Here is a 72,089-nt window from a genome sequence, read left to right on the forward strand (position 1 = left end):
CATTCCTTTCCCAGGGTATTAATATTAACATTCCTTGCTAGGAAAATAATTTAGCGCTTTCTTCCCTACTTGCACGTCCATTTATAGGCTCTCTCAAGAAGAAAATATGGCTCTTTTGCCCAACCCCGCAGGTAGTCAGACTGTATTGTTGTCTTCCCTTGTTCCCTAAAATCGCTGTTATTCTGTTCTTTTTCAAGGTGCGTTGATTTCATATTGTTCAAAAACACATGTTTTACAATCAATTTGTATAGTTAACACAATTATCACAGTGGTCCTGAGGTGACGTATATCCTCAGCTTACGAAGATAACAGGATTAAGAGATTAAAGACAGGCATAAGAAATTATAAAAGTGGTACTTGAGAACCGATAAATGGCCATGAAATCTTCACAATTTACGTTCCTCTGCCACGGCTCCAGCTGGTCCCTCCGTTCAGGGTCCCTGACTTCCCGCCACAACTTTTAAAGCACAGAAGCATTAAAAGTGGATGGTACCTCGGTCTGAGTGCACTTTCACAAAGAAACTAAGCATTAGCCTAGGAAATAAGGGACTCATTCTAAAAGGGTAGCAACTGAAGAAGGCTGCGCCCACGCACACGTTGCTAATGTGGATGACGTGAAGTCAAAAGCTTCCGTTTACCCCTTTTAATGAAAGCACTGGAATAAGCTATTGGAAAGCAGGGCTTTGAGCTGCCAAATGAACTGTCATAGAATTTCACCTACTTTAATACTGGTATTAATCGATAACCAAAACTCAAAATTGGGGCTGGGCATGGTGGCTCATGCCTGTCATCCCAGCACTTCAGGAAGCCGAGGTGAGACGATCACTTGCGGCTGGGCTTCCAAAGTGCTGAGATTACACACCACGCCCAGCTTGTGAATTTATTTCCATGAAAAGCAAAGTCTAGACCAGAATGGAATCATCTTTGTGAAATTTGCTTTAATTTGGATTCAATTTTTGGCGACTCGAGTAAATGTAAGGCTTAGGTCTGCTGTCCATCAGGTCTACTGGAAAACCCTCCTGCCCCCCACGCGCCACCTCCCATCCTCTTCCGGTTGATGGGCTCCCACGTCACCGCAGTCCCCACTTTGACTCAAGTCTACTGCATTGTGTGAGTAGCTTTCTGAAGGTCATCGTGGCTGCTCTTTCTCTTTTGGTCGACTGGCATTGCCTATACTTTCTGACTGCTCTTCATGAAAGGTATTAGGCTGCATTTCAGTTAGTGCACCAGTGGAGAGAGAGCTGTCAGAATGTCAGAATGTAATTTCCTTGCTAGCAGTTTACCGCCTCTACTGCAAACAGAACGAGCCACTCGAATAGAATGGCAAGCATTTTTTCTTCCCCAAGCAAATCTCTGCTCGTGTGAACACTTAGGCAATTAGTGCACTTGTCACGGTGCCGTTAAAGTGTGGGTGTGTAAGAGCTGCATTTTCCAATGATGCCAGACTTGAGGAGAAAGAGTGTGCATGACACAATTGAATGAAAATGTCATCACACCAAGTATATCCTGTAGGGAGCTAACAGTGCAGGTCTCTATAGAAGGGATGATAAATATGAGCTCAGGCCTGGCTCAGTGGCTGACACCTGTAATCCCAGCACTTTGGAGGGCAGAGGCAGGCAGAACTACCTAAGGTCGGGAGTTCAAGACCAGCCTGGCCAATATGGTGAATCCCTGTCTCTACTAAAAATACAAAAATTAGCTGGGTATGGTGGCACATGCCTGTAATTCCAGCTACTCAGGAGGCTGAGGCAGGAGAATCGCCTGAACCTGGGAGGCAGAGGTTGTAGTGAGCTGAGATAGTGCTTCTGCCCTCCAGCCTGGGTTACAGAGTAAGACTCTGTCTAAAAACAAAAAGCAAAAAAGGTAACTATGAGCTCAGATTCCTAAATTCCAAGCATTATCCGATTATCTCAAGGGATAAAATAAAATTCTCAAAATGTCTAATGACTATCGCTTTGCTTGGGTTTTTTTGTGTGTGTGTTTTGTTTTCGAGACAGTCTCACTCTGTCACCCAGGCTGGAGTGCAGTGGTGCGATCTCGGCTCGCTGCAGCCTCTGCCTCCCAGATTCAAGCAATTCTCCTGCCGCAGCCTTCCCAGTAGCTGGGACGACAGACACGCGCCACCACACCCGGTTAATTTTTGTTTTGTTTTTTTTTTTCTGAGTAGAGACAGGTTTTCACCATGTTGGCCAGGATGGTCTTGATCTCCTGACCTCGTGATCCACCCGCCTCAGCCTCCCAAAATGTTGGGATTACAGGCGGGAGCCACAGCGCCCAGCCACTTTGCTTCGTTTTAATGTTCATGAGCACTACCGAAGTTTCAGGGTAAGGGGAGAATATGGAGAGAGGAACCAAGGGCTGGCCCCGGAGGCTGTGTGGGCCCCTCCCGCCTGTCAGCCTCGGAAGCACAGTTCCACGTCTTTGTCAAGTTCGAAATGTTAGCCCACCTGCAAAGGAGGATTACAAACACATTTTTAAATGATACTCTTGTTTTATGGTTGGTGTTCTTAAAATTTTATTTTAAATGAGTATTTTCTCTTTTGAAATAAGAGAAATGAAAGTATACTTTTTAAAATTATACGTATTTAAGGTATATGCGATGTTTATTTACATATACACACAAACACATAGATGTTTACTTCAGTCAAGCAAATTAGCATGTCTACCATTTCACAAAGTCACCCTCTTCGGTGCGTGTGGTCAAAGTACCTAAAATCGACTCTCTTACGAAATTTCCAGCATACATGATGATTTGGATGTGTGTCCCCACCAAACCTCACATTAAATTGTACGCTTAATTGTTGGAGACAGGTCCTGGCAGGTCATTGGATCATGGGGGTGGAGTTCTCATGACTGCTTTAGCACCATCCGCCCCCCCACCCCACCCCCGGGTACTGTACAGTGAGTTCTCTCAAGAACTGGTTGTTTAAATGTGTGTAGCACTTCCCCCACCCCCCGTCTTTACTCCTCTTGCTCCAGCCATGTGAGAAGCCTGCTCCCCCTTCACCTTCTGCCATGACTGGAAGCTTCCTGAGGCCTCCCTAGAAGCAGAAGCTGCCACGCTTCCTGTACAGCCGCAGAACCATAAGCCTGTTACACATCTTTTCTTCATCAGTCACCCAGTCTGAGATTTCTTTAGAGCAATGCAACAACTGACTGATACACCTGACAATATTATTCACTGTAGCCTTCATTCTTTACATCTCCAGGCTTAGTCATCCTACATAGTGGACACTTTCTACACTTCAACATTTCCTCATTTCCCACCACCACCCCCACCCCAGTACCCCACCACCCCACCCAGTGCTCCCTGGTAGCCACGGTTCTGCTCTTTGCTTCTGTGTATTTGAGTTGTTGTTTGTTTGTTTAAATTTCACATAGAAGAGGGATGATGCAGTATCTTTGTTTCTGTGTCTGGCTTATTTTGCTTATTTTGCATGATGTCCTCAGGTTCATTATAAATTGTATTATAAATCACAGAATCTCCTTTTATAGGGCTGAGAAAGTATTCCAGTGTGTACACATACCTCAGTTTCTTTTCCATCCATCCGTCAATGGCCCCACGCGTTGTTTACCTATCTTGGCTCTTACGAATCATGCTGTGATAAACAGGGCTTCGGATATTTTTACGAGGTGGTGATGTCATTTTGCGAAGAGGGATTGCTGGGTCATATGGTAGTGCTATTGTAATTTCTTTAGGAGCCTCCATACTGTTTTCCTTGATGGCTGCACCAATCTGCAGTCCCCCCAACAGGGTGCTGGGGTTCCCTTTTCTACACACCCTCACCGACATGTGTTTCCATGTCTTTTTAATCATAGCCATTCTAACAAGGGCTCGTTGTAGTTGTAATTTGCATTTCCTTCATGATCAGTGGTGTTGAGTACCTTTTCCTACACCGCTCGCTGCTTTTATTTCTTCTTTGGAGAAATGTCTATTTAGGTTCTTTGCCTTTTTTTTTTTTTTTTTTTTTTTGAGATGGAGTCTCACTGTTGTCTGCAATGGCTGGAGTACAATGGTATGATCTTGGCTCACTGCAACCTCTGCCTCCCGGGTTCCAGCAATTCTCCCGCCTCAGCCTCCCGAGTAGCTGACTGAGATTACAGGCACCCACCACCTCACCCGGCTAATTTTTGTATTTTTAGTACACACATCCTTTCACCATTTTGGCCAGGCTGGGCTCGAACTCCTGACCTCAGGTGATCCACCCCTACCCCCTCGGCCTCCCAAAGTGCTGGGATTACAGGCGTGAGCCACCATGCCCGGCCCTTTGCCTTTTTACATTGGGTTAGTTGGTATTTTGCTATTGAATTGTACAAGTTCCTTACATTTTTCAGATAATAACCCCTTATCCAATATGTGGTTTGCAAATATTTTCTCCCAATCTGTTGGCTGGGTTTTCATTTTGTTGGTTATTTTCTTTGCTGTGCAGAAGCTTTTCGGTTTGATGTAGCCCTACTTATTTCAATATTTTCTCTTTTATTGCCTGTGCTTTTGGTGAGATATCCAAAAAATCCTTGCCAAGTTCAATCTCAAGAAGCTTTCTAGTTATGTTTTCTTCTAGGAGTTTTATGATTTCAAGTCTTACATTTAGGTCCTGAATCCACTTTGAGTTGATTTTGTACATGGTGTAAGATAAAGGTGCATTTTCATTCTTTTGCATGTGGATATCCAGTTTTGCCCACACCATTTATTGGAGAGACTGTCTTTTTTCCATTGTGTCTTCTTGATTGCTTAAGTATACTTTAACATAGATACTTTAAATTAGTATGGACAAAAGAAAATGTTGTTCATAAGTCTTATTAAAAACAAATTCTTTTAATTAAATAAACGGAATGATCAAGATGCAGAAACTTCTCCAACTAAAAGCTCTTATTGGATAGAAATGGTTTTTAATAATAATTTCTTTAAAATGCTAAGTTTTAACTTCTAGTGGAGAATTTCACAAAATTTAAAAATACACAGACGTCCTTGAAAACTGAGATCATACCATGTGCTTGGAGCTGTTACTGCTCACACCGAATGCAGGGCGAGCTCCGTGCTTTTTATTAAAATACCAGCGAACTCTGCTGAGTCCGGGCACAGGCTCTGTTCAGTAAGCTTTAGCTGCCATTCATCCTTGGGGCTCCGGTGGCTGAGCCCACGCTCTTTGCCAAGTGCCTCTGCTGCCCCTGGTGGGGTTTGTGTTTCACCACTGAGCTGGACTGTGACCACACCTATGTCCGAGTAGCTGCACAGTCTCTGGGTTTGATTTATTTAATGGATCAAAGTTCAGTCCATTCTCTCTGTTGGTCAGAGTGCTGCATTTTAAAACCATGTACCCTCAGGGTGCACTTTCAAACTCCCAGGCCTTTGGGCACCAGTGGCAGGCAGGGGACGGCTGGCTTCAGAGCACACACCTAAGTTCAAATTAGAACTCTGCAGTCATTTTTTTTTTTTTTTTTTTTCAGAGACAGAGTCTCACTCTGTCTTCAGGCTGGAGTGCAGTGGTGTGATCTTGGCTCAGTGCAAGCTCCACCTCCCAGGTTCAATCGATTCTCCTGCCTCGGCCTCCTGAGTAGCTGGGACTACAAGCGTGTGCCACCACGCCCAGCTAATTTTTTTTTTTTTTTAGTAGAGACAGGGTTTCACCATGTTGGTCAGGTTGGTCTCGATCATCTTGACCTCATGATCCACCCGCCCCGGCCTCCCAAAGTGCTGGGATTACAGGCATAAGCCACCGTGCCAGGGCTGCAGTGGTTTCTTAGCTGGAGGATGTTGAACCAACTGCTTACCTTCAGCTTAACTTGGTTTCTGCAGCTGAAAGGAATGTGACTGATACCTCGCAGGATTTTGTGAGGAATCAGTACTAACAATCTCATTGAGAGCTGTTCTCTCTCTCTCTGTTTTTGTTTTTTGAGACAGTCTCACTCTGTTGCCCAGGCTGAAGTGCAATGGTGGGATCTTGGCTCACTGCAACCTCCACCTCCTGGGTTCAGGCAATTCTCCTGCCTCAGCCTCCCAAGTAACTGGCATTACAGGCTCCCACCACCACACTCGGCAAATTTTTTGTATTTCTTTCTTTTTTTTTTTTTTTTTTGAGATGGAGTCTCGCTCTGTCGCCCAGGCTGGGGTGCAGTGGCCAGATCTCAGCTCACTGCAAGCTCCGCCTCCTGGGTTTACGCCATTCTCCTGCCTCAGCCTCCCGAGTCTTTTTTGCTTGTTTGTTTTTGTTTTTAAGAGAGATAGGGTCTTACTCTGTCGAGCAGGCTGGACAGCAGTGGTGCGATCACGGCTCACTGCAGCCTCAAACTCCAGGCCTCAAGCAATCCTCTCGCCTCAGCCTCCTGAAGAATAGCCGGGACTCCAGGCATGTACCACCATGCCCAGCTAATTTTTAAAGTTTTTTTGGTAGAGACAGCAGTCACGCTCTGTTTTTGAGGCTGGTCTCAGACTCCTGCCCTGAAGGGATCCTCCCACCTATGCTTTCCACAGTGAGTATACTTTGGGAACACAGGTGTGAGCCGCTGTGCCTGGCAGTAAGAGAAGTGTTCTTACTGAATGCTCATTACATACTAAGCTTTCTACAATTACTAACTGAATCCTTCCAGCAACCCTCCTCAATATCCCCATCTCCCAGGTCAGGAAAGCGAGGCACAGAGAGGATAAGACTTTTTTGAAGGTCACACCGGAGGTCAGTGTTGACACTGAAACTCAGAGCCCTGGCTCTGGCCTCAAACTTGTCCCCTCAGACTTCCTCCCTGGACAGTCCCTTGTGGAGTGAGCCAAAGGGCACAAAGGCAGAGCCCCTCACACCAGGGCTTTTGGCACAAAGAAAATGTGCAATACATGTTTAATTGTTTTGTTACTGTTTCCCCCTAACCACATCCCCATCTTCAAATATGCATTTTAATAGTTAAATATTATTAAAATGTGTCCTAAGAATATTTAGTTTTGTAAATGCCCTTTGAGAACATGTCACACGTCCGCATTTTCTAAATGGCTGGTTTAGGTCATTTGAGGAATCATTCGCTAGTCCAGAGGAGTCCTGGCGTCGAATCCTTGTTATTCCCATCCATTCAGTGCATCCAACACCGGAGACTAGACAGGGTGTGGGTGCGATGAAGGCTGAGGGTGCTGTTCACAAATGACTGTTGGCAAATGACTCTTGCTGTTCATTTATTCATACTCTTTCTGAGTATGTACTGTGAAGCATTCTGTTTGACATTAGTGAAGGAGGAACCAGGTCATCCTGGCTCTTCCACCTCCCAGGTACAAGCAGTTCTCTCCCTCAGCCTCCCATGTAGCTGGGATTATAGGCGTCCACCACCACGCCCAGCTAATTTTTTTTTGTTTGTTTGTATTTTTAGTAGACATGTGGTTTCACCATCTTGGCCAAGCTGGCCTTGAACTCCTGACCTCGTGATCCAACTGCCTCAGCCTCCCAAAGTGCTGGGATTATAGGCGTGAGCCACGGCACCCCACCTGTCCCTGCTCTTTATGAAGACTAAGAGAAAGATGTACAGGGTCAAACTCACCACTTCCTAGGGTAACAGAGAAAAGGAGGCTGGGACATGACCAACTCCATTTTGCTCCCCACCCGCCCTGCCCTGCAGTGATACCATTAGGCTAACTGCTTTTGCTGATCCCTGCACATAGGCCAAGCTCACTATGGGAGAAACTGAGTGTACAGTTTAACTTTAAGGCAAGGATGAGAGCAGTCCCTTCCCCTAATCTACCCCCGCAGAGATAAGGAGGGCCACACACAAGTAGCAACATTATGTTAAGGATTTACAGGTGCACTGTGGCCTGACCAGGAACAAAGAGGCTTCCCAACCCCCTCGGACCCTTGCTAGTGCCCAGATGTCTGTGGTCATCGGTCACCTTTTGGCCTCAACTCCCTCCCTCTTCTCCCTTGCCCTAACATGAAAGGAGCCTGAAAATTCGCATTGCCCCCAAATGGTTCTTTAGGACACTAATGTCTTCTCGGTTTGCTGGCTCTTCCAAATAAAGCTGCCTTCTGTGCTCCAGTACCTTGCCTTCCAACTTATTGGCTGTCATGCAGACAGCAGTGCCAGCCTGGACTCGACTCCACTAGCCCATGCCCTCTCATTTTCTCACCACCTTCATTTCACAAAATAAAAATCTCTCTCCCTGCCAGGCACGGTGGCTCACGCCTGCAATCCCAGCACTTTGGGAGGCCGAGGTGGGCAGATCACAAGGTGAGGAGATTGAGGCCTTCCTGACTGACATGGTGAAACTCCGTCTCTACTAAAAATACAAACAATTCACTGGGTGTGGTGGTGCGGGCCTGTAGTCCAGTTACTTGGGAAGCTGAGGCAGGAGAATCCCTTGAACCCAGGAGGTGGAGGTTGCAGTGAGCCGAGATCGTGCCACTGTTTTCCAGCCTGGGTGACAAAGCAAGACTCCGTCTCGAAACAAAAAACAAAACAAAATCACACTCTCCTCTTTATCTTGGCTCAAAGCACGGGTGCCGCTGAGGCTGATGCTTCCTCCCTCTGCGTCTCGTCTCATCCATTCATTCTTCCATTCACCCAGTTCAGTGTATTCGGTGGGTTGCATTGATAAGGTATTAGTTTAGTTTGTGCCATTTGTGATGCCCTGTGCACATAAAAGTGAACAAAACTTGCTTAGTAGCAGTCATGGCCTTTAACTGAGAAAGGACTGTTTGCTGTGGTCAAGGAGTTATGCACTGTGAAGCAATAGGTTCAATAAAAACTGAACTGTGGTGTTGACGGCTTTTTTTCTCCCAAGTCCTAAAAAGCCCTCACATATGTAAGTGCTGAAAGAACAGTTCCACGTTTGGAGTAGCAGAGAGTACATCAAAACCAGAAAGTGTTCCTAATCACTTACGGATTTCCTATCTGTTGACTTGAAATGAAAGCAGTGTGCTGCTCACTCAGCCCTGCATTGCTGCAGAACCTCCGGCGGGACAGTAATTGGGGGCAACAGGAATATTTGTAAGTAATTTGCAGTTCCAGAGTGAAGCACAGACACAACGTCCGTTCTCGTGGATTGCTGATGCTCTCCTGCCTTCACAGAAAGGAACTATGAACATAGAGAGAAAACACTCCTCCTTCAGTCAACACGTGTAACAGAGGCGAGGTTGATGGGCTTGGAATGTGACTGTGTCGTCCGAGGGGCGGACGGGGAAGTGATTTCCGTGGGAACCCGCCGGGAGCGCTGAGCTGGCGTTTGTAGCTCGTGCTGAATTTGCATGTGGCGAGCTCCGGATAATGAGTCCCCTTCCCCAGCACAGACATCCACATCGCGTTCAGCTGCGTCTCCGTGTGGGAAAACGCCTCATCCGCACACCCACACTTCCGGGGCCACTAACGTGCGGATTCACTGAGATTTCCCAGGAGCGCCCAGGACATACTTGATGTGAAATCGCTCCGGGAAGGCAGCGTGGGGCCCCAATACAGGCTGTGGGCCGACGCCCCTCACTAGGGGTTGAAGATGAGGCCTCCGGGGTTGAACTCGTGGCTCACAGTCAAAGTTACCCTGAAGAGGACGCAGCTGCTCTAACCTTTGACAAGTCTGCTGCTTTGGCGCGGGGAAATCCCGATGGCTCTGGGCTGTGGGACTTTGGCTTGTGTGCTGTGTGCACGGTACTCTGTCATTTGAGTACAATGAGCAACCTCACACTTGATTGTGGCACCTTCTCCCTGGATTACATTAAAAAAAGGGTCTTGATGTATTTAACTCTTGTGTTCAGTCATGTCTTTGAGGAGCAGCAAATCCATTTGTAAAGAAATTAATGAGCCCATTTTCCACCTCTACTTGAAAAACAGATCCCTGTCTACTGGTGACAGTGACAGATGAGCTCCCTCTCCTGCTGGGACCAGCTTATTCCTTTCCCTGCACTTAAAAACAATTCTTTTTTGTAAAGGTGGGGTCTTGCTGTGTTGCCCAGAGTGGTCTCAAACACAGGCTCAAGCAATCCTCCCACCTCAGCCTCCTGAGTAGCTACGAGGACCGCCACACCCAGCTAATTTTTAAATTTTTGTAGAGACAAGGGCCTTGCGACGTTGCTCAGGGTGGTCTCAAACTCCTAGGCTCAAGTGATCCTCCTACCTTGGCCTCCCAAAGTATTGGGTTTACAAGCATGAGCCATCGTGCCCAACCTCATTGCACTTTCGATGATGGCATCCTTCTCTGTTTGAAATAGCACCCACATCCTTTTTCTGCCTGTCCAAAACTTTATATATTCTTACAATTTAGGAAAAACTTTCCTCAATTTTTTTTCAGTTTTATGTACCTTTCCACTTCATCTTTGCTATCAGAAATATGATTATAATACATACTTTGAAACTTGATCATAAGTTCACTGACATTCTTTTCTATGTGCTCAAATTGCCTCCCCCAAATCACCAAAAGGCATGAACAGACCCTGCGGTGCCTTCAACTGCCGCTATTCTTGAGCAGTGAGCAGGTGAGACTGAATCAGAAGAGCAGTCCTAGGACTTTCTCACCAAACCAGCCCTTACTTGCCAATTCCTATTCCAGGCGGTCTGTTTTTACACAAGAATTATAGGCACATGTATTTCCTAACCACCATCATAATGCACATAGTAGGCACGGTACCGAGCTGCTTTGGGCATGTATTTTTATGTATGTCAATGGGAAAACTTGAATTATTTCTAAGTCATTTTTTTCTGCAGGCAGTGTTTTACGTGGGTTAGTAAGAAGTGAAACCTTATGAATAACATTAACTATTATTAAAAGATTATTTATTTTATGGTATATGTAGGTCTTGAAATTAGGGTATATGTATATTTAGTGAAAATGCATGTACTTTAAAATCGAAATTCTCGTGTTGTTTTATGTCTTCCAGAGGACCGAATGTAGTGTTCTCTTTATAGCAGGCAAGGAAATAAGATCCATATTAGCTCGCTTTATAATGGAACACAAAAAATTCTTTGGGCCGGGCGCAGTGGCTCATGCCTGTAATCCCAGCACTTTGGGAGGCCAAGGCAGGTGGATCACCTGAGGTCAGGGAGTTCGAGACTAGCCTGGCCAACATGGTGCAACCCCGTCTCTACTAAAAATACAAAAATTTGCCATGCGTGGTGGCACATGCCTGTAATTCCAGTTACTCGGGAGGCTGAGGCACGAGAATTGCTTGAACCTGGGAGGCGGAGGTTGCGGTGAGCTGAGATCGCGCCATTGCACTTCAACCTGGGCGACAGAGCAAGACTGTCTCAAAAAAGTACAAAAAACAACAAAAAAATTCTTTGAGTGAAAAATGTATGTTCTCCTTCCTGCTATTGATGGAGAAATAAACATGCGGAAAGTGTCTCGAGACTTGAGAGTGACAAACACGTTAAAAATCCATTTGCCTGTCAAATAGTATCTTTTTCTGATAAATTAGAAGTTTCCAAATATGATGAAAGACATAATTTCATGAATATTATGTTATTTTATAGCCACCAGACAATAATGGATTCATTTTTTCTCTCATTTTATTCAACCAGTACTTGTTGGCCAGGCATGGTGGCTCACGCCTGTGATTCCAGCACTTTGGGAGGCCAAGGCAGGAAGACTGCTAGAGCCCAGCAGTTTGAAATCAGCCTGGGCAACACTGGGAGACCCATCGCCACATAAAATTTAAAAATTAGGCCTGCTGGTGTTCGCCTGTGGTCCCAGTGACTCAAGAGGCTGAGGTGGGAGGATCTCTCGAGCCCAAGAGGTTGAAGCTGCAGTGAGCCATGATTGCACCACTGCCCTCAAGCCTGGGCAACGGAGTGAGTCCCTGACTCAAAAAACACAAAACAACAAACCAAATAATGGCTGGTGTAGGCTGGGTGTCAGCTACTGTGTTGAGTACAGGGGATAAAACCGTTTACAAGCCCCAACCCCTGCCTAACTGCTGCAGGATTCCAACAAGAAAACAGAGGTATTGCATGGCAGGTGGTGAGTGCTAGGATAAAGGGCATATAGAGAACTTCAGGGGCACAAAGGAGGAAAACGTAACCAAGACTTGGACGATGATGTCACAGATCAGTTACCCCAGGGGGGTAACTGGGGATGCAAAGGGTGTTTCTGGCGGAAGGAACACATATGGGGAAGCTGAGAGGAAGGAGGGAATGTGAGGTTTGAGGAATTGGAGAATGTTCACAGGGTTGGAGGGTAGAGCAGGTTCCCTGGGGGAGGGAGAGGATGGGCAGGAGGGATGAGGCTGGAAAGGCTGGGTTATGGAAGGCCTTGGAAAACTCGTGGAATTCGGTTAGAATCCCACCCAGGAGTGATGGGCATGCATGGATGGATTTTTTGCATGCACGTGGCTATGCATTTATCTACTTATTTTTATACAAGGGAATATTGTAGTTAGATTTATAATTTTAGAAAAGATTCTTGGCTTTTGAATGTATTGAAGGGGAGGAAGATGGGAGCCAGAGGGATTGAATAGGAGGCTGTGATACTAATTTCTGTAAAACATAGTGGTGGCCCCAACTTGGTGAGGAGCCCTAGGGATGGAGATGAAGCAGTGGATTTGAAGCTATTTAAGAGCTAGAATAGACAGATTTGGTCTATTTGGTACAAGAGGCAGAGAAGACTGCAAGACCTAACTTTCACGCTAAGCATGCCTCTGCAAACACACACACGCACAGACACACGCACATTCACTGAAGGAGCTCCTTGTGGAACTTAGAAACTGTTGCCCACACATCCACTCGCATCCCTTCCTATCTTCCCAAGGGATCATTCGTGGTGTGATACCAAGGAATTTACTAAAGGCAATTTTTTATCTTCCAAATAAATGCAGAAACTAATTAACATTCTACAGGTTAAATGATAGATCCTTGCTTAGAGTTAAAAAGAAAAAGTGGTTGTAGACCTGAATCACATAAAGCTTGCGTTTTAGCAACTGCTGCTTAGTGTGATGCTCTAATTGCAGAGCGAGGGTAGGAAGAATGCTGTATCATTGCATAGTGAAATTTCCAACCCAAATCCTAAACAGGAAAGTCAGTATTTTAGAGGAATGCCAGTAGGCTAATTTAGCTGCTTCGTATATTTTTGAAATAAATGTTATTGTGTATAAGGTATACAGCATGAGGTGATGAGACTCATACACACAGTAAAATGGTTACTACAGGGAAGCAAATTAACAGATCCATTATCTCCCACTGGTGCCCACTTTTTGTGCATGGCAAGAGCAGCTAGAATCATTTGGCAGAAATCCTGCATATGACTCAGCATTGTTAGCTGTAGTCTCCTGTTGTACATTAGACCTCTAGGCTTGATCATCCTATATACCTGCTACTTTTCCGTCCATCCTACAAATCTGATTCTTTGACCTACATCTCCCATTTCCTCCTCCTACCCTGCCCCCAACAACCACTGTTTTATTCCCTATCTCTTGTATATTTGACTTTTTTTTTAAGATTCCATATATGAGATCATATGCTATTTTCCTATCTGTGTTTGGCTTATTCACTTAGCACGAATCCTCCAGGTTCATCCACATTGTGGCAAATGGCAGGATCTCCTCCTTCTTTAAAGCTGAATAGCAGTCATTCCTCTGTCTACATCTATGTCACAGTTTCTTCACCCATTTGTCTGTTGGTGACACTTACTTTGCTTCCCCAAGAGGGAACTCTTGGCTGCTGTGAATAATACAGTGATAAACACGGGTGTGCAGATATCTTTAGGAGCTGGTGATTTTATTTCCTTTGGGTACAGACTCAGAAGATGCATTGTTGAGTCATGGAGTAGTTCTGTGTTTGATTTCTTTAGAAACCGCCGTATTGTTTTCCCTAATGGTTGGACTAATCTATATTCCCACCAGTGGTGTACAAGGGTTTTCTTTTCTCCACACTCTCAGCGATACTTGCTAACTCTCATCTTTTTGATGACAGCCATCCTAATGGGTGTGAGGTAGCATAGAGAATTTAATAGCTTAATATATTATTAATTGTACACCTTGGGACACACCCTCTAAATGAACATCAGGGATGTACTAATAAAATTAGGAGATTATGGCCGGGCACGGTGGCTTACACCTGTAATCCCAGCACTTTGGGAGGCTGAGGTGGGCAGATCGCTTGAGCCCAGGAGTTTGAGCCTAGCTTGGGCAAGATGGCAAAGCCCTATCTCTGCAAAAAATACACAAATTAGCTGGGGATGATGATGCATACGTGTGCCCTCAGGTACTTGCGAGGCTGAGGCAGGAGGATCACTTGAGCCCAGGAGGTTGAGGCTACAGTGAGCTGTGATTGCACAACTACACTTCAGCCTGAGTGACAGAGAAAGACCCTGTCTCAAAAAAAAAAAAAAAAAAAAAGAAAGAAAGAAAGAAAGAAAGAAAGAAAATTAAATTAAATTAAATTTTAAAAAGTAGGCCGGGCACAGTGGCATACACCTGTAATCCCAGCACTTTGGAAGGCAGAGGCAGGCAGATCGCCTGAGGTCAGGAGTTTAAGACCAGCCTGGCCAACATGGTGAAACACCATCTCTACTAAAAATATGAAAATTAGCTGGCTGTGGTGGTGGGAGCCTGTCATTCCAGGTACTCAGGAGGCTGAGGCAGGAGAGTCCTTGAATCCAGGAGGCAGAGGTTGCAGTGAGCTGAGATCACGCCATTGCACTCTAGCTTGGTCAACAAGAGTGAAACCCTGTCTCAAAAACAAAAAAAACTAAAAAATAGAGGAAGACTGATGCAGCTACATTTATGTCTGGCATGATAGACTAAAAGACAAAAAGTCTTATTACAAATAAAGAGGGATGCTACAAAATGATATGTTTAAAATCACTGGAAGACATACTAATTCTAAATTTATTTTTACTCCATAACATTGTCTTATGTAAAATAAACACCAAAAGAATTACAAGAAAATTAACAATCTACATTCAAAATTGACATTTTAACTCACATTATTTTGAACATATCAAATTAATTTATGTGTTACGCAATTTCAACCAAAATGCCAAATGGGTTTTTATGAAACTTGACAGGCTGAATTTAAAAGAAGTTATTTGGAAATGCAAAGAACCAAGCATAACAGGTATTACAAATCTGGCCAAGGGGATAGGAAACCTGGGCTGAAGCATAAACAGTGTTGTTCCAGGTTAGCCAACCACTACCAACTCCCTGGGAAGCAGAACATTTTGGTGAAATAATTAACTCATGCTCTTACAGATACCTTAAAGTGATAAAAGGATCTCTAATTAATTACAGATAGTAATGTGCTTCCTATATCACTTTCTTTGGGGATGTTAAATGTGATCTCTTGTCTTACAATTTTGACTGCAAACTTAAAACCAAGAAAATCCAACAGACTCTCCATTATTTTTACCTCCTAAAGCAAATTTTAAAGGCCACTTCTGTATGACATCTTAACACTTGTTCTGCCAGCATCAGCCCCTCAGCCACACTGTGGGCACAAACATGGACAGGGACGGAGGAGGGGGGAGAGAGAGAGAGAGAGAGAGAGAGAGAGAGAGAGAGAGAGAGAGAGCGAGCATCCTACACAATTGGACATGTAGCATTTTCATTATTATTCCATGATTACTATCATTATCATTTCAATAACAAAATACTGTCAAAATATTTTCTAATTTCTGTTGCGTGTATTCTCTGACACAGTGATTATTTAGAAGTGTGTTGTTTAATTTCCAAATGGTTTGGATTTTTCCAGTTATCACATATTTATTATTTCTAATTTAATTCCACTGTAGTCAGAGACTATATTCTCTATTATGATTTCTTTCTTTTCTTTTTTTGTTTTTTTTTCTTCAGAGAGTCTTGCTCTGTCACCCAGGCTGGAGTGCAGTGCTGCAATCCTAGCTCATGCAGTCTCAACCTCCTGGGCTCAAGCAATCCTCCCTCAGCCTCCTGAGTACCTGGGACTACAGGTGCATAACACTCTGCCTGGCTAATTTAAACATTTTTTTGAAGAGACAGGGATGGGTCTCCCTATGTCGCCCAGGCTAATCTTGACCTCCTGGGCTCAAGTAATCTCCCCACTTTGGCCTCTCAAGGTGTTGGAATTACAGATATGATCCACCATGTCTAGCCTGATTTCCATTAAAAATTTTTTTATTTTTATTTTTTGTAGAGACACACTATGTCATGTTGTCCAGGCTGCTTTTAAACTCCTGGCCTCAAGCGATCCTCTAACACTGGCCTCCCAAAGTGCTGGGCTTTCAGGCGTGAACCAATATATCTGACCCATTTAAAAATTTTTATTGAGGCATTTTTTTTATAACCCGCCACATGTTTCTTCCTGGTAAGTATTCCATGTACAATTGAAAAGTCACGCTTGTTGATAGCATTGCTCAGATCTTCTATGTCTACTGACTTTTTGTCTAGTTTTCTATCATTGCTAGGGCAGGGATGTTATAATTTCCATCTATGATTGTGAAATCGTCTATTTCTACCTTATATTCTGGCCATCTTTCCTTCATGTATTTGAAAGTTTTGTTATTGAGTACATACGCTTTTTAAAATTATTGCTCTTTCCTGTTCAATTGACTGACCCTTTCATCATTATGATGTGTCTCTCTTTATCTCTGGTAATCCATTTTGATTTCAAATCTATTTTACATCAAGATCCATCTGAAATCTGATACTGATATAGCCGCTCTGGCCTTTTTGTGCGGTTTGCTTTATGTAATCTTTCATATGGTTGGAATTTGTGTCCCCGCCCAAATTTCATGTTGAATTGTAATCCCCAGCGTTGGAGGTGGATCTTGGAGGGAGGTGATTGGATCATGGAGGTGGATTTCCCCCTTTCATTCTGTTATTGTGATAGAGTTGTCACGAAAGCTGGATGTTTCTAAGTGTGTAGCACCTCCCTCCTCGTTCTCTTCCTCTTGCTCCGGCCATTTAAGATATTCCTGCTTTGTTTCACCTTCCACCATGATTGTAAGTCTCCCAAGACTTCCCCAGAAGTTGAGCAGAAGCAGCCATGCTTCCTGTACGGCCTGTGAAACCATGAGCCAATTCAGCCTCTTTTGTTTATAAATTACTCAGTCTCGGGTATTTCATCCACCATGGGATGACACAACAAGAAGGCTTTCACAAGGTGCAGCTCCTTAACCTTGGATTGGCCAGCCTCCAGAACTGTAAGAAATCACATTCCTTTCCTTTGTAAATTACCCAGTCTGTGGTCTTCTGTTATAGCACACAATGTGGAGTAAGACCAATGGCAAAAGGGACTTTCAGATATAATTAAGGCTATGGACCTTCAGATAGAAAAATTAGCCTGGGTTATCTAGTTGGGCCCAATCTAAATACACATGCCCTTAAAACAGAGAACTTTCTCCAGCTAACAGCAGGGGAGATCAAGCAGAAGATAAAGTTAGAGAAATGTGAACTGTGAGTGGGACTCTGCCCACCATTGTTGGCTTTGAAGATAAGAGAAGGGACCATGAGTCAAGGAATGCAGCCAACCTCTAGAAGCTGAGAATGACCTCAACCTTACAATCATATGAAACTGGATTCTGCCAGCAACTTGAATGAGCTCAGAAGTGGATTTACCCTTAGAACCTCCAGAAAGAAACAGCTGTACTTATTTGTGGTTTTATCCTCATAAAATCCTAAGCAGAGGGCTCAGCTGAGCCACTTTGTATCTGGACTTCTGGTCTATTTAACTATGACATAATACATGGATGTTGTTTTATGTCTCCAAATTAATTTAATTAAGGTAATTTGATATGACAGTAATAGAAAATTAGCACAGTTTCTGAGGAGAAATCAGTCGTTAGTTGGATTAATTGCTAACCAGTACGTAATATGTAACTTGACTTTCATTGCTTTTTATCTTTGGCTTTTAGCAGTTTGACTACTCTGTGCCTTAGCATGTTTGATTCTGTTTATTCTGCTTAGTGTTCATTTTGCATGTGCAAATTTATGTCTTTCCTAAAATTCAGGAAAATTTCAGTCATGATGTCTTCTAATATTTTTTCTGCACCATTTTATTTCTACAGCTAGTATTCTAATTAATATAATCTGTAAGAATTGTAAGCTTTGTTCATTTTAAAATGTATCTTCGTGTTTCTCATGTTGGACGATTTCTGTTGGTTTATCTTTAAGCATACTTACTCTGTCATGTCCATTTGGCTAGTAAGTCCATTGAGTAAAGAACTAATTTCAGAAATTGTTTTTCAGTTCTAGAATTTCCCCTTTGTTCTTTTGACTGTTTTATTTCTTTCATGAGAGTTCCCATTTCTCTGCTGAGATTGTTAGTTACAATATTTGGTTCATTTAGGGACTGGATTTGATTGATCTTATTGTATCTTGAAGAATGTGTTTAGATAGATGATAGATAGATAGATAGATAGATAGATAGATAGATAGATAGACAGACAGACAAGGTTTTCATATGTTAAATAATTTTGAACTGTACCATGGACACACGAATGTTACACTGTGTGTATTCTAGATGCCGCTATTTTTCTCTGTTGAGTATTCTTTTCTTTGTCTCAGTGGGCAGTGCTCTTGGCTAGGCTGGAACTGGAACTCTTCTCTTGTGTGGCAGCTCCCGCCTCAGTTCAGGCCTGTTGCTCCGGTTGCTTCCTCCAGTCTATTCCTCGCCTGCTGGGTTCAGGGATGCTGCAGCCAGAGTCTGGGCATTCCCTCTCTGGGTCTTTGTTTTCTGGGATTTCCCAACATTGTCAGCGCTCACGGTTTCCCAGCCTCACCTTTCTCATTCCCCAGGGAAGAAAGACCACGCATGTTGTCGTGTGCACCCCACCCTTTTGGGGGCGAGTTAGTCATCTATGCCTTTGTATTTCGTCTATTGATTTCACAAATTTGTGTATCAAAACCCCAAGTACAGGAGTTTTACCTGTGACAGACAATGCAGGGAGAAATAACTACGTGTCCTGACATATGTGGATGCTGTTCAATTGTTTTCTATTAGTCAAACGACCAGCACCATGTATGCAGTTTGAAGATCTTCATATCTGGTGCATGGGAAGGCTTTATCTCCACGTGTTTCAAACACACTCGGTGCTACCAATGTTTAATGTTTTCTAAAGTGATCGCCGGAATGGAAGCTTTCTTTTATTTTTATTTTTTTATTTTTTGCTAAAAGAGATTACACATAAATTTTTAGTTTTTGTCTAATTATGACCTTTAAATATATTTCTATTTTTTTCCTTATGTATTTGAAAAAGCTCTTTACATAATTGTCTTAGTCTGTTTTCCATTGCTATTAAAGAATACTGCAATACCTGGGATTGGATAATTTTTTTTTTTTTTCTGAGGCAGAGTCTCTCTCTGTTGCCCAGGCTGGAGTGGTAATTTTTTAACAACCCACTCTCACTGTAACGAATCCAGGCCCAGGAGAGCAAGAACTGACTCATGCCTGCAGAATTAACCCAGCCAGTCGGAGTGCTATAACCCTCTTGACCTGATTGCCTCTCGAAGGCCCCGCCTTCCCCTGGGCACCAAATTTTCCACACATAAATTCTGGCGACATACTGAAACCGTAACAATAATGAAGACCATTAATGCTTTGTCTCTTAGATATGTCACAAATCATTTCCACAATTTATCTAGCTTTCACTTGTGTTGGTATTTTTTGAATATAGGACTTTAACTTTTCTGTAGTCAAATCTATCACGACCGAGAAACACTATCACTTAGTAATGAGGCTCCTTGCTTGGCAGTCAGAGAGACCAGAGTTCAAATTCTGTCTCCGCTTATTACTGGCTGCGTGACTTTGGTGCATTGTTTAACCTCTCAGCACTAGAGGTTTCTCGTCCATAAAATGGTTGCAACAGTGTCAAACCTTGTGGAACTGTTAACACATTGTGCAAACAATGGTTGTAAGACACCGATGCCAGAGATGGGAAGTGACATGTGCTGTCAATGGCAGCTGCTACCTGTTCGTTCTACGCTGAGGATCAGTTCCAGCCTATCTTTTTTTCCATGCTTACAGAGTGCTTCTCCACCTCAAAATATTTACCTAAATTTTCTTTAAATGCATTTTTGTTTTCGTGGTCCATCCCAGCCCTCCTGATTTGAACTGTTAACTTTATAAAATCTTTATTTTATATACTTTTTCAAATTGTTTATGAATTCAACACTGTTTTAGTTTCTTTTGAAACAGAGTCTCATTCTTTTTGACCAGGCTGGAGTGCAGTGGCATGATCTCAGCTCACTGCAACCTCTGTCTCCCGGGTTCAAGCGATTCTCCTGCCTGGGGCTCCCGAGTAGCTGGGATTACAGGCACCCACCACAACACTTGGCTAATTTTTGTATTTTTAGCAGAGACGAGGTTTCACCATGTTGGCCAGGCTGACCTCAGGTGATCCACCTGCCTCAGCCTCCCAAAGTGCTGGGGTTACAGGTGTGAGCCACCGCGCCTGGCCTTTTTTTTTTTTTTGACAGGATTTTGCTCTGTCACTAGACTGGAGTGCACTGGTTCACTCATAGCTCACCAAACCTCAAACTTCTGAGTTGAAGAGATGCTCCTATTTTGGCTTCCCACAGTGTTAGGATTACAGGCGTGAGCAGCCGTGCCTGGCATACTTATTGTAGTTTTTTTTTTTTTTTTTTTTTTGGAGACAAAGTCTTGCTCTGTCAGCCAGGCTGGAGTGCAGTGGCATGATCTTGGCTCACTGCAATCTCCGCCTCCTAGGCTCAAGCAATTCTCCTGCCTCAGCCTCCTGAGTAGCTGGGATTATAGGCATGTGCCACCACGCCTGGCTAATTTTTGTATTTTTAGTAGAGACGGGGTTTCACCATGTTGGCCAGGCTGGTCTTGAACTCCTGACCTCAGGTAATCTGCCCGCCTCGGCCTCCCAAAGTGCTGGTATTACAGGTGTGCGCCACCGTGCCTGGCACTTATTGCAATTTTTAATGAACATTTTGATCTTAGTTGGTCACACTTCTTTCCTATTCATCTTATTCAAATCCTTTTCCTACACTTGGTTTTTACTCTTTCAAAAGAACTTCCGGTTATTTGATATTTTTCTTGGGCTGGCATAAAGTACATGAGGAAAATAAAAATTTCAAGCTTTGAATCTAGGAACACTGTAAGTCTCTCCGTTTATTTAAATTTCCTTTCATGGTTTTCATAAAGCTTTTTCCTCACTGCACACAACTGGTTAGGTCATTTCCTAGCACTTTTACATTGCTGTCATGTATCCGATCCATCTCAGTGTGCTTTCTTTCTCATTTTTACTGGTACTTACAAAAGTACATACATTTTTATCATCTGCAAATATCGATTTTACATTTTCTTTGAAAATGTCATTTCATTATCGGAAACGTCTAGCACCATCTTAAACGGTGCAATACACAACGGAAGAGAGTCCTTGGCTTTTTAAATTTTACTAATTATGAGGCTAACCGGTGAGATAGTATTTTATTCCCATTTTGCAGAAGAAGATAAGGGAAGTGGGGCCCACAGCTGGGGAACTCGCCCCAATCCCACTTCGCATTTGAGCCCAGGCAGCCCGGCCCTGCTGGGTGTACAGTCCCATCGCCGCGAAGAAACACATGAATGAACAGCCTCGCTGGGCGCCCACGAGGAGAGAGAGGCCTGGGACACAGCTCCCAGGGCGCGGCGGCTGGGCCCGGCTTCCCGCACCGGGGCGCTGTCGGCCCGTGGTGCGGGGTTCGAGCCGCGGGCGGGGAGTCCAAGCGGGCTCGCGACGGACACCAGGTGTCACCTGGCCGTGGCGTCCGGGGGCGCGGCGTGGAGGAGCGCGCGGGATGGGCGTGGGCGCGGGGAGCGCCGGGCGGAGCCTTAAAAGTGGCCGGGCGGGGGGACCAGCGGGCGATGGCTCCGCGGCGGGGACGCGCCCAGGGGACCATGCCGGGCAACCGGGCAGCGCGCCTGCCCAACGCCTCGCAGGGCCCGGGCCCGGCGGAGACGGCGCGCGGCCGCAGGCCCTCGGTGGCTGGGCGTCCGCGCTGGCCTGGCGGTGCTCATCTTCACCATCGTGGTGGGGCAACCTGCTGGTCATCCTGTCGGTGTATCGGAACAAGAAGCTCCGGAACGCAGGTAGGGCCGCGCCGCCTCCCGGGGCCAGCGCTCGGGGCGCAGCGCCTCTGCGCCGGCCCCGCAAGCACCGCGTTCTTTCCTGGGCACTGCGGACGCGGAGTTACCTTCTTCTTAGAGAGACTCCTCCTCCAGCCTGCCCATTGAAAGTGCCTTTTTCTAAGACACGGAGCCGCAGCCCCTAAGAGATGGGATACCCCGCCAGAGTCGCGTTCTCTTCCTGTGGGGACACTCCCGTCTGGTTGTCCCGTCTGAGTTTGACTAGATTGAGAGACATCAAGTCCAGGTTGCAGAAAGCTCCTCCAACAGCCTCTGCAACGCAGTGATCAACTGCTTGGTCTTACATGTGACTTAGTTTTCCCAACATTGTTAAAATATGGAAACACAGAAGCTGGCAAAACGCTGGAGCAGCCGCCGTGGTTTTGTTGTTCAGAGTAGTCTGCAGTTACGAGCCTACAGTGGAAAAAAAGGCCCCTAAACATGCTGTGTCCGGCAGGCCGCGGCTCCTCAAAGTAAACAAGTTGACACTTTAAAAACGGAAGTTGTTGTATTAGAGGAGGCAGGTAGCCAGGCGTGAGCAGAAAGAGTACCCTTACATATAATATGCAACTGCAGATAATTTTGTGCTTCAGTTAAATTTGCTTTTTCCTCCAGCAATGCATTGAACTGGTTTGTTCTGCGGGGAACCTGTGGACAGTTTGTTCTTAGGATACTGGATGTTCCGACTTCTAAGTGATGATTAGATGCTTGGTTCTCTGAAGAAACTAGTTTTTTATTTGGAGGCACTTTTGGGAGAAGGTGTGGGGAAGGAAACATGCACTTCAATGTCTGCCAAGATCAATATTTTTGTTTTAACCAGGTAGTTAAGAAAAGCTCTAATTTTGTTTAGCTCCTTTTGGGGAGACTCACCCCTGCCTCTCCCCACCCCCTGTAATGCTTTTGCAGTCCGTAATTTGAGAATTAGTTAGGTACCTAGTAACATGAATTGAGTTTGAGTTAGTAAATTGAATAAGCTCACTTTGTAGGTGAGATATAAACTGGAGGAAGTCTGCCTTCCAGAAGAGGCTCATTCCTTCCTACCCACAAAAACGGCTTTCCCTGGACCAAACAGGTTGGGAGCACTGGGTTAACTCATCCCAGGGCATCCTTGTGGTGTGTGGTGCCATTCTTAACTCACCTGACAGAGGAGAAACTGGGGCTGCAGGCTGTTCACAGGGACTGTAAGAGTGAGCAGGGCTGAATTCCCAGAGCTGGCCTCCAGAGCTCGCCCTGCTGCCAACAGCTGCAGCACTTGGGAAGTCTGAATCCTGCAGAACCTTTCATTTAAAAAGTGTTCACCACCCGGCGTGGTGGCTCGTGCCTGTAATCCCAGCACTTTGGGAGGCCAAGGTGGGTGGGTTGCCTGAGGTCAGGAGTTCGAGACCAGCTGGCCAATATGGTGAAACCCTGTCTCTACTAAAAATACAAAAAAATTAGCTGGGTGGTGGCACACGGCTGTAATCCCAACTACATGGGAGGCTGAGGCAGGAGACTCGCTTGAACCTGGGACGTGGAAGTTGCAGTGAGCAGAGATCGTGCCACTGCACTCCAGCCTGGGCAACAAGAGTGAAACTCCATCTCAAAAAAATAAAATAAAAAGTAAAAAGTGTTCTCGCCTGAACAATTTTACTTCTTGTGTTTTCTGAAGAAGAACTTAAGAAAAGCGCTCCTTACACACACTTTGTATTTTATTTGCTAAGACATGCTCTTAAGAGGGCAATCCATAAAATACTACATTCCTGTAGCTTTAAGGGGAGACCTTTAGTGAGCTTTAATCCACCCAACTTTAGAAGTTTCATGTTTTTATAATAGGGATTTTTTGTTTATATGTGCAGTTCAAGCCATTTGAGAATTTCTGGAATGGATGGTGATTTGAAACGGTGATAAGGATAGCTGATTCAGATGTAAGTTTTGGTATGCTTATTAGAAGTTTTGATGATTTTCAGACCTCCCATTTCAGCTAAATGAATTTTGTTGGCTTTAAGGATGAAATAATGGGAAGAAGAGAATGGAAGAAATGAGAAGGCGAAAGCATCTAGGCTTTGAACCATCACTTTCCTTTGGAAAGCTGGTATAATTGCAGTGATTTCTGCCACCTTCCTCCCATCAAGGGACTGTGTTGACATTTGATTTCCCAGGGAATAAATTGAAAATGGCTAACAACCTGCATGGCAGGGACACCGGACAGCCACAGCCGAAGTAAGCTGCAACCACTGGCATCTGTGGTGCCAACGGAATATTCGCTCTACTCTTGTCCACAATTTGACGATAGAAGTGATACTGCCATATCATATCTTCTGAGTAAATTTGATAGCACAATGGACGATTCCTGCAATGGAACGCTAGAATTAGATCTTTGCTGTGCATCTTCTGATTTCAGAAATCAGCAAAACTAAATACCAAACTTCATTTTCCACATTTGTCGAATTGCTGATAATACCTAACCTTTTAGCCTCATAAGAGTGTTGCAATGACTGTAGTGAAATGGCACATATGAGAATACTTTGAAAAGGATAAAACAAGTAATACTGTGTTGGCTTGTTTGTTTTCTGGGTACTCCTAACAAAGGTGTGCTCTGTTTGTTGGAAATCATTGCGCCATAGACCTATGATTCATGCACTTTTCTGTATGTACATTATACTTAAATAAAATTTATTTTACAAAGTATCAGGCAACAGTACAATACTATCTTGCCTATTCAAAATTCAATTATCTGGCAATCTAACTGAGGTAGAATACAGCCAATAAATGGAAATTAGCAAAAATGACAGGCTCTCACCTACAGCGGATTTGTTCCGACTTAGAGTGCCACAAAACTGTGATGCTGGTGTCTAGTTCCCTGTAGATTATGAGCAGGAAATTAGGAGGAAGATTGACACATTTAAAGAAATAGCACATTATAGCAAGCAGCTTGGGTTGAAATAGACTCATTAAAAGTAGGTCTGAGAAACAGAACAAGCACAACCTTTTGTGCTTACATTGTGAAGATGCAAATAACCCTGCTCACCATTAACTGCTCCTGAAAGCAGCACAGTGCAGGAACATATTTATTATCATCACCTGATTCATCAACGAGAGGTGTCATCATGAGTGGTATGTTCTACTTAAGAAGACAGGGATATAATATATTTTAGAAAGACACCTGTCAAAAGCAGTTTATTATTATTATTTAATCTGTGTGCACAGTAGGGTAAACTTGTCAGTATATGTTAAAAAAAAAAGTAGTTTCCCAGGATGGCTGGATGGTTGGATGGCTGACACTGTGCTAAGCCTCTCTTGCACTTGTTTCTTTTAGGTCTCTATAGAATGTTATAATTATCCATTCTGCATTACCACTCAGAGAGAATGCATAGAGTATGGAACGAATGTGGACTTTGGGCCTCAGAGATCTGGTTCAAATCTTGGATGTACCATGGCGGTTTTAAGATGCCGCTTATCTTACAGGGATACTAGAAGGATAAACTTAGATTCCGCCCATCAGTCCACCTACTTACCCATCCACCCACCTATACATCCACCCACCCATTCATCCATCCACCCACCCATCGTCCATCCATCCATCCATCTATCCATCCATCCATCTACCTACCCACTTACCTATCATTTTGAGGTACAAATAATAGTATTATGATGTTATTACTAGTATGCATCCGGTGACTAGTTCTTTTAGATTGTTTTATTTTTTAAATGTTCATTTATTTTAAGTGTATGTTTTAAAAAAACAAGTAGACAATGTGAACTGGAAGAGTGAAATCAGTCAGAAATGGAAGGGTTAGAATTGAATTCCCATTTGTGACGTTATGCAAAATACACAAAATCTCCATTGTCTGACTTTTCCCTTTTGTAACAACCATTATCTCTCTGCAACAAGAAGGCCTGAGATGTAAAGACTGATTATTTCGATATTCAGCTGTTCTCTAATTTTAAGTGAATCAGCTCTAGAAGCAACAGTGGCTTCCTTGGGCAAGCATGCTACTATTCAAAAACCTATGACCTAACTTGTACTGTGCAGACTTGGAAAATGATTTCAAGCTAACCCCGCTTCATGCGATCTCCAAGCCGAGAGGTTTCTTATTGGCGCTGCTGTAGTTTCCCTCCTGTAGCTTTCCACAATATTTCAAATTACTGACTCAAAGCAATTTTTTACTCTAGAGACATTTTATTGATTTTTCCCCCTTGTATTCTTAGCTGTTGTTCAGATTTCTATGACTTTCTATCCTGGTTTGTATAGTACATTGTTATGGAACTCTAAGTTTTTACAAATATGTCAAAGTAATTCCCAGAATCCCTTGTAAACCTTATGACAGTAGTTTCAGACTCTCAAATACATGATTGAATTTGAGTCTGATCTTTGGTTCTTCCAGCTATTCATTCTATAAGAAAGTATTTCTGGCAGGAATTTTCAGTGTTAAATTAATCGCAGAAAAGATAGATAGAGCTTACTTTTGCTGGCTTTCAGCATCATTTTTCTCTTGGCAATTTTGGAAGGTAACCGAGGATAAAATAGTCCTAGATTAAACCTCCTGCTATTAGTATTTACTGCCATTTGATGGTTCTGTTTAAGAAGTATCTGCATTGAAAAGTATCATGCCTTGGAAGTCACTTTAAATCTCCACACAGTCTTTGGAGCTCATTCTGCCCATTCTTCCTTAGCACCTTTAAAAAATCATCACCAGAATAACTGAAGTGAACGGGAAGATCTTTCCAAGGTGGCTTGAGTTTTCCCTTTCTTTCTAAGTATTTGTAAGTTGCCTTGCTGATAGAAATACCCTTTCTTCTAAAAAGGAAACTGACACACTCCTTTAGAGCTTTCTAGTACCAACGAGGCAATTCGTGGATTGTTGTTAAAGAAGCATTTATGCCTGCACAGAACTCTGCACAGTATCATTGGTGCCATCTCTGCCTCTTCATGAAGATAATCAGCAGCCTCACTTCTGCCTCTCTCAAATAATCAAGTTGACCAGAAACCTGAGGGCTGTATGTGATATCTCTGTGATTTTTAGTGCAATTAAATAATGCTGCAGATTAGAAATAAACTGCTGGATTCTCTGGATGAAGTGCTTAAACAGTTGTCTTTCTACAGAGCTGTACACTTCCAGCAATCACATTGAAGGAATCAATCTCAGAAGAAAAGACAGGAAATAAAATGCATTTGCATGGTGCTGAATATTATTCAGGTTAATGGAGGTGAATTTGACTTGTTAAGCGAACGGTTTAAAAGCGTGCTCACTTGCTTTGATACTGAGTGGTTTTGGTGCTTATTGAATTGAATATGTATTTGGATAAATACTGCATTCCTACAGTATAAGGCAGAATGTAAATGGTTGGTAAATTTTGAAGATTTGTAAAATTCAAGGTCCTGTGCTAAGCTTGGGTCAAACGCGGCTTCTACTTTCGAAGAGATGACTTTCTATCAAGGCACTTTCGAAATGTGTGTTCTTTTTATTTTCAAACAAAGATAAGACATGGTGTACAAAGGTATGAAAATAGGAGCATATTTATATAGCAGAAAACTTTTTCAAGAGAAACGTGAAAGTTGGTTGGTAGATGGTAGCTGGGGCTTAGAGCAATCATGAGAATGTTTTAAAGTTGTTGTCTTAGGAGGAGAGAACAATGTCATAACTGGGAGATGTGAAAACTAGTTCACATGTGAAATAGCAGCAGATTGAGACAGAGTTAGTGAGAGAATTTTGAAGAAACTGATCAGTGATCGAGACACAGCATAACAATTAGAGAAGAACACACTGGCTTCAGGTCTTTTGAAGAAACGCCTGCTGGAGAACGAGCCTGCTAACTTGCATTTATACTTGTTTCTTACATAGTTATTAAGGGGTGGATTATGAAAGTGCGTAATCAGTAATTAGTATTTCCTCTTTGATGATTTTCTGAACACGTTTAGGAATACAGAACTCTTATGATCTTGGAAGGGATAATGCGCCTTCATCCTTCATGCGTTAATTCCCTCCTTCTTTATTGAAATACTTGCTGGATGCCTCCTAGGTCCATCTATAGGAGCTTAGGACACGATTTTGTTTCCAGAGAAAATTCTGGTTCACTTGTTTTTATTTTAAGATGTGGTTTAAATTGCAATTTTTCCTTTTAAGATGTTTTTGCCAGTTAGTTTTCATTCCATTTTTTCCTTTTATTATTTACTTACCTTTCTAGCTCCTTTAATTGTTCCCTCTGAATTTGGAATACTTTCAACTTTTCTCATTTGTGTATATGTCTGTTTAGGTATCATACAGTCTTTTGCCATGTACTTTTTTTAAAGATTGTTTTACATATATAATATATATATCTTTATAGATTGAGCATTCCTTATCTATGGAAGATTAGTGCTATTATAGGTCATATTTGTTGTGACATGTCCCTCTGAAGCACATGGCCTCTGGAACCTATTGCCTGGGGCAAAACCCTGGCTCTGCCATCCCATGTGTGTGACGTAGGGCAAGTGACCTAATTTGCTCAGTTTCCTCACTTGTTAATTTGGGACAATACTAATATCGTAAGAGCTAAATGGCTTGCTGTATACTTAAAGTGCATTATGATTTAAATATAACATTCCCAGAAGCAGAATAAATTCCTTTTGTTATTTAGTATTCTTGGTGTGGAGTTCTGATGCATAAATATATTTTATTTTAAGGCAGAATGCAATACTTCACACTCACAGGTCTTTAAATACTCTAAGTATATAAAATGGAGTCAAAGTTTTAACTTTTAAAAAATTACTTTTATGACAATATTATTTTATACTTTTGTAGTGTTAACTTGTTTTCCTCTCATTGACTTAACTTTCATATATAAATAGGGTTCTATTATGATTGTGCCATTTTTAGTAAAACTCTTTTTTGGATTTAGCAGTTTGGAGTTATTATTTAGTGCAGTTAACCTCTTTATTTAAGATGGGGTTTTCACCAAGTCCTTCCAGGTTCGGGCGAGTGCCTAAGGAAAAAAAGACTCCTACGCTAAAGAGAGTTCATATCGTTTTTTCGATTGCTTGTTTATGTGGCTGAAGTATTATGATTTTGTTTTTGTTAAAGTTTCATCCTAAATTCTCTAAGAAGAATAAAGGTACAGTATCAGTAATTCATCTTCTGTGTAAGGGTGAAAGGCTGAACCAGTCAGGCTGTACTGTGGATGTTTTACAAGTAACAAATGTCTCACTAAACCACCCTTCTCAGAAGACAGTAACCGGGCATAGAAAATGAGCAGGATTACTTGCAGGATGTTCCACCTTTAACACTGACTGAAATCCAGATGGGAACAAGCAGGAATGTGCACGACTTCTTAAAGACACCTCCGGTGCCCTTGGTCTCTCATATTGTATATACGGTATATATGCAATACAGTGTACAATGCAAAGTGTACAGTGTACAATACTGTGTATAATATAAAGCAGTGCCAAAGTCTATCGATTTTCTCTACAGCAGCAGTCAACAATCAAGTTAGAGACCAGATGGGAACTGGAGACAGAGTGGGATAGAGAGAGAGAGGGATGAGCCAGGAGGAATGTTGGGATCCAGGAGGCAAGGGAGCCTGAGGTGCTCAGATGGGACCAGGGTGTCCAAAGCAACAGCGGTATCCGTGACAGGTGTGGGAGGGCGGCGTGTCCCAGGTCAGGGGTGAGGGGGCGCATGGCTCATGACGGGTGTGAGGATGGCATGTCCATGGAACACATGTGTGAGCGGGCGGGTCTCATGAACGGCGGTCGGGGAGGAGAGTGTGTCCTTTGAAAGGGTGTGGGAACAGCGTGTCCGGACACGTGTGAGGCGGCGGGGTTCCAGACGGGGTGTAGAGTGACGGGTGTCCGTGAACCCGTGTGAGGGGGCGGCGTTCATGAAGGGGTGTGAGGACGGCGTGTCCGGGAACACGTGTGAGGCGGGCGGCGTTCATAACGGGGTGTTGAGGACGGCGTGTCGTGACACGTGTGAGGCGGCAGGCGCTCCTGAACGGGGTGTGAGACGGCCGTGGTCCCGTGAAACCGTGTGAGGGAGGCGGCGTCTCCATGAACGCAGGTGTGAGGACGGCTTGTCCCGTGGAACACGTGTGAGGCGGGCGGCGTCTCATGAACGGCGGTGAGGACGCGTGTCCCGTGACACCGTGTGAGCGAGGTGGCGTCTCATACGGGTGTGAGGCGGCGTGTCCCGTGCACGGTTGAGAGCGGGCGGCGTCTCATGAACCGGGGGTGGGAGGCTGTCCCGGAACACCGTGTGAGGCGGCGGTCTATGAACGGGTGTGAGGACGGGTGTCCCGTGAACACCATGGTGAGAACGGGGTGTGAGACGGCGTTCCCATGAACACCATGTGAGGTGGGTGGCGTCTCATGAACGGGGTGTGAGGACGGCGTGTCCCGTGAACACTGTGTGAGACGGGCGGTGTCTCATGAATGGGTTTGGGGAGGAGAGTGTGTCCTTTGAACAGGGTGTGAGGACGGCGTGTCCCATGAAAAGAGTATCATAGTTTGGAGAGTTTAAGGAGTTAATGGCTAGGAGAAGGGGTCACCAAGAATGTCACTGAATATGGCGGCGCTGTTTAAACCTGGGTATTGCAGGGTGACGAGCTGTCATGTGTGCTGTGGAGAGCTGTGTGTGGAAGGTGGAGGGGAGCAGTGAGGCTGATGGCAGGAGGGACACAGGATGAGAGGAGGCTCATCGGCTATGGAGAGACCCCTGTTCCATTGCAGGGATCAGGGAGGATCTTCCCTAGCCAGGACTGTGTACGAGGGAGGAACCTTCTGTGAAGCAAGACGTGTGGTTTCCATCACAGGGGAATAGAAGCAAGACATGAGTGAGTAATCCTGCAAAGGAAGATGGGCCACACCCCCTCAAATCCTCGCCACGGCCCTAAGCAGCTTGATTTATTCCATGTTAAGAGACTGAGGCTGTGGGAAGCTGTGACTTACCTGAGGTCACATTAGCAAGTGGCATGGCCAGGATTTGAATCTGGCTTTTGTTTCTACACTCATGGTGCACACTGCCTCTAGTAATCTGTAAAGACACGTTTCTAGGTAGAGTCTCTTTACATTTAAGAATCTAAAACACTGGCTGTGTGCTTCGATGCCTCGAAGTAAAGCCCTTCCCTTTCCCTTGTACTGCCAGAGAATATTCCTTACACACCTGAGCAATAGCTCAGCTTTCTCTTGTCATACAGTTAACACGTATGCACGTGGAATTTTAAAAAACACAAACCAAGTTTGTAAATAGTTCTTTATTACTGGTCTTTATCACTGTGACCAGTAACAAACACTGCGTGAGGTGTTTATCACACTCACACTCAGTTTCTTTTAGTCTTCATGAACAGTAATTCAGGGGGCCTCTAACCTTCCTTTCCACATGGTTAAAGTCCAGTCTGAAATGAAAGGAGTGAATATTGACCTGCTGGGAAAACCAGCATCTTAGTGGATACCAGCAGAAGAGCAACTAATTTCCGCTTTTCTGAGGGAGCAGTTCAGAGTCCAAGGGTGCATTAGTTCAGTCAGCAAATGATTTCCGAACACCTATTATGTGCTGGGCTCTACGCTCACCGTGAGAATGTGAAGGTTCATGTCCACAGTGGGGACCTGAGTCTCAGCGGGAGACAGACTGTTGGGCAAATGTGTGTGGTTTCACGCTGCCATGATATTGGAAGCAGATGCACACATAGCAAGGACGGAAGCATGGAAGAGTAGTGCGGGGAGGCGGCTACAGTCTGTAGCTCTTACTCAGTATTGGAAGAGCAGTGCGGGGAGGAGGCTACAGTCTGTAACTCTTACTCAGTATTGGAAGAACAGTGCGGGGAGGCAGCTACAGTCTGTACCCAGTATGGTTGGTTTGTGTCTATAAGTCACCATAGTAAGTAGCTCCTTTTTTCTATCAAGAAGCCAGTGACCTCTTTAGGAAACCACCCAATCTCATCATAGGGCTGAAGGTCTATTTTAGGTTTGCTAGAAACAGAACCTGAGACAGAGGCTTGGTACTCGTGCTTTGCTGAGGGCGCACTCTCATGGGGGAGCTTGTAAGAAGGAGAGGAGAGCAGACCAGGGCAGGGGAAGGGGTCAGAGAGGGATGGGATCTCAGGGAAAGCTGAGACTTGGCCTCATCCGTAAGTTGGGGCCTCTGGGCATAAATCCAGCAGAGTTGCCATTACTTGAGGCAAAGGGACTGGTCATTTGTACCCAATGTCAGTGGCTCTTTGATCACTGAAGGCAGTCTTGGGGAAGGATGCAGTCCTTGCCAAATGAAGGCACTCAGCACTCACAGACACTTTGGGGAGAAATGCGCCAGCAGCGTCTACGACAACACCTGTGAAAGACAGAGGATGTGCAGAAACTGCCTGGAGCCCAGGCTTGCTGTGGTAATGGGCCCTGCTAACCCATACGCAGAAGGAAATAAGGTCTCTGCAGTTTTAATCATTGCACAGATTTGGAGATTATCAAATGGGGAAAAAGGTGACCAGAGCTGTAGAAACATAGAAGTTTTTCAGAAATACACATTTTCTTTGTTAATGAAAACTTCAGACACAGGGTCCAAACTTTGCACAGTGTCAGATAGGTTGATAGATTTCTGTGTAATTCACAGAAAAGCAAAGTGATGCAGAAGTATTCATTCAAATGCAAATCAGCCTGAGGATTGCAGAGTGTGAGGTTTCTAAAAAAGAGCAAAAATGACTGATAAAAGGTAAGAGTCTGGCCCAGGATAGGAAATTCCTGTATTTTCACTCAGCTAAGAGTTTCACTAGTTAATGATGGCATATCTAGCATAAAAAAAGCATTACACAAATGGCTGCTGCAGGTCGGGCATGATGGCTTATGCCTGTAATCCGAGTACTTTGGGAAGCCAAGGTGGGCAGATCACAAGGTCAAGAGATTGAGACTATCCTGGCCAATATGGTAAAACACCATCTCAACTAAAAATACAAAAATTAGCTGGGCATGGTGGCATGTGCCTGTAGTCCCAGCTACTTGGGAGACTGAGGCAGGAGAATGGTATGAACCCGGTGCGAGGGTGGGGGGCAGTGGAGGTTGCAGTGAGCCAAGGTCACACCACTGCATACCAGTCTGGTGACAGAGCCAGACACCATCTCAAGAAAAACAAATAAAAATAAAAAAAATAGCTGCTGCTCCATTTCCACTTTCCAAATCTTACACAAAATTTTTTTGTGGATGAGGCAATCCTATAATTATGCAGAAAATGGAATTCTGGGGAGCATAGTTCCGGTTCAGCTAGGTTGACGCAACAGTAATTGAACACAGTCCACCCCTTGGCAACTTGGATTCTATCTATAGATCTCTTTTAACCATATTTAACTTCAAAATAAAGGAAATATCAACATTATGCTTCCATCTAACGATGCAACTATCCCTTGTAAAACTGAAAATACATTAACCCTCTTTGTAAAAGAAAGTACAGTCTTTTTATCCAACTTTATGTGATCTTTATTATTCTAGTTGAGTCACATTTCCCGTTTGATATCCTATCACTTAAATTCTGAGATACAAGGTTCACTACTAACACATCTTATATGAGATGGTAGGGGAATAGCAGAGGGAAAGAGACACAAAGTTATTACTATATTCACAAATTATTCATGGTAAAGCAAGCAGGAAGTATTCATCATTATTTTAGCCCTCATTTCTGCAGTTGGCCAGGTGGCCGTAGTGGGTATTTGGAACTACCATGTCCTCCCCGCTCCCTCTGCCCTCTGGCTCTTTGCATGTTGTGGTGGCTGAAGCCTTCATTCCTAACACTCTGCAACACTGGCATTCCTGCCTGTATTGGGTTAGTTTCCATTGGCTTCAATCCCAGGGCACAGGGGTACTGAGACACTCTAGGGAGTTCTGGCATGCCAGACCTATATTTCCTTGCTCTTATTGTGTAATAATAAACCAATTTCCCCTTGATAATCAGGACTAAACACGTTAAGCGCAATAATCCCCTTCTTTGTCTATTGATTCACTAGAATGAGGGGCCCCAGGTGGCACTCTCAACCTCCAGTTTTTTATTGTCTTTTTTTTTGAGACAAGATCTCACTCTGTTGTCCAAGCGGGAGTGCAGTGGTACCAGCATGGCTCCCTATAGCTTTGAACTCTTGGGCTCAAGTGATCCACTCACTTCAGCCTACCACAATGCCAGGATCTGTGCCTAGCCTCAATTTCCAGTTTAATGAAACCAGTGAAACGTCTCCTGGTGGAAGCCTTGCTCCCTTGGGAACTAAGACTTTAGACCCACAGAACCTAAGGTTTCAGAGAAAGGAGGCACACATTTTGCTAGGGTATCACCAGGGTAATTGGAGAGGATGAGCGGCCATTTTCACCCTTGATTTTCTGATTCATGAATCCTGGCCATGGGATGAAAGGACACTCTATGTTAATCACTGACTTACAGCAGGTGCCACATGATAGGGGTCTGTACCCTAGGCTCACCCACCTGGTGTTGAAACTGAACCTTCAAAAGCCATTCCACCAATCTGTCAGGTCAGCTGTTTGGAGATGGGAAACCTGGTAGGGCAGTGAATTCCCAGGACATGGCCCCATTGCTATACTTCATTGTTGTCAGAGGAATTCCTTAGTCAAAAGCAATGCCATGAGGAATACCATCATAGTGGATAAGGCATCCTTTAAGTCTGTGGGTATCAGGTTGCTAGAAGATTTAAGGGCCTGAAAAGGTAGGAAAGGCAAATCCATACTCAAGAGTATGTCTCTGTTCCAGCCAGAGCAAACCACTGCTCCCTTTGATGATGGAAGTGGTATGTAATCCGCCTACCAGCAGCATCTGGCTGATTTTCCCAGGGAATGGTGCTCCATTGGTGTTCTCTCCACTCTTGGCAGGCTGGACATCCAGCAGTGCAGCAGTGGCTGCATCCAGATCAGTTTTCATGAGGAGTGATCTGTTGCTGAGCTCATGAATAACTTCTATCCTTGCTGCCATGACAACTTTGTAAGTCCATTGGTCAAGGACTGGTGGCCAAAGACAGATTAACTGATATACACAGGTTCCACCATCAAGACACAAATATCTTCACACTGAGTATCCATTCTGAGAGGTCTGTGTGCCTATGTCTTCTCCAGAGCCCCGTAACTGGTTTTCTAATTATGTTTCTTCCAAATCCTTGCCTATCTAGCTCAGTGGTCCCTAACCTTTTTGGGACCAGCGATTGATTTCATGGAACACAATTTTTCCACAGGACAGGGTGGGGGAATGGTTTTGGGATGAAACTGTCCCACCTCAAATCATCAGGCATTAGTTAGATTCTTATAAGGAGTGTGCAACCTCGATCCCTCACATGGAGTTCACGACAGGGTTCGCGCTCCTATGAGAATGTAATACTGCCACTGAGCTGACAGGAGGGGGAGCTTTGGTGGTAATGCTTGCTCACGTGCCACTCACCTCCTGCTGTGCAGCCTGGTTCCTACCAGGTCATGGACCCGGTCTGTGGCTAATGGTCAGTTAGATCAGGTATCTCCAACCTGATCGAGCTGACTATTAACCACTGCCCATGAATCTAGCTGACCATTAGCCATTGTCCCCATCAGGTCGGGGACCCCTGATCTAGCTGATCATTAGCCACTGCCCATTAATCAGTGCAGATCTGAACCTGTGGCCCTCTCTCCTTCCAGGACAAATGAACAACCAGTTTGAAGTTCTTTTTGAAGCATTGCTCCAAGTTCTGTTTCCTGGGAGGGTCTTCCTCCATCCTTGTTTTTCAGGGCCATACTGGATTGGGTCTGTAGTGCTGCAACCATCCAGTTTCAGGTAGTGTCCGTAGGTCATGAAAAGCCATATGGAAACCAAGTAAGAAGGGTTTTTTTTTCTTATTACATGCAGTGGTCCCTCCATATCCATGGGTTCCACTTTCAGGGATTCAACCAATCATGACTTGAAAATACAATCTTTGAGGGATGTGGAACTCAAAGATATAGAGGGCCAACTTCACATATTCACAGGTTCTGCAGGGCCAACTGTGGGACATGAGCATTGATATGGTTTGGCTGTGTCCCCAGCCAAATCTCATTTCAAATTCCCATGTGTTGTCAGGGACCTGGCGGGAGGTAATTGAATCACAGGGGCAGGTCTTTCCCATGCTGTTCTGGAGATAGTGAATGAGTCTCACAAGATCTGATGGTTCTACAAGGGGGAGTTTCCCTGCACAAGCTCTCTCTTTGCCTGCTGCCATCCATGTAAGATGTGACTTGCTCCTCTTTGCCTTCCACCATGATTGTGAGGCTTCCCCAGCCACGTGGAACTGTAAGTCCATTAAGCCTCTTTCTTTTGTAATTGCCTAGTCTGAAGTATGTCTTTATCAGCAGCATGAGAATGGACTAATACAGGCATCCATGAATTTGGGTGTCTGTGGAGATCCTGGAGCCAGTCCCTGCTGATACGAAGGGACAACCACAGAAACAATTCAAGCACCATTGGTGTCTTAGCCTGTTCCTGCTGCTATAACAATATAGACTGGGAAGTTGTAAATAACTGAAACGTGATTTTCACAGTTCTGGAGGCTGGGAAGCCCAAGATCAAGGTACTGGCAGATTTGGAGTCTGGTGAGGTTTGCTCTCTGCTTCCAGGATGGTGCCTTCTTGCTGTGTCTTCTGGAGTGGATGAATGCTGAGTCCTCACATGGTGGAGGGATGAACAACTCCCTGGCACCTCTTTTATAAAGGCACTAATCTCATCTGCAAGGGCTCCACCCTCATGACTTAATCACTTCCTAAAGGCCCCACCTCTCAATACCATCACATTGGCGATTAAGTGTCAACACATAAATTTTGGGGGAGACACATTTAGACCACAGCCATTGGATCAGATGGATCAGGTGGCTGAGCAGCCTTCAGGGCCTTGTTCTGGGCTCCAGTCAACACTGACAGCTTTTTGAGTCACTCAGGATATGGGTTTGTTTAGTACGTCCAACCCATTGTATGGTTGGTATATTTTGTTTTTCAACGTAGTGGTTGGAGGGTAATGCAATGACATTGTTTTCACCTTGGAAGGTGAGTACAGGTGTTTTTTTTTGTTTTGTTTTGTTTTTTAAATAGAGTCTTGCTCTGTTGCCAGGCTGGAGTACAGTGGCATGATCTCAGCTCACTGCAACCTCCACCTCCTGGGTTCAGGCAATTCTCCTGCCTCAGCCTCCCTAGTAGCTGGGACTACAGGTGCCCACCACCATGCTCAGCTAATTTTTGTATTTTTAGTAGAGATGGGGTTTCACCATGTTGGCCAGGATGGTCTGGATCTCTTGACCTTATGATCCCCTGCCTCGGCCTCCCAAAGTGCTGGGATTACAGGCATGAGCCACCGTGCCCGGCCCAGGTGGTCTTTTAAGGAATTCTTTTGCCCCTGCAGGCCGTGACTACCAGTGTCCCTTAACTACTGGAAATAGGGTTTCTAATACTTTAAATCTAGTCCTGTTAAAGAATCAACTGCAGGTAACCCAAAACCAATACAGAGAAACCCTCCTGAAGGTTCTCCTTGGTCCACTTCCAGAACCAAATTCTGTATCAGTCTGGGTTCAATCAATCCAAGAAGCAAAATTGCTAGAGCAGTTGTGTGAGCTGATGGAATCGTGTATTTGAGGCTTTCGCTTCTGTGTCTGGCGCTGCTGTTTAAAGTTCACGGAGTTGAGAAGGAAAGCTGGATGTTAGGAGGGGACGCAGGGGAAGCTAGAACCTGGGAGGAAGGACTGGAGCTCTGGAGGATGGTCGAAACTCACCTTATGAATTGGTCTCTCACTTCCTCCAAGCCATGAGGAGGTGAGCAGGAGCTGGAGAAGCTGTGGGCACACTGCTGCCGCCCACCCCCTGCAGGGCAGCAGGTAAGACTCAGAGCGCCGAGCTTGCAGTGGCGTCTGGCCCTTGACACAGATGTTCTGAGCACAGACAGCAAGCTGCTGCTGCACTTCCGCCTTCAAAATCTCATGCAATTGCTTCTTGTGGGGAACACTAACCCGGAGCGGTGCAAGAAAAAGTCTTTTCAGTTTCACAAAGTTGACACAATATAAACCCACTGTCCATTGATTAACCCTCGGCCAGGTACTGTTCAAGGTGGAGGGAGAAGATGTCAAAGCAGGCAGTGTCCTCACCCAGGTGACAGCTGGGGCTGTGGGAGATGGGGTGAAGTAGAGACATAATTTCGATAAACAGAAAAGCAATGCCGTGTTGCTGTGTCATTCCCAGAAGGGACTCACCGGACTAGTTCTGAGGAAGGCACTGCCGGCAAGCTGACATTTTATTGTCTGTTACCTTATTTTATTCATATCTATGCCATATTTCACTTCCAATTTAAAGTTTTATTCCTGGGAACAAATATTGACTGTGCATTTTATAGTTGGTGCCTTTAATCACCGTGAGGCTGATTGCTGTCCGTCTTGTTGCCAGCATACTGACTTCTAGGTGTTTTCCTCCCCCATCTTCTCTTTAGAAGGTTCTAGTTCTAATATGCTTCTTTAGAATTGTGCCTGGAGAGGCTGTAAGCCAGGAGGTAGCCACAGGGCCCAGTTTCTGAGTCTCATATCTGTAGGAGCACAGGAGCTTTCTCAGGGAAGTAACATTGAACAACATCAATTCATAGCATTACAAAATCCTGACTCTTTCACTAAGCAGTCATACGACTTCATCCAGTTCAACTCTATATTTTTATTTTCTCATCCTTAAAAAGTAGGAATTATCCAGGGAGATCATTAACACATCTCTCAATTTTAACATCCTATTATTCTATGATTCTGCCACAGTAAGGATTGGAACTATATTCAACAGAGAAGAAATTGTTGCCCATGAACAGACATTATTGGACATTTCAGAATGCATTATTAAGCTTGTGGCATACAGTCCTGGATAGCTGTAGAAATGGGTAGATTGTCCCTATGTCTGGAGTCACACAGATTTCAGAATGGAAGAGATGAACTTATAATGTGTATAATTATAATTAGATGATTTAATTACTCTCATCTGGTGAATTTCATAAAAGTAAAAGGAAATTCCCTTTTCCTTCTCCCCCAGACACCACACACCCCCCATGCACACATGAATGCCTGTGCTAAAGCTTCATGTGAGCTACCTGATAGCCACACCTGTACGGAGTCTGTGGCTTCATTTTCACCAAGCATTTGTAAAATGGGATGAATTTGAAGAATTAAACTAATGATCTAATTAATGTAATTACTTGAATTATAATGCAATGTAATTACTATAAAATAAATGAAGCAGGGTATTCGACATGAAAGAAATTTATGACATCATTTGTGATTTCATTTTTAAGGTCTTTTAAAAATAAATCCAATATTAGGCCAGTTTGTCATCATGACACTCTGGGTAAAAATGTGCTGTTATAATGATAATTTAATTTGGAACAGAATTTCACATAGTAGAGATACTTTTAAAGCATTAAACATTGTGAGCCAGTAATTTATTAAAATAGGCCTCTTAGGAATGTAGGTGTTTCAACGCTAATTGAAAGTAATTTGTGGGAGAAATAAACTTGCCTTTGTAACTTTAATTTGGATGACTACAACCAATTTTTAAAGAATCTGCTTTTATGACAATGTATCTGAAATTCCTAAATAAATGGCACAAATTTTACCTTTCTTTCATCATGACTGCTATGGGCTGTTTCATTTCAAATGTTGCGAAGTGACAGTTTAATTAACTCATCAAGGGTATGAGCAAAAGTCACTGTATTTATTGGGTGTGGTCTGGGACGCAAATATGAGGAAATGTACGCAAATATGAGGAAATGTACTCATATTTGCAAATATGAGGAAATGTACGCAAGTATGAGGAAATGTACTCACGAGGGCCACCGTCTCGAGTCAGGCAGGGAAGCCTGGCTTACAGGTCAATAGAATAGAAGGCAAAATCTTCTGTCCCTCCACCTGGGGCTCCCTCCGTCCCTGTCTAGCGCACCCCTTTCCTCACTGCTTCTGGTTCAGTGCGTGCTCTGGTGCTGTTGCTTACTCTAGTGTAATTTTCCTTTCTTTTTTTAAATTTGAGACAGAGTTTTGCTCTTGTTGCCCAGGCTGGCACAATGGCGCAGTCTCTGCTCATTGTAACCTCCGCCTCCCGAGTTCAAGCAATTCCCCTGGCTCAGCCTCCCAAGTAGCTGGGATTACAGGCACCTGTCACCATGCCCAGCTAATTTTTGTATTTTTAGTAGAGACGGGGTTTCACCATGTTGGCCAGGCTGGTCCTGAACTCCTGATTTTTGATCCACCCACCTTGGCCCCACAAAGTGCTGGGATTACAGGTGTGAGCCACCACTCCGGGCCACTCTAGTGTAATTTTTTCGGCTTTTCCTGTCTCTCAATTCCTGTTTCCCCAGCACCAAATATATGCATTTAATATGTAAACGGAATTGAATGTATTATAATTTAATCTGAGTAAAAAGCAGTACAAAGTGGTTTAAGACCCTTCAAAGGAGGAAGCTCTCACCTCTAGGTGGGCAAATGAGCAAAGGCTTCGGCATTTCTATTTGAGATAGACTTGGGAGAACGGGTAACATTTAGAAAGTTGCTGCGAGGTGCCATTCGAGGCAGAAGGAAGAGTAAGAAACAAAGGCAGAAGAGCCGCAAAAGGAAGAACCCATATTTGCAGAACATCTCATAAAATTTGACTGACGTAGCTGCGAGCAATGACTCGCACCTGCCATCCCAGCACTTTGGGAGGCCGAGGTGTGTGGATGGCTTGAGCCCAGGAGTTTGAGACCAGCCTGGACAAAATGGCAAAACCCAATCTCTACAAAAATACAAAAACCAGCTGGGTGTGGTGGTGTGCACTTGTGGTCCCCACTATTTGGGAGGCTGAGGTGGGAGGATGAGCCCTGGAGGTAGAGGTTATGGTGAGCCAAGATCAGATCATTGCACTCCAGACTGGGTGACAGAACAAGACTCGGTCTCAAAATAAATAAATAAAAAATAAATAAAAATAAAAAAGTGACCAGAGTTTTTTTTTTTCTATAATTAAATATGTGTTGCTATGTTAATTGAGAAAATTAATAGTTAGACTATTTAGGGTTTAAGTTTTGTAACACAGTTCTTTATAAAATCTAGGAGAATTTCTGCATTTTCCTTTGGTTCAAGGTGAGGGAGTCGTAGAATAAGAACATTTCTCTGGTATAAGACACGGTGCATGGCACTCGCCACAGATAGTCTCATGTCATGCTCACCCCAGCCCCAAGAGGAAGATGCTCATTATCCCATCATCTAGGGGAGGATGCAGAAGCTTGGGGAGGTCAAGTAACTTGCCCCGGTTGGACAGTTGGTAAGGAGTGAAGCTGTGTTCTCATCCAGACGGCTAATGACAGAGCCCTCTTGATTGTAACTCCTGCGCTGTGGGGTCAGTGAGAACAGAAGCTAGAGGCCCCTTGGGAGCTGCTGAAGGACTACAGAGGGAATGAAGACTTGAACTTAAGGAAGTTGTGGCTGGCTTGAGAAATAACATCATATGAGATTGCTCAGGTGATGTAGAAGGCTCTAGAACAACAGATGGGATGCAAGTATTCTGATCTCAGGACTTTTTAAGAGATGAGAAACAAGGGTTTGAAAGACAGCAGTTTGGAACAGGGAACAGGGAACAGGGAACAGGCCCTGTTCTGGGGAGGCGGGAAAGTGTGAACAGTGGATTTGATATGTCAGGAGCGGCAGTGGGCTGGCTTCCTGTGAAATGGCCTCCAGTTCATTTGCAGTGCGGCAGCAGCTGTGATGTCAGGTCATCAGAGCTGCAGGCAGAAGCAGCTCCTTCTTTAGCAATTGTAACAGAAAACCCAGTGTGAACTGGTATTCACTGTATTTTCTAAACGTTTCTCTTTCAGGAAACATCTTTGTGGTGAGCTTAGCGGTGGCAGACCTGGTGGTGGCTGTTTATCCGTACCCGTTGGTGCTGACGTCGATATTTAACAATGGGTGGAACCTGGGGTATCTGCACTGCCAAATCAGTGGGTTCCTGATGGGCCTGAGCGTCATCGGCTCCATATTCAACATCACTGGCATTGCCATCAACCGCTACTGCTACATCTGCCACAGTCTCAAGTACGACAAACTGTACAGCAGCAAGAACTCCTTCTGCTATGTGCTCCTCATATGGCTCCTGACGCTGGTGGCTGTCCTGCCCAACCTCCGTGCCGGGACTCTCCAGTACGACCCGAGGATCTACTCGTGCACCTTCGCACAGTCCGTCAGCTCTGCCTACACCATCGCCGTGGTGGTTTTCCACTTCCTCCTCCCCATGATCATAGTCATCTTCTGTTACCTGAGAATATGGATCCTGGTTCTCCAGGTCAGACAGAGGGTGAAACCTGACCGCAAACCCAGGCTGAAACCACAGGACTTCAGGAATTTTGTCACCATGTTTGTGGTTTTTGTCCTTTTTGCCATTTGCTGGGCTCCTCTGAACTTCATTGGCCTGGCCGTGGCCTCTGACCCCGCCAGCATGGTGCCTAGGATCCCAGAGTGGCTGTTTGTGGCAAGTTACTACATGGCATATTTCAACAGCTGCCTCAATGCCATTATATACGGGCTACTGAACCAAAATTTCAGGAAGGAATACAGAAGAATTATAGTCTCGCTCTGTACAGCCAGGATGTTCTTTGTGGATAGCTCTAACGACATGGCTGATAGGGTTAAATGCAAACCGTCTCCACTGACGACCAAAAATAATCTAGTAAAGGTGGACTCGGTTTGAAACAGCACCGCATACCCCGCGAGATGCACACGCTACTCAAGGCCTCGCTCGTTTCCGTGTTGCTTTCCTGTTGACAGATGTCTAGAAAAGCCGGACGGTGGAGGAAACTTCCAACTTTACCTGGTGGCTGCCATAGTTTCTGAATTAATGTACTGTCAGCTTTGTAAACACCTCCAATTCTACTAGTCAAGAGAAGTACAGAATGTATAGAGAGTTACATGTTAACTGAGGAATGTGGTTCTGGGCTGGGGTGAGAGTAAGCTGCTGACTGCATTCAGGTGAAGGAGTGTGCAAACTTGTATTGTAAATGAGTGCCACACAAGGGGTGATTGCATTCTTCTTCACTTTTTGAAGATTTCTAGCAGAAAAATGAATAGAGAATTTTATTTATAAATGAGCAAATGGAACAATTTTTTTTTTTTTTTGCACATGGAACAAACAATGAAAGTGGGATGAGTGCCTCTTATTACAGAGGGAAAGGCTGAACATGAATCAGTTAACGGCTCATCAACAATCACAACCACAACCAACACCACAGGCCTTTCAGTTGGCAGACTTAGCATTGGGTAGCTATACTCATGGTCATAAATGTTTGCTGCTCTATACTACAAGTTGTGCATACAACCAGATAAAGAACTAAATTATAGGCTGGGCACAGTTCCTCACACCTGTAATCCCAGCCCTTTGGGAGACTGAGATGGGCAGATCAGCTGAGCTCAGGAGTTCGAGACCACCCTGGGCAACATGATGAAATCCCATCTCTAATAAAATACAAAAAATCAGCCAGGCGTGGTGGTGTACGCCTGTAATCCCAGCTACTCAGGAGACTGAGGCAGGAGAATCCCTTGAGCCCTGGACGCAGAGGTTGTGGTGAGCCAAGATTGTACCAGTGCACTCCAACTTGGGCTACAGAATGAGACTCCGCCTCAAAAAAAATAAAAAAAGAACTAAATTATATTATAGAGCTCTTATTCACATGTCAATTACCCTGGGACTTTAAAGCAGTAGCTATGTATAAAATTTTATTTAACTTTATTAGACATTTGCTTATTATTATTGTATCACTGAGCAGCTGTTTTGAATTGATCTCTGTTAATTCATTAATTTGTCAAATGAGCTCAGTTAAAAATGACAAAGGATCAAGTTGCTGTAGACTTTTTGATATGGTGCTGAATGTGTTCTAGATTGACGCTTTAGTTGTGCAAGTAAATAACTGAAACCAGATAGCTTTTCTTTTATAGATACTGCAAAACAATGTTCTTTAATAATTCATTTTAGAATTTCACTGCCCTAATAGTACTGAAAGTCTGAGCAAAGAAAAAATGCATTGCAAAACTATGGTTTCATAAACTTTGGCAGAAGTTTACTCCAAATGGTTATTTGAGACTACTGTGAGGTATGTTATATCAAGTGTTTTGCTACAGATTATAACCATGTTTTCTTGTATTTTAAAATCTGTAGCAAAGCTGTCACATACTAGAATAAATTGTTGATTTGCAACTATATAAGTAAGACAAAAAGTTATCTGGATATATTTGCTAATGATTCTCTTCATTAAGCATATTTAGAAAACATCAAATTATGTTTGTTATTGTTGGGGTGTGTGTGTGTGTGTGTGTGTGTAAGTTGTCTCCAAAACTTTACCCAAGTCATTTATGTGTAAAAGTTCTGAGTTCTTATCAAAATCAAATTTAAATAGTAAAGATAATATTTAGGCCAGTGTTCTAAATTTCAGATAACTGAAACTTAAAAAATGAACCATGCTCAACTGAATGCTTTTTGCAGTTTATTTTACACTCTTTTCTTGATGCTTGGTATGAATTACTATGTTGCTACATGATTCCTTTGTTCTTTATGGAATTTTATTTCTTTATTTCTATATTGTATTATATTTGAACTGTATGTCAGCAAACATAGTGAATAGAAAACTGTGCCCTTTAAAAAATGCCAAGAGTATCTCACCTGAAAACCAAGAATGTAACTTGAAAATATTGAAATGAGTTTTCACTACCATCAGATAGTTAAAATATTGCCAGTGGAACAGCAGCTCATAAAGATCGAAGTAAAAGACTCAGGGTTCCCCTGCTGGAATCCCCATGTAGAAGTCTCATAATCATTCGAGGTACTTCCTCTGGCTCCTCACTGTGATATCAGTAAGTAGGGTGTCCTTAGCTCTGTGTTTTTTCCTCTGGAAAAACTCAGATATGTAATCAGTTATGCTTGATACTTTCAGTGTACAAAGTATTTTGTAGTCTGTTTGGAAGATTAACTCTTTCAAGACCATGAGATTAGGACTTACCAAATGACTGCTGCACAGTACTAGTGGGTGCGTGGGTAGCATCGTGGAGTATCACTGGAGATGTGCTCCTTATTCGAGGAAGCAGACTTTTCTTTTCTTTTTTTCTTTTGAAACAGAGCCTCGCTCTGTCACCAGACTGGAGTACAGTGGCGCAATCTTGGCTCACTGCAACCTCTGCCTTCCGGGTTGAAGCAATTCTCCTGCCTCAGTCTCCCAAGTAGCTGGGACTACAGGTGTGTGCCACCATGCTCAGCTGTTTGTGTGTGTGTGTGTATTTTTAGTAGAGACGGGGTTTTACCATGTTGGCCAGGATGGTCTCGATCTCTTGACCTCGGGATCCATCCACCTTGGCCTCCCAAAGTGCTGGGATTACAGGTGTGAGCCACCGCGCCTGACCCGGAAGCAGCCTTTTTCATGAAATCTACTAAGCTGTATTAAGGAGCTATCAACCTGTACTGAGGCAAGTATCTGCAGTCTATCAGAATCACTTGTTTCCAGGGTAAAGAATCTTTGCCAGTCTCCCCTCCGCCTATGGGAGTACTAGTGGTGATGTGAGGGTTGACATAAAAGAGATAACGATATTTTCTGTGGCATATTTGCAAATTCTAGGATTATTTGCACTTCTCTATAGCTGGGATTTCACTGCCTAGGCTGGAGGCTTTGTGAAGCCAAAAATAGTACCTGTGTTATAACAGGGGAAAATGCCCCTTTTTAAAAGCACTCAGTGGGATCTGAGGCTCTGGTTAGGCAAAGTCTATACAAGGCCATTTGATGTGGAATAAAGATCAGCATCTATCATTGTCTTCTATCAGTTACTGGAATGCTGTGCAATTATAAGCATTCCATAATTTAAGTACCTATACTAACATCCAGTTGGATTGCATAGACAGAAACATTTGACCATTCCAATTTACATAAATTATTTGAATATTATCACTGGAGAGCTTGCTTCAATTGTATTCTCCTATGGAAAATCTAAATCATATGGGATTATCTTTTTTGCCTTTAGTGAATGTAACTTTTAAACATATATTGTTGTATTTTTCTTATACCTGTTGGAACAGATTAGTTTGGGACATACTCCCTATACTATATTATGTAAGCTTCATAGTCATATAAAATATGTTTTTTCTTTGTTTAAAACTAAAGAGTTAATAGATACTATAGATTGGGGAAAGGAATAACTTCAGTTTGCTCTATCGTATGTCTCATTACCAAATATGTGTGTATGTGTAAATCATGGACATGCATAAGCAGTCACATATTTTTCTGACAAAGCAGCAGAGCAACTTGATTTTAAATATTCTGGGAGGCAATTTGACAGGATAATCAATCTTAGATATTAAATCCATAATTGCTTAGTGATTAAACACATTCAACGTGAATGTTAGGTAATGAATTTTGATCATTTTTTGGACTACCTCTGATTCATCACCAAAGATTTCACTGTGAATAAGCAGACACATTTGGAATATGTTTTTAAGTCATCTTAAAGGACTGAATTATTATATTTGGGAATTACGTGAGCAAAATCTATAAGCAGCTTTTTTCTTGTGAAAACAAAATTTTCAAAATTTCTTGTTCCATTCTTCCGTTTACTTTTTTCTACTTTTATGCTTGAAAATAAAGCATCTCCATTTAAAAAAGTTATTGTGTACAATATAAAAAATGCTCTAGGTCAGGTGCAGTGGCTCATGCCTGTAATACGAGCACTTTGGGAGGCCTAGGCGGGCGGGTCACCTGAGGACCTGAGGTCAGGAGTTTGAGACCAGCTTGACCGACATGGAGAAACCCCGTCTCTACTAAACATACAAACATTAGCTGGGCATGGTGGCAGGCATATGTAATCTCAGCTATTCGAGAGGCTGAGGCAGGAGAATCACTTGAACCCAGGAGGCGGAGGTTGCAGTGAGCCGAGGTCGAGTCATTGCACCCCAACCTGGGCAACAAGAGCAAAACTCTGTCTCAAAAAAAAAAAAAAGTGCTCTGATCTCTGCAATGGTAGCACCTGCTTTGCTATGTTGATTACAAGGTTTTGGAAATCTCCAGAACCTGTAGGGGAAAATTTAGGGAATAAATGAAAGTGATTTTAGTTGCGTCCAATATTTATGTTGCTGGTAAGTGTGTACTTATTTTACCAAAGGTCTTTTAGAAGACCAACGATTGAATGAATGTGAACTAAATTTGTAAAATACAGACAAAGGCCGAAAGGGAGAGAGATCTAACCAAAGTATCCACATAATGTAACGATCATGTATGATTGTAAGTGTAATGCCATGTAAATGTAATGTAATGAGCATGAACGAGGCAAACATTTAGTAATACACTAAACGAGTACAAAGAGACAGTTGTGGCGGTTGCAGTGTTTACAGGGTTGTGACTGAATGTTGTGACGGTTGCAGTGTTTAGAGGGTTGTGACTGGATGTTGTGGCGGTTGCAGTGGTTAGAGGGTTGTGATTGGATGTTGTGGCGGTTGCAGTGTTTAGAGGGTTGTGATTGGATGTTGTGGCAGTTGCAGTGTTTAGACGGTTGTGATTGAATGTTGTGGCATTTGTAGTGTTTAGAGGGCTGTGATTGGATGTTGTGGCGGTTGCAGTGTTTAGAGGGTTGTGATTGGATGTTGTGACATTTGCAGTGTTTACAGGGTTGTGACTGAACGTTGTGGCGGTTGCAGTGTTTAGAGGGTTGTGACTGAATGTTGTGGCGGTTGCGGTGTTTAGAGGGTTGTGATTGAATGTTGTGGCGGTTGCGGTGTTTAGAGGGTTGTGACTGAATGTTGTGGCGGTTGCGGTGTTTAGAGGGTTGTGAATGGATGTTGTGGCGGTTGCAGTGTTTACAGGGTTGTGACTGAATATTGGGATGGTTGTGGTGTTTAGAGGGTTGTGATTGAATGTTGTGGCGGTTGCAGTGTTTAGAGGGGTGTGATTGGATGTTGTGGCGGTTGCGGTGTTTAGAGGGTTGTGATTGAATGTTGTGGCGGTTGCCGTGTTTAGAGGGTTGTGATTGAATGTTGTGGCGGTTGCGGTGTTTAGAGGGTTGTGATTGGATGTTGTGGCGGTTGCAGTGTTTAGAGGGTTGTGATTGAATGTTGTGGCGGTTGCGGTGTTTAGAGGGTTGTGATTGAATGTTGTGGCGGTTGCGGTGTTTAGAGGGTTGTGAATGGATGTTGTGGCGGTTGCAGTGTTTACAGGGTTGTGACTGAATATTGGGATGGTTGTGGTGTTTAGAGGGTTGTGATTGAATGTTGTGGCGGTTGCGGTGTTTAGAGGGTTGTGATTGAATGTTGTGGCGGTTGCGGTGTTTAGAGGGTTGTGAATGGATGTTGTGGCGGTTGCAGTGTTTACAGGGTTGTGACTGAATATTGGGATGGTTGTGGTGTTTAGAGGGTTGTGATTGAATGTTGTGGCGGTTGCGGTGTTTAGAGGGTTGTGACTGAATGTTGTGGCGGTTGCAGTGTTTAGAGGGTTGTGATTGAATGTTGTGGCGTTTGCGGTGTTTACAGGGTTGTGATTGAATGTTGTGACGGTTGCGGTGTTTAGAGGGTTGTGATTGAATGTTGTGGCGGTTGCGGTGTTTAGAGGGTTGTGATTGAATGTTGTGGCGGTTGCGGTGTTTAGAGGGTTGTGATTGAATGTTGTGGCGGTTGCGGTGTTTAGAGGGTTGTGATTGAATGTTGTGGCGGTTGCGGTGTTTAGAGGGTTGTGATTGAATGTTGTGGCGGTTGCGGTGTTTAGAGGGTTGTGATTGAATGTTGTGGCGGTTGCGGTGTTTAGAGGGTTGTGATTGAATGTTGTGGCGGTTGCGGTGTTTAGAGGGTTGTGATTGAATGTTGTGGCGGTTGCGGTGTTTAGAGGGTTGTGATTGAATGTTGTGGCGGTTGCGGTGTTTAGAGGGTTGTGATTGAATGTTGTGGCGGTTGCGGTGTTTAGAGGGTTGTGATTGAATGTTGTGGCGGTTGCGGTGTTTAGAGGGTTGTGATTGAATGTTGTGGCGGTTGCGGTGTTTAGAGGGTTGTGATTGAATGTTGTGGCGGTTGCGGTGTTTAGAGGGTTGTGATTGAATGTTGTGGCGGTTGCGGTGTTTAGAGGGTTGTGATTGAATGTTGTGGCGGTTGCGGTGTTTAGAGGGTTGTGATTGGATGTTGTGGCGGTTGCGGTGTTTAGAGGGTTGTGATTGAATGTTGTGGCGGTTGCAGTGTTTAGAGGGTTGTGATTGGATGTTGTGGCGGTTGCAGTGTTTAGAGGGTTGTGATTGGATGTTGTGGTGGTTGCAGTGTTTAGAGGGTTGTGATTGAATGTTGTGGCGTTTGCAGTGGTTAGACGGTTGTGATTGAATGTTGTGACAGTTGCAGTGTTTAGAGGGTTGTGATTGAATGTTGTGGCGGTTGCAGTGTTTAGAGGGTTGTGATTGGATGTTGTGGCGTTTGCAGTGTTTAGAGGGTTGTGATGGAATGTTGTGGTGGTTGCAGTGTTTAGAGGGTTGTGATTGGATGTGGCGGTTGCAGTGTTTAGAGGGTTGTGATTGGATGTTGTGGCGTTTGCAGTGTTTAGAGGTTTATGATTGAAGCTCTTGTGCTGTCAGCTTACTGGCTATTGGGACATCCCTAATTGGGGTCACCTCACACCTGTCTACCCTCAGAAGAACAACGGAGTCGAGGGTGTGGTCACCTTTTTGAAAGTGGTAAAGGAAAATTTAAATCAATGGAACCACAATCATAAAAAAAATAAAGTTGATGATTTTAGAATCATGACTCCTAATCATATATATTATTGTATTTTTCTTCTCTGGAACACAAACTGTGTAACAGAAACAACTATTTAGGAGGGTTTTTTTACTGTTACAGAGTTTAACGTGAGAGAACAAGTTTGTGTGTGGTTCTGCGTGTGTGTCTGTGTGTGTGCATATTGTGTTTTAGCCAGCTAGCTGCTTTTTGTTTCAATGGTAATGTTGTTGATCTTAGGGAATATGAACAGCCTCTACAGCTTTGAAGAGATAAAAGATTATTGAGGTGCCACGCTGTGTTGTTAGTAATAATGAAGTAATGCTGTGTTCCTCGAAAAGGGTACCTTGATTATGAGGACACATTTCTGTGTTCCGATTGCAGGAGAATATGATGAACGTGGCAGTTTTAAAGCCAATAGATTACCATTGTTTTTAGAAAGGAGACACTTGTCTTTGTCCTTTTATTGTGATAATCTGGTACTCTTATTTCTGATAGAACTGTTATGTTGCAGTGTGTGAAGCAGATGTGTCTAGAGAAGGTGCCACGAAAAAAATGAGTGGTACCTTCTCTTGCTATGATGATGTTTAACAAGCCTCTAAGAACTCTTGAGTTTTGGTGCACAAAGGGACTAGTGATTATCCACCAAGCACCATTCTAATAGGTACTGGATGAGCCTCAATGCTTACGATACATGAGTAAGAATCGATTCAACTGTTTGGTTTGCATAGTAGAACATAACTGATTTCTGCCTAGAAAATTATATCTTCATTAACTCTCTGACCATTGTGCTAGAGAACAACTGTTTGCTTAGACAATGCTTAGAAAACTCAAAGTGGTTAAATATAAGATGTTAACTTGAGTTCTGATATCGTTTTATACTGGTAACTGTTTTCTTGCAGTCTGGATATAAATTTCAGTAAAAGTTGAGGAAGCTTGTTTTTCCAAAAAATGATTTAATTTTTTGTTTTGAAAACATAGCCCATGATACAGTAAACTTGCATGTTTTACTTCTTTTACTCATCTCTGTACCTTGTTACTGCCAAGGATGAACTTTAATGGGATCTTTGCTTGTGTATATTTGTTTTAATAAAAGTTATATGTGTATATCTGTACACATGTGTATATATAGAAAAAGATGAATATGATTTTATGTCATTATTTTCAAGGTGGACAGTTTGTTTTTCCTGTTGTTTGTTGGAAATTAAACAAAAGTTGTTTAAGAATGGAAGGTTGCTGGGTATGGTGGCTCATACCTGTAATCCCAATGACTCAAGGAGGCTCAAGTGGAAGGATCTCTTGAGGCCAGGAATTTGAGACCAGCCTGGACAACAACAAGACCCTGTCTCTTAAAAAGTAGAAAATTAGCCAGTAAAGATGAGGTGCACCTACAGTCCCAGCTACTCAGGAGGCTAAGGTCGGAGGATTGCTTGAGCCCAGGAGTTTGAGCTGCAGTGAGCTATGATTGCACCACTGCACTCCAGCCTGGGTCAGAGAGCAAGACCATGTTTCTAAAACAACAGCAACAAGAAAGATGGAAGGTGGTTTTATAATTACTTAATATATGCATTTGTTTATAGACAATAGGCCTATCTCTTTGTTTTTGGCATTTTTCTCAGCAGAATTTAAATTAGTTATTCATATGTGTTCATGTGCATACCGGCATTATAATATGTATATATATTATATTGTTATATTCTAGTCCATCATGGAATGGAACTGAATATAATTGAATATTTCTTCATTTTGATATATGTAACCAACAAACTATATTCTATTCTAAGTACAGATTTGTTGTGCAAATCAAATGTGTTTCTGCAAAAAAAATCACAAAAACGTCCCTCCAGAAAACATTTCTTGGTCAGTATATATGCATGGAAGGGAATTCTTTATTTCTTGCAGCCCCTGGAGGAAAAAGACAGCCTATCTTCTTGACCTTTGCATGACCATGTTGTAGAATCATTCAAGGGACATTAGGGGCCATGCTAATGCCAATCCCTTCATTTTATAGACTGTGAAAATAAGATTCACAAAAATAAAGTGTCTTCTCAATGATCTATTAGAGGTAGTAGAAGAGATAAGACTGAACCTTGAGCTCCTGCATTCACTAAAAATTTAGATAATATTGGATCCCTTGGTTACCAAGTGCTTACCATGTAGCAGAAAGGGGACAGAACATACCTAATTAGAATGTAGTGCAGCTGCTAACATCAGCAAAAGAGACAACTAGAGGCAAATACACACCACCATCTAGGAAGTAGTTTTCCCTTCCAAAAACTCAAACCTGAATCTGATTTAACTAGAAATTTTCAGGAAATGTAGGGATCAAGAAAGCATATACTAGACAACATCGCAGGAGGCAATCAGCAAAATCCAAACTCTACCAAAATCTGTAGTACAAAGAAACCACTCTAACATGTATTTAAAAGAAAAAAAGATAGAGAAGGGACCAATGATTAAGAGACATGTCAATTACTTTGTAATGAATGGGTTTGTTTAAGACAAACCATGCTTTTAGAAATTATATAACACAGAGGAAAAAATGCAGGTACGTGTATGAAAAGGAACTCGGTGTAGGTTACAGGTGGGACTTCATTTTAATGATTAAAGATAAGTGTCATTTATTTTTTTTTTGGATAATGTAGGAATAACTGACTAACTCTATAAAAAGTTAAGTTGGATTCCTTCTTCTTACCACATACAAAATAGAGATGGATTAAAGACATAAATCTGTAAAGATATATTAACTACATTGATAGGACAGTCTCCTCTATTTAAAAAACACATGGAACTTGGCAACAGCAGATGCACATTTTTCTCAAGTCCACATGGAACATTCTCCAGGATAAACCATACATTAGACCATAAAACAAGTCTTAACAAATTTAAAAAGGTTAAAATAATAATACGAAGTATCCTTTCCAACCACAGTGGAATGAAACTAGAAATCAGTAGCAAAGGAACACTGGAAAATATGCAAACACATACTGTTAAACAGTAGGTCAAAGAAGAAATCACAGGAAAATTAGAAAATAGTTTGAGACAAATAAAAATGAAAATGGTGCTGAGAAGGAAATTTATAGCTGTACATTCCTACAGTAAAAAAGAAGAAAGACCTCAAATCAACAACCCAAACTTACACCTTGAAGAAATAGAAAACGAACAAACTAAACTCCACGCTAGCAGAAGAGGGAAATAATAAAGATTAGATCAGAAATAAACTAGAGAAAGAAAACAATAAAGAAAAATCAATGAAACTGAGTTGATTTTTCGAAAAGATCAAAAAATTGAAAACTTTTAGCTAGAATGACTAAGATACAAAGAGAGAAGACTCAAGTAACTAAAATTGAAAGTGAAAGAAGCGATGTTATAACCAATTTAACAAGATTGCAAGGGCTTATAAGAAAGTACTGTGAAACATTGTGCATCAACAAATCGAAAGGCCTAGATGAAGTGGACACATTTCTGGAAACATGTGACCTGCCAAGACTGAATCAGATTAGAGTCATTCACTGTTTTTGTCTGTTGTCGTGTTACTATAAAGAAATATCTGAGACTGGGTAATTTATAAAGAAAAGAGGCTTATGTGGCTTATGATTCCGCAGGCTGTAAAAGCAGCATGGTGTCAGCATCTGCATCTGGTGAGGGCTTCAAGCCTCCTCCATTCATGGTGGAAGGGGAGCTGGTGTGTGCAGATCACATGTGGAGAGAAGCGGGGTGCGGTGTGGGGTATGCGGGGAGGTGCTAGACTCTTTCTAACCAACACTCAGGTGAGCTCTCTCAAAACCTACTAGAGCAGGTCACCCAGGGGAGTGCAGTGGCACGATCGCGGCTAACTGCAGCATCAACCTTCCGGGCTGAAGTGATCCTCCTGCCTCAGCCCCCCAAGTAGCTGGGACTACAGACACATGCCACCACACCCAGAACTAGCACAGGAATATACCAGGAAAGCCAAGATTATCCACCGACTATTTGAAGGAACGGAATCGCCACTACAGGCTCCCTGAGACGCTGAAAAACTGTGAGTCCGCTTGCTTTCCAAGAGGGGAGGCTGGTGGTCTGGGGCAGGTTCTCAATCCTGGCTGCCACCTGCCTGGAAGCAGACATGGTGCTGTTGGGGGTTCATGGTGGGAGTGAGACCAGCCTTTAGGACTGCCGGCCGCGTGGGTGTGGGGTGAGGCCTGTGACTGCTGGCTTTCCCCAACTTCCCTGGTGACATGTATGACTCAGAAAAGGTAGCCGTAATTCCCCTGGGAATTTAACTCCATTGGACTGGGAACCACACTGTCGTCCCCACAGTAGCAGTAGCAAGCCCCACCCAAGGAGAGGCTGAGCTCAGACAGCCCTATCCCTGCCCTCACCTGGTGGTCTTTCTCTACCCGCCCTGGTAACTAAGACAAAGGTCATCCTCTCTTAGGAGGTCTATGGCCCTGCCCACTGCATGAGAAACCTCAATGTTTAGCCAGGCCCCCCTAGGGCAAGTCTGCATCCTCCCTTAAGACTGCGGCTGATGTGCTATTGAAAGCACCACCTCCTGGCTAGAGGCCGACCACCCCAAAACCAGCGCACTCAACAGAAACACAACCAAGGACCCTCACAGAGTCCTCTTCACTCCTTTGCCACCTCCACCGGAGCAGGTACTGGTATCTGTGGCTGCAAGACCTGAAGATGGGTGACATCACAGGGCTCTTTGCAGACACTCCTGTGTACCAGACTGGAGCCTGGTAGCTCCGCTGGGTGGCTCGACCCAGAAGAGAAAACACCATCACTGCAGTTCAGCTCTCAGGAAGCCCCATTCCTAGGGGAAGGGGGAGAATATCACATCAAGGGAGCACCCCATGGGACAAAAGAATCTGAACAGCAGCCCCTGAGCCCCAGGTCTTCCCTCTGACGTAGTCTATCCAAATGAGAAGGAACCGGAAAAACAATTCTAGTAATATGACAAAACGAGCTTCTTTAACATCCCCAAAAGATCACACCAGCTCACCAGCAATGTATCCAAACAAGACAAAACCTCTGAACTGCCAGAAAAATAATTCAGAAGGTCAATTATTAAGCTAATCAAGGAGGCCCCAGAGAAAGGTGAAGTCTAACTTAAAGAAATCAAAAACACGATAAAGGATATGAAAGCACAATTCTTCAGAGAGAGAAATAGCATCAATAAAAAACAATCACAGGCGAGCACGGTGGCTCATGCCTGTAATCTCAGCATTTTGTGAGGCCAAGGCGGGCAGATCAGGAGGTCAGGAGTTTGAGACCAGCCTGACCAACATGGTGAAACCCCATCTCTACTAAAAACACAAAAATTAGCTGGATGTGGTGGCACACGCCTGTAATCCCAGCTACTCGGGAGGCTGAGGCAGGAGAATTTTTGAGCCTGGGAAGCAGAGGTTGCAATGAGCCAAGATCACGCCACTGCACTCCAGCCTGGGTGACAGAGCAATACTCTGTCTCAAAAAAAAAAAAAAAGAAAAAAAATCACAACTTCTGGAAGTCAAGGACACACTTAGAGAAATGCAAAACGCACTGGAGAGTCCCAGTAATAGAATTAAACAAGCAGAAGAAAGAACTTAAGAGCTCAAAGACAAGGTTTTCAAATTAACCCAGTTCATCAAAGACAAAGAAAAAAGAATAAAAAATGAACAAAGTCTTCAAGAAGTTTAAGACTATGTTAAATGTCCAAACCTAAGAATAATTGATGCTCCCAAGGAAAAAGAGAAGTCTAAACATTTGGAAAACATATTTCAGGGAATAATCGAGGAAAACTTTCCCAGCCTTGCTCGAGTTCTAGACATCCAAATACAAGAAGCTCAAAGAACACCTGGGCAATTCATCGCAAAAAGATCATGGCTTAGGCACATTGTCATCAGGTTATCTAAAGTCAAGACAAATGAAAGAATCTGAAGAGCTGAGAGGCAAAAGCATCAGGTAACCTATGAAGGAAACCTTATCAGATTAATAGCAGATTTATCAGCAGAAACTCTACAAGCTAGCAAGGATTGGGGTCCTATTTTCAGCCTCCTTAAACAAAACAATTATCAGCCAAGAATTTTGTATCCAGTAAAATTGAGCTTCAAAAATGAAGGAAAGATATGGCCTTTTTCAGACACAAATGCTGACAGAATTTGCCACTACCAAGCCAGCACTACAAGAATGCTAAAAGGAGCTCTAAATCTCAAAACAAATCTTCATACTACACCAAAATAGAAACTCCCTAAAGCATAAATCTCACAGAACATATATAATGATAACACAATGAAAAAAAAAAAACCAAGGTATTTAGGCAACAGATAGCACAATGAATGGAATAGTACCTCACATCTCATTGAATGTAAATGGTCTAAATGCTCAACTTAAAAGATGCAGAATGGATAAGAATTCACCAACCAAGTTTCTGCTGTCTTCCCTAGACTCGACACATAAGGACTCAAATAAACTTAAGGTGAAGGGGTGGAAAAAGATATTCCACGCAAATGGACACCAAAAGCAAGCAGAGCAGCTATTCTTATATCAGACAAAACAAACTTTAAAGCAACAGCAGTTTAAAAAGAAAAAGAGGGACATTATATAATGATAAAAGGACTAGTCCAACAGGAAAATATCACAATCCCAAATATATATTTACCTAACACTGGAGCTCACAACTTTATAAAACATTTACTACTAGACCTAAGCAATGAGATAGAGAGCAACACAGTAATAGTGGGGGCTTCAATACTCCACTGACAGCACTAGGTAGGTCATCAAGACAGAAAGCCAACAAAGAAACGATGGGCTTAAACTATACCCTAGAACAAATGGACTTAACAGATATTTACAGATCATTCTACCCAACAGCTGCAGAATATATATTCTATTCCTCAGCACATGGAACATTCTTCAAGATAGACCATACGATAGGGCACAAAACAAGGCTCAGTAAACTTAAGAAAATCAAAATTATGTCAAGTACTCTCTCAGACCACAGTGGAATAAAACTGGAAATCGACTCCAAAAAGAATGCTCAAAAGCATGGAAATTAAATAACATGCTCCTGAATGATCATTGGCTCAACAATGAAATCAAGGTGGAAATTTAAAAATTCTTTGAACCAAATGATAATAATGACACAACCTATCAAAATCTCTGGGATACAGCAAAAGCAATGCTAAGAGGAAAGTTCATAGCATTAAATGTCCACATCAAAAGGCCTGAAAGAGCACAAATAGACAATCTAAGGTCACACCTCATGGAACTGGAGAAACAAGAACAATCCAAACCAAAATTCAGCAGTAGAAAAGAAATAATCAAGATCAGAGCAGAACTAAATGAAATTGAAATAAAAAAATACAAAAGATAAATGAAATAAAAAGCTGATTCCTTGAAAAGATAAATAAAATTGATAGACCATTAGTGAGATTAACCAAGAAGAGGGAAGATCCACGTAAGTTCGATGAGAAATAAAGCAGAAAATATTACAACTGATACCACAGAAATACAAAAGATCATTCAAGGCTACCATGAACACCTTTATGCACATAAACTAGAAAAACTACAGGAGGTAAATTCCTGGAAATATACAACCCTCCTAGATTAAACCAAGAAGATATAGAAACTCTGAACATACCAATAACAGGCACCAAGACTGAAATGGTAATAAAAACTTACCAATAAAAAAAGTCCAGGACCAGGTGGATTCACACCTGAATTCTATCAGACATTCAAAGAATTGGTACGAATCCTATTGACACTATTCCAAGATAGAGAAAGAGGGAGTGCTCCCTAAATCATTCTGTGAAGCCAGTATCACCCTAATGCCGAAACCAGGGAAGGACACGACAAAAAAAAGAGAAAACTACAGACAAATGTTTCTGATGAACATAGATGCAAAAATCTTCAGCAAAACACTAGTAAACCAAATCCAATGGCATATCAAAAAGATAATCCACCATGATCAAATGGGCTTCATGCCAGGGATGCAGGGATGACTTCACACATGTGAGTCAATAAATGTGATACACCACATAACAGAATTAAAAACAAAAATCACATGATCATCTCAATAGATGCAGAATAAGCATTTGACAAAATCAAGCATCTCTTTATGATTAAAACCCTCAGCAAAATCAACATAGAGAGGACATGTCTTAAGGTAATAAAAGCCATCTATGACAAACACACAGCCAAAATTATACTGAATGGAGAATAGTTGAAAGCATTCCCCCTGAGAAATGGAACAAGACAAGGACACCCACTGGCACCACTTCTATTCAATATGGTACTGGAAGTCCCAGCCAGAGCAATTAGACAAGAGAAAGAAGTAAAGGGCATCCAAATCCTTAAAGAGGAGGTCAAACTGTCACTGTTTGCAGATGATATGATCATATATCTACAAAACCCTAAAGACTCATCCAAAAGGCTCTGAGAACTGGCACATGAATTCAGCAAAGTTTTAGAATACAAAATTAATGTACACAAATCAGTAGCTCTGCTTTACAGTGACCCAGGTGAGAATCAAATCAAGAGCTCAACCCCTTTCACAATAGCTGCAAAAATATTAAAATACTTAGGAATATACCTAACCAAGAATGTGAAAGACCTCTGCAAGGAAAACTATAAAACACTACTGAAAGAAATCATAGATAACACAAATAAATGGAAACACATTCTATGCTCGTGGATGGGTAGAATCAGTATTGTGAAAATGAACATACTGCCAAAAAAATCTACAAATTCAATGAATTTTCATCAAAATACCATCATCGTTCTTCACAGAACTAGAAAAAAAAATCCTAAAATACACATGGAACCAAGAAAAAGCATGCAAAGCTAAAGCAAGACTATGCAAAAAGAACAAATCTGGAGGCATCACATTACCCAAGTTCAAACTACAACGCCATAGTCACTAAAACAGTGTGGTACTGGTATAAAAATAGGCACATAGACCAATGGAACAGAATACAAAACATAGAAATAAAGCCAAATACTTACAACAATTGATCTTTGATAAAGCAAACAAAAACATAAAGTGGGAAAAGAACACTCTATTCAACAAATGGTGCGGGGATAATTGGCAGCCACATGTAGAAGAATGAAACTGGATCCTCATCTGTCACCTTATACAAAAACCAACTCAGGATAGATCAAAGACTTAAATCTAAGACCTGAAATCACAAAGATTCTAGAAGGTAACATTGGAAAAATCCTTCTAGACATTGGCTTAGGCAAAGACTTCATGACCAAGAACCCAAAAGCAAGTGCAACAAAAACAAAGATAAATAGATGGGACTTAATTAAACTAAGAAGCGTCTGTACAGGCAAAAGAAATAATCAGCATGGTAAACTACAATGCACAGAGTGAGAGAAAATCTTCAGAATCTATACATCTGACAAAAGACTAATATCCAGACTCTACAAAGGACTCAAACAAATCAGCAAGAAAAAAAAATCCCATCAAAAAGTAGGCTAAGGACATGACTAGATAATTCTCAAAAGAAGATATACAAATGGTCAACAAGCATATGGAAATATGGTCAACATCACTAATGATCAGGGAAACACAAATCAAAACCACAATGCAATAACACTTCACTCCTGCAAGAATAGCCACAATCAAAAAATCAAAAAAGAATAGATGTTGGTGTGGATGTGGTGAAAAGGCAACACTTCTACACTGCTGGTGGGAATGTAAACTAGTACAACCACTATGGAAAACAGTGTGGAGATTCCTTAAAGAACTAAAAGTAGATCTACCATTTGATCCATCAATCCCACTAGTAGGTATCTACCCAGAGGATAAAAGTCATTATAGGAAACAGATACTTGCACACACGTTTGCAGCAGTATAATTTGCAATTGCAAAAATGTGGACAAAGAAAACGTGATATATATATACCATGGAATACTACTTGGCCATAAAAAGGAACAAAACAATGGCATTGGCAGTAACCTGGATGGAATTGGAGATCATTATTAAAAGTGAAGTAACTCAGGAATGGAAAACCAAATATCCTATGTTCTCACTCATATGTAGGAGCTAAGCTATGAGGATGCAAAAATATAAGAATGATACATCGGACTTTGACGACTCAGGGGAAAGGGTGGGGTGGCGAGGGATAAAAGACTACACACTGGGTACAGTGTACACTGCTCGGGTGATGGGTGCAACAAAATCTCAGAAATCACCGCTAAAGAACTTATTCATGCAACCAAACATCACCTGTTCCCCAAAAACCCATTTAAATAAAAAAATTAATTTAAAAAAACTCACATCAGTGAGAAAAAAAAACAAAACAAAAACAGAGCGGGAACTCATTACTGCAAGGACAGCAGCAAGCCCTTCATGAGGAATCTGCCTTCATGAGTCAGACACCTCCCATGAAGCCCCCACTCCAATACTGGGGATCACATTTCAACATGAGACTTGGAGAAGACAAACCAGACTGTAACATTCATCTCTTCTTATGTTCTTACAATCAATACAATCTATAAATAATTTTGATAGAAATGGGTGGGGAACTTCAACTCAGTCTAGTTTCTAAAATAAAAACATTTCTCAAAGTGGCAGTGCCAAATTGCACTATTAAAACACGGGAATGTAACTGCAATCTTCTGTCTCACGCAGTGTCTCCTGACATCCAGAAAGCATTTCTTTAAAAGCACCAAAAATGTCTCACATTAAATATTCAAAGCATTCATTGTTTAGGAAACAGCCATGAATGAATTTAGTTAGCATATTTTTAAAAATCAAGAATATAGAAAACTATACTACTCCCCTGTGCTCTATAATTTGACTGACATTATCAGCATCTCTAGGAAGAAACTGGATTTCTTCTCCTCAAAACACCTTTTAAATTTCCAGGGAAAACTGTCAATGAAAGCATATATGAGAAAAATATGTACACATATGGTTTTTAAATAACTTTTCTCCTACAGTTTCTAATTTATTCTAGAGGAATAATCAAATAAAATTATGTAAAACGTGTCAAAGCAATAACGTCTTCGGGGGCCTTCTCACTGGAGCAAATCCTTTAAAAAAAATAAAGGAGTTGACTGATTCCACAAATGCAAAGATTCTCACACAGATGAAGGAGTCAGAAAAGAGCACCATGTGTGCTGCAGACTGAGTTCCCCAAGAGAGGGAGTCTAGTGTGCAAGAAATCTTCCTGAAAGTGTGCTCAGGCTAAACACATCTGGGGACTGTGCATTGAATTCAATTGCAATGACATCACACAAAGGCCTTCACTGACCCCACAGGGAACTCTGCAGCAGGAACAGGACATTTAGAGTTGTCTCAAATTGCGCCAAGGGGTCCAGGCATTTACACCCCAGCAGTCGTGGGGCATGGGCTACTCTCTCGGGAAGAAAGCATGATCTCTGGTGGTGCAGCTCTCCTCAAGCTAGGGCACGACCTAGAAAAGGACTCGGCTAGGAATTGTTATCTGCGGACACCCCCAGAAGCTGGGGAATGAGTGCCTTGGTCTTAGAGGAGGGCGTCTCTCCAGGGGTCAACACAATATCCCCTGCAGTCCACTCCTTGCTCCATGCAGATCTGTCTGCCACAGACAGGCTCTGGAAGCAGCTCCTACAGAATTCTGTTGAGTTTCCTTTCTGAGGAAAACTCCAGAATAGCGGGATGAAATGCACTGACAACCACTGGAGCTGGTTTTCAGGCAGTAATTCATCAACTCCCTCTTCCAACAGCCATTCCAGACCCCCCTTACCTTCAGCTGGCACTTCTTTGTGTTGCAGTAATTACTTGATAAGGTGACCCTGAACCTCCTCCCTGAAGAGTCTGAGCCTCTGGTCACCATGGCCTTCTTGAACAATAGCTGCTGCACTTGTTCTTTACTGTAACAATTGAATAAGGATGTATAAAAATATGACCAGGTGGATCATCTCTGTGTCAATTACATTTTCCCTGCCTGCAGTGTAATGGCGGCCCAATGTCTACCTGTTGAGCAGAAACAATCGCCTTGCAAAACTCCCCTCCTTCCCTGGTTGTCTCATCTAGATGTATGTATGTGTGTGTATGTATAGGTTTATTACTGTGGTAAGGTAAACACAACCTAGGACTGACCATTTTAACCATTTATAAGGCACAGTTCTGTAGCATTAAGAACATTCCCATTATTGTGGGACCATCACCACCATCCGTCTCCAGAATATTTTTGTCTTCCCCAGCTGAAACTCTGTATCCATTAAACACTTACTACCCCTTCCCCGCACCCCCCAACCCCTGGAAATCTCCATCCTGTTTTCCATCTCTGTGAGTTTGACTACTTTACGTATTTTATATAAGTGGAATCACACAGCATTTGTATCTTCTTGGTGGGCTCTTGACCACCAAGAGTCTAACGGGAGTCTAACGGGAACCCTGTCTGTGTCCTCTGGCAGAAGTTTCCCATTTGGGAACTAGTACATCTGCACATCCTAGGGTTGCAGGGACAGAAACTATGTACCTGAAAACTTCCTCAAGTTTTCAGGCATAATGGTAGGTGTGGTCATTCTACGTCCACCCTTTGGTTTTTGGACCCATGTATGTAATTTACTAACCCAAATCTAATAAATGATCAATTGTTTAAGAAGATACCCTGTCCCAGGGAATGATACCTTATCCATTCAGGTCACCATCTCCACACTGGTTAATCAGTGGCATCTGCAATAAGCCATTTCATTACTCTTTCAGGCTAGGGCCTTCTCGGTGGCAGGTATGCAACAGAACCAGTGGATTTCATGGTCGTATACTGGCACCATTTTACTGTAAAGTAGGGTTTTTTGCTGTGAAGTGGGGCAATATCATTCCAGATCCTGAGTCAGTGGGATCAAGCACTCTGGAAAGTCCTCAGATGTTAGTGCCAGCTAACTGCCCTTAGCCAAGAAAGGGTGTATCTTGAGCATGTACCAATTTTAGTCAAGATGAATTGTGCCTTCCAAGCTCAAAAGACCATCAGGGGGCTGGTGAGAGTCCTCAAGGGATGGCGCCGTATGACAGTCTCAGAATCTGTCTCTCTTGAAGGCAGGCTGGATGTTCAGCAGCAGCAGTAGCTAGATTAGCCTTGGTGCGCGGGAGCTCATACCAGCAGGTTCAGGCACAGCCTCCCACCTTGCCACCACGGCTGCCCATTCATGTGCCTGTTACTCCTCAACATGAATGGCAGATGGCAGAGGCTGGCTGGGGTCAGCTGGCCACGTGATTCTCATTGGTGGTTTGGAACCTCTTCCCAGGTTGGCTCTCTGCTGGTGATTAATATGTGATGCAAAGATCTGCACTTTGTGCCCACTCTGAGGGCCATCCATTTGTCTCTTTCCCAGATCTCCTTATTCTCAATCTGCTGCTTATTTTCTTCCAGCCCAATCAACCAACCGAACCATTTGCCATACAGATAGCCCACGAGCCTACATATTTTCCAAATTCCCGTCCCTTCTCTATCCACACAAAGTGCATGACTCATATTGGGAAGATTTCTCTTTATTGCTACAGCGGGGACAAGAGTGACATTTTCAAATGCTAATCCATGTGACTAACCCTGAATCTGAGAATACCTCCAGAATGTCTAGTCGATGTGTTACCCTTTAGGCAGGAATACCTTTTCGTGTAAGTGCCACGATGCCCTAGCCACCTATATATTCCTTCTATGACACATACAGTTTTCCCCAAGATATAAGCCCTGGATCTGGGAGGTTGTGGTGTGAAGATCTACCTGTCTTGTGGCCACCCAAGATTACACTTCTGTCTGTCATTTCCTTCAATAAATCTCCTAATACTGACAGCCTGGATCAGTTACTGTTCAGGACCACCTGTGACTGGGGGCTGCAGTGCAGCTGCAATCCATTTTCTGCTTGCACCCACATATCAAGCCAATCATATATGAACCAAGCTCAGTCTTTGTTCTCCTCCATGAGCTGGTGGCCTCAAGCAGCCACAGGTATGAGCTGAAAGGGTGGCACCTTGATTGCAACCGTCACGAATAACACAGAGCTCTGGGCTATCTGCTCTGAGAGTTTCCCCGTGCCTTGTGACCTGCTGATGCCTGATCCTAGAGGTATCACTTCCATGTCGTGGTGGAATGCTCCTAGGCCCACCTGACCTATGACTCAGTGAATCTGGCAGAAGCCAGCTTCTATGAGCAATTCTGGGAGCACCGTCATTGTCTCATGGCCCGCTCTTCGTATTTACCAGGGGCCACTAACATGTTAGGAGTTCTTTTGAAGAAAGCATATAGTTCTACACTGCAGACAGCATGGATGTGCCCTAAACCCTCGGGGTCAATATGTGATTCTCCTACTGGGACTTGCCATAAACTCTACATACTTTCCATCACACCAGAGATATTGCCATAGTGGTGTCTGCAGGGTTGTATGGCCCTGGAGGCAGAACCACTTGTACTAAAGTCTGGAGTTGCCACCCAGCCCATTTCTGCTCTAGAAAGCACACAAAGGTGGCAGGTTGATTGGTTGGTTGGTTTTTAATCAACCAGTGTATGAGTTACAGTAGCATTAGTACAAGGTAAGCTGCTTCCAGAATCTGTAGAGATCTGCCAGGAATTGTGTTTCCTTCTTAGAGGTGAGAGTTGCAACATATAAACGTGTCCTCTGTGGCGCAGAGGGCCCCATGTGTCTCAGGCTGCTGGACCGCTGAAATATTCACTGACATGGTACTCTGGCATGCATGTGTACAATCAAATCATCCAATGTACTTGCCACTTCTTGCTCATCTAGTCCAATTAACAATACGCTTTTCAAATATTTACTGGTAATTGGGATTTCCTCATTTGTGAAATGCCTACCCAAGGGTTTGTCCCATTTTTCTAATTGGTTATTTGCTTTTTCTTATTAATTTGTTGGAGTTGTTTCTACATGAGTCATTTGTCAGTTGCATTTGTTGCAAATAGCTTCTCTATTTTGTGCCTTATCTTTATTTTATTTATGTTATTTTTATTTTTTAAGAGATGGGGTCTTGCCATCTTGCCCAGGCTGGTCTCTAACTCTTGGGTGCAAGCAATCCTCCTGCCTTGGCCTCCCAAAGGGCTGGGATTATAGATATGACCTACTGTGACTGGCCTGTTCCTTATCTTTGTACTCTCTTTATGCTGTGAACAGATGTTCTCAATTTAATATCATCAAACGTATTAATTTTTTTCTTTATGGTTAGTGACTTCGGTACCTTGTTAAAGAAAAAAAAATGTCCCTACAATGAGACTATAATTTCCTAAATTATTTTCATTTAACAGCTTTATTATTCGGCTGTTGCATTTATGTATATGATCCTCCTGAGGTTGTTTTTTATATAAAGTAAGGACCCACTTTCTTTTTCGGTATGGATACCTAATCATCATAGTGTCAATTATTCACAGGACGGTCCTTCCTCCTTTTTCCAGCACCACCTTATCACAGATCAGATGTTCTGATGTCAAGTGTGAGGCTGTGACTGGGATTTCAATTCTGTTCTAGTCTTGTGCTAATTCCACTCTATCTTAATTATTGTAGTTAATAAGACTTGATGGCTGCAAGAGATATTTTCTCTGCCTTCAAGAGTGTCTTGGTAAGTCTCGGTTCTTTGCATAGAATAAACTTGTCAAGTCCCCTCCCCCCTCAAAAAACTGTTACAATTTTAATTACATTTTAATTGAATCTGTACAGAATTTACATCTTTGCAATATTGAGTCCCTAAGTCCATGAAGAAAGCATGTCTCTTGATTTATTAACTTTCCTTTAATGTCACTCAATAACGTATAATTTCCTCCCTTAGAGGTACCATATCTTTTATTAGATTATTTCTCATTACATGCTTTTGTTTTCACTGCTCTTGAGTTTGTCTATTTAACATTTACTTTTTTTTACTGTTGTACCTCATCAGGAAATTAAAATTGATCTCTGTATGTTAATTTTGTGTCCAGTAAGTTGACTGAACTCTGTGGTTGCTTTTGTTTGCTTGGTTTTGTAAAATGTATTGAAGTTTAACAATCATATAGGAACATGTACCACTCATAAGTCGTGTTTGGTGACTTTCCCAACGTGACCCGCCCTGTGTAACTGGCATGCACATCAAGAAACAGAACATTCCTTAACACCCGGAAGCCTTCGTCCTTCTCTGCAGTCACCCCTACCACTGCCCGCACATGTGATCAGTCTCATCACTTCCATCGGCAGGGTTTGCTTTCACCTGTTATTGGCTGGATTTAAGTGGCGCCAAGACACCCTTTTGTGTCTTGTGTCTTTCACTCACGTTGTGTGATCAAGGAGGTGAAAACTCGGGCCTGGTTCGTGGATGTTTGGGAGAAGGAAGCTGGCAGGAGCAGATTACTGCTGCGTCACAGCCCCACGCGGGCCACACTGAAGGGCAACGGTGAAGAGAAACGCCCTGGTAAGCAGAATTCAAACAGTGCACCTGATCACCAACGTCACGGGAAAGGAAAAGGGGCCTGAAACAAGGATAAACATGGTATTGGGCAATGTCAAATAGTTTAGCTGGTTAGTTAAGGCCCTGGAAGAATTAAAATTGGAAAAAAAGGCAAGGATGTCCAGGAAGGAGACATATGGATGGATCCATGAGAGTCGGAACACAGAAAGCAAGGAAGCCCCAAACCCTCTGGTGGATTGGATGACTTGTTCAGAGGAGGCATCCTGCTTCTCCTCCACCCGCCCCTAGTGGTTGCACAAGGGACGTATGGCATGAGTGTCTATAGTGGTGGGAAGAGGGTCTCTGTGTGGGCCTTACAGCAGGGGCTCCCTGCCCCCAAGGCTGATCTAGCGACTGCCACTGCGGAATGCTTGCCTCATAAGTGGCAGAGATGGATACTGAATCCTCACTGTGTACCAGCCTCCAAAGAGACCAAACCACCATTCCATGTCAAGGTGATTCCATTGCACACTTTTAACTTGGAGGGGGTATTGACACATATTCCAGATATGCCTTCCCTACTGTGGTGCCTTGGCCAGCACTACCCAGTTTTCATCGAGTGCCAGAGTTATCATCATGGGACACTGAGTGAGATCTCTTTGCATCAAGGACTTCTCCTTATGCCCAAGGATGTGTGACAGGGGGAATAACATGGTCACATCACCCAGACCCTACTGCCAAGACAGAATGTTGGAATGACCTCTGCTATGGCTGAACTGTGTCCTCCCAAGAGTAATATGCTGAAGTCCTAATCTCCAGTAACTCAAGATGTGACTATATTTGGAGATAGGGCCTTTAAAGAGGTAATTAAGGTAAAATGAGGTCATTTGGGTGGGCCCTAATCCCAAATGATTGGTGTTCTTATAAGGAGGCAATTAGGGTACAGACAACACTCCTAGATGGAAGGTGACCATATGAGGACACAGTGAGAAGGCAGCCACCTGCAAGCCAAGGAGAGAGGTGTCAGAAGAAACAAACCCTGCTGACACCCTGAGGTTGGACTCCAGTCTCCATACTGCGAGAAAATTAACTGCTACTGTTTAAGCCATCCAGTCTGTGGTATTTTGTTATGACGGCCCTAGCAGACTAGGACAGCCTCTTAAAAGTGCCACTGACACACAAGCTTGCAATGATATCCAGTGGAGTTAGGACTCTGACCTTCAAGGTGAGGACTGTATGTAGAACCAGTGGGACAGGGAATGGGGAGTGACTGTTTAATGCTTAATTGTTTCTGGGGTGATGGAAATGTTCTGAAATTGGTGGTGACGGTTGTAGAACATTGTGGATATATGTGAAAACACTGAATTGTACACTTTCAAATAGTTAACAAGGTGAATTTTATGTTATGTGAATTTTATCTTAACAAAAATGTCTATCCCATGAGGATTTTGGTAGAATTTGCTCATTTCTTCCTGGAGGTTAATTTTTAACCTGTTATTTTTAAAATTTTCAAGGCCTTTGGTCTACTGAAGTTTTCTATACTTGAGACAATTTTGGTAACCTGTTTACTTAGATTTCTCCACATAAATGCTTAGTTCCTTTGTCTTACGGAAAACACGAATCTGTTGATGGTTTTCTATTCCATTCCACTGTGTTTTGGGCTACTCACAAACTGGCTAATATTATGGGTTTGTAATATGTCAATACTTGAATATGACGTTTTGGGTTTTGTAATTTAATCTGTAGTTTTAGGTCCAAATTATGTTTAACATTGTGTACCTTCTTTAAAGATTTAATATTTACCTTTTATTTTAGAACTAGTTAATTATATATTAGTGTATACATTTTCCTGGGTTGAGTGCTCAGTGACTGTTCTTTCATTCCACAGCTTGCCATTCTTCTTTCATGTGTTTCCTGCTGTTCATTGTTCAGTTTGGTTCTCAAGACAGTTTTTATGGGAGATGTAAGCGTTGTTTCATCATTCTTGTTTAACTTTGTCTCCAACATTTACACAGAAGACAGTTAGTTATGAAATTCATGGCTTATCAGTCTTTTCCTCTCTAAAAGTCTATAGAAAATATTCTCTGTGCCTTGGCATTTATTGCTACAGGAGGAGTAATATGAGGCCAGCTTAATCCTCTAAAGGAAACTGCTTGTTTTCTGCCTTACTTTCTCAGGGTGCAATCCTTATCATTATCATTCAGACTCTTTTCCAGGACGGATGCCTACCTTAACACAAATTTTCCTTTGCATATGGTGCACCATTTTAACTTGGAAATAGAGGTGTAGCTTCATATATGGAAAGTATTCTAATATCTAGATATCTCGATTTACATCCATATATAATTTCATACACATTATACATATCATTTTTGCTTATTGCTTCTGTTGCATTTGTTCTCGGCTTTCTGAAGGAACACCAGTTTTTTTCCAAACATTGGCTCTCTTTTCTGTATATCATCTGTCCTTTTCTCACTTGTTTTCTTCTTTTCAGTCATTTCATATGCATTCTTGGGAAACTTTATTTTTCACATGACTGATTTGATTTTTTGCAGCATAATTACTTTTTAAATCTAATGTTGCCAAGTTTTCATTTACGTTGCTTCTCTCCTTACGATTTTTCTCCTCTTCTTTAATGGTAATGGCCTGCTCTAGGGTGGAGCCCCAATCCACAACCTCTGGTATTCACATTCTTGTATGATCCCCTCTCCTTGAGTGTGGGTGCGACCTATGTCTTCTGTATAGCCAACAGAGTATGGTAAAGGGGCTGGGGTTTTGCTCCATGATATGCTATGTCCTAGAAGACTCTGGCTGGCTAGCTGACGCGTTCTAGAAACTCTTCTTGCTGGCTTAACGAAGTAGGTGCCCCATGTGGTAAACAGCTGTGGGCAGCATCTAGGAACTGTAGGCATCCTCAGAGCCACAGACAGCCACTAAGAGCTGAAAGGGGCCTCAGGTAGGGACCTCCATTCTGCAACCACAGGAAAAGGAATGCCACTAACAACCTGAGTGTGGGAGCAAATGTTTCCCCATTTGAGCCTCAAGTGAGAACGCCGCTAGCTGACATCATGATTGTTGTCTTGTGAGAGCTGAAGCAGAAGACTCAGCTAAGCCTGATTCCTGATGCTTGCAAAGTGCAAGGCAGTAGATGGGTGATGCTTTACGCCATGAAGCTGGGAGCAATTTGTTATGCAGCAATGGATAACCAATACATTAGAAGAGAATAAAATATCTTTAGGATACCAATAAATTTTTGATACGTTCTTCTGTATCTTGACAGAGATAACTGTCAGATATGTTCTTTTGTAGAGATTCCCAGATGATGTCCTATTTATTTTTTTCTGAAATACTAGCTTTTCCATAGATTCCATGTAGGTTACTCTCCACTTTTCATCCTAGGATTTGTAGGTGCTGTCTAGGTGCTGAAAAGATGGGACTGGAAATGGGAGAAAGAAACCACCCTCTGTCATTTTCCCATAGCAATACAGCAGAGAGAGAGAACTCTACTATTTGGGCTGTGCAAGCTCTGAAAATGTGAGGCTGATGGAGGGAAGACAGGAATAGAATTGGTGTGGACAATAATAGGGACATGGACTGAGGAAGGGGACACAGACATACAACTGACGATTTTTAAGAGATGGGGTCCCATTCTGTTGCACAGGTTAGAATGCAGTGCATAATCATAGCTCATTGCAGACTTGACCTCCTGGGCTGAAACAATCCTCTTGTCTCAGCCTTTCGAATAGCTAGGACTACTGGTGCACACCACCACACCTGGCTAATATTAGCTGATTTATGCATAAGTGTAGAGGGTGCTTCAACTGTGGCTAAGGGAAGTTATCCTGTTCTATCCTACAAGAGATAGACAGCACTGAAAGATGATTAGCAGATAGAAGGCAAATAGAGAACCTGCTCACTGCAACTTGGCAAGAGTTTAGAATGTTGCAGAATGAACCATGGACCAAACAAAAATGACCCAAAGAATCTGCACAGGTCTATCACCTGTCCACAGGAAAATCATTAATTAGACCTATGTGCACATTTACAAAAATGTATAAGCAAGTCATTATTGCATGCAGGCCTAAGCTGCATGGCAGTAGCACTTTGACCTCAGATGAAAAGGCCTGGATGTCAGGGGGAGCAGGTTAGATGTGAGGGTCTTTGAGAGTAGAATGAAGAAAAGCCCTCTGCTGACACTCCCAGTGGGCAGGCACCTCCTCCTCTCATTTCTGGGTAGGGTCCTGGATACATATAAATGGACTATGGGGTTCCTTTTTTGGGGGATGGGGAGTCTCCCTCTGTCTCCCAGGCTAGAGTGCAGTGGTGCGATCTCGGCTCACTGCAACCTCCGCCTCCCGGGTTCAAGCGATTCTCCTGCCTCAGCCTCCCAAGTAGCTGGGACTACAGGCACACGCCACCATGCCTGGCTAATTTTTGTACTTTTAGTAGAGACGGGGTTCCACCATATTGGCCAAGCTGGTTGCGAACTCCTGACCCCGTGATCCTCCCGCCTCAGCTTCCCAAAATGCTAGGATTACAGGAGTGAGCCGCTGCGCCCGGCCACACTATGGAGTTCTTAAAGAAACCTAAAATAGCATAAGTTTGATTCTTTATATTAATTCTATTCTCTAGAACCTTGGACCAGTTGCTACAGGTACTTCAGTTTCAGAAAACAAACACTTTCAGCTTTTCCAAGTCGTTTCTGATGGCGTATCCTTAGGTAGGATGTGCTGAATTCTGGCCAAGATTTTTCTCAGTCAACCTTCATCTTTGTTATTATTATCGCCAACACCATGCACAGTCTGACATTAGGTGGTCTGTCTTATGTTGTTAATGTTAACCTTGCCCCCCCTGATTTGCTTGGCATTTTGGTTAGAAGTTAAAGGGAAATGGTTTGAGGATGTTAGCTGGATGTCTAGCATCCTCAAACTAGTTTCCCTTCTTTATACTCAGCAGCTGAGTAATAGGACTCAGCTGCCTTCACTATACCATTGATGGTCCTTAAACCGGAACCATCAACATTATAAAGAAAGCAGCTGAATCCTATTACTGCTTCTAATCTGCTTTATTGGAATGATTTAAAGGGATGGGCAGATAGATAGATACGGTGTGAACACAGTGATTTCTATCATGTTTGGGTGCTGAATCTTTAGAGGCACATAGACAGATTCCTCCAGTGTCCTGATAAGAACGCCAGGGTAGCTCAGGGAGATGGATAAGAATGGGCAACAGCTGTTGAAGGCCTAAGCTACTGAACTTGGAGGAGAAGATACTTGATTAGCGTTTAATAGACTTCTTTTGGAAAAAAACTGAAGGCTACACAGGCAAGGTTTGTATCATATGGCTTCATGAAGCTAGTGAGTGAGATGTTATGAAGAGCAGAAGTCTTTGACAGAATTGCAGCCAAAAAGATAAAAGTATAGGCCATTATGTCTCAACTTGGCCAGATCACTGTACCCAGATATTTGGTCAGACATTATTCCAGATGTTTCTGTGAGAATATTTTAAAAATGAGACTAACATTTAAATCAGTAGGCTTTGAGGAAGCCAAGTCCCCTCCACTGTGTGGGCAGCCTTCATCCAGTCAGTGGAAGAAAGTCTTAACAGAAAATGGAACGCCCTCTGAGAAAAGGGGAGCCTGTCAGCAGGTGGCCTTCAGACTTGAACTGCAGAATCAGATCTTCCCTTAAAATATATCTCTTTAGGCTGGGCACAGTGGCTTATGTGTGTAATCTCAGCACTTTGGGAAACCATAGCGGGAGAATTGCTTGAGCCCATCAGAGACCAGTCTGGGCAACATAGTGAGACCCCCATCTCTAAAAAAAAAGGTATTAAAAAATAAAAAAAAACTCTACATGTGCATGTGCACCTGCACACACACATCCACATTGTGTAAGGCTCTCTCCAGAAAAACAGAACCAACACAATGTGGAGGGGGAGGTGGGGGGAGAGAGAGATTTATTTTGAGGAGTTTGCTCACAAGATTGTGGAGGCTAGCAAGTCCAGCATCTGCAGAATGGACCAGCAGGCTGGAGACCAAGAAAGAGGCACTGGTGCAGTTAAAGCCGGCCGCCGTCTGCTACAGAAGCATGTCTTGTTTGG

The 72,089-nt window shown here is 43.0% G+C and overlaps 1 protein-coding gene across 1 annotated transcript; it reads left to right on the forward strand.

Annotated features, from left to right (window-relative positions):
* The first annotated feature begins 21,595 nt into the window (after nucleotides 1-21,595).
* Nucleotides 21,596-43,328, forward strand: MTNR1A (melatonin receptor 1A). Its single transcript, XM_017862648.1, has 2 exons — nucleotides 21,596-21,963; nucleotides 41,778-43,328. Exons 1-2 carry the CDS (start codon nucleotides 21,672-21,674, stop codon nucleotides 42,644-42,646), a joined length of 1,161 nt encoding a protein of 386 aa, XP_017718137.1. The 5' UTR covers nucleotides 21,596-21,671; the 3' UTR covers nucleotides 42,647-43,328.
* The last annotated feature ends 28,761 nt before the right edge of the window (nucleotides 43,329-72,089 follow it).

The sequence above is a fragment of the Rhinopithecus bieti genome, unplaced genomic scaffold (assembly GCF_001698545.2).
Source record: "Rhinopithecus bieti isolate Rb0 unplaced genomic scaffold, ASM169854v2 scaffold_56174, whole genome shotgun sequence".
Taxonomy (NCBI): domain Eukaryota; kingdom Metazoa; phylum Chordata; class Mammalia; order Primates; family Cercopithecidae; genus Rhinopithecus; species Rhinopithecus bieti.

Excerpts from the sequence above, each read along its gene's own strand:
- MTNR1A (XM_017862648.1), top strand. The coding sequence starts at position 21,672 with ATGGGCGTGGGCGCGGGGAGCGCCGGGCGGAGCCTTAAAAGTGGCCGG. Across the intron at positions 21,964-41,777 it reads CAAGAAGCTCCGGAACGCAG|GAAACATCTTTGTGGTGAGC; the intron begins GTAGGGCCGCGC and ends TTTCTCTTTCAG.